Source organism: Ptychodera flava, unplaced genomic scaffold (assembly GCF_041260155.1).
Source record: "Ptychodera flava strain L36383 unplaced genomic scaffold, AS_Pfla_20210202 Scaffold_52__1_contigs__length_894533_pilon, whole genome shotgun sequence".
Lineage (NCBI taxonomy): Eukaryota > Metazoa > Hemichordata > Enteropneusta > Ptychoderidae > Ptychodera > Ptychodera flava.
In genome coordinates, this window is record NW_027248374.1 from 251090 (window position 1) to 323178 (window position 72089).

General features: G+C 36.4%; 1 protein-coding gene across 1 annotated transcript; it reads right to left on the reverse strand.

Moving 5' to 3' along the window:
- Positions 1-6671: 6671 nt before the first annotated feature.
- Positions 6672-57482, reverse strand: LOC139128401 (receptor-interacting serine/threonine-protein kinase 4-like). The gene is made up of 5 exons (XM_070694177.1): positions 57453-57482; positions 53105-53203; positions 25973-26071; positions 7089-7190; positions 6672-6755 (listed from the first exon to the last, which is right to left on the reverse strand). Exons 1-5 carry the CDS (start codon positions 57480-57482, stop codon positions 6672-6674), a joined length of 414 nt encoding a protein of 137 aa, XP_070550278.1.
- Between the last annotated feature and the right edge of the window lie 14607 nt (positions 57483-72089).

Sequence of the window (72089 nt, forward strand, 5' to 3'; positions counted from 1 at the left end):
CCTTGCCCAAAGCAGACAAAAAAATTTGAAGTAACACTCAGAAATATTTTACCATCATAATCATCTTACCCAAACCCTAATGAAAAAGTTCAATCCCTTGATGTGTGTAAGATGTCACAAATGCTTATATTATCAGTAAACTTATCTGAAAACAGATCAGTGCACTGTACATTGCAGTGCAGGACAAGCAAAGGTGATGTGATGCTAAGTAAATGTCCTTTACACTATGGATGTAGATTTACATATGATGGTCAACTCAAAGATTTATACAAATAATTAAACAGATGGAGCTGAGTACATATGGACTCTGATAATGCACCTTATTCTTGGTTAGGATGCCAAAGACACACTAAGTGCTACAGATGCATTGTGTTCATAGTTTTAATCAAAACTCAATCAATTATTCCAAATAAACCAGTGTTTTATGAGACATTGACAAGTTTACAGTGATATTACTGACAGTATGCAAATTATCCAGAAGCACATTTCCTCAGTTTTGCTTTGAAATTAAAAGGTAGGGTACTGTGAATGAAAACTATCAAAATTTTTGAGTGAAAGTTATCAAAATTGGAAAGAACCAAACAGTGTTGATTTTGAGGGTATTTTAGGCATTCATGTAAAGTTCCTTGAAGGCACTCCTAAAAGCAATGGTCTCACTAAAATTGAGTGTTTTAAAATGATGAGTTTAGATGTACGGTATGTGATACAGTTCAGGCTGCAATTTCTGTTAAACCCTCAGCCTTCATTTACAAATTCATGCATGCCAGGGTACATGGCAATTCCTCTTACACACATCTACTATACTTTAATATATTAATTCATACGTGGAGGTCCCCTTAGGCCAAGTTAAGTCATAAATTTCTGGTGTTAACAAAGTCATGTGACAAATATTTCAATCTCCTTATCTGGGAACCAAATGCAATAGCATATTAGAACTTAAATAATAGTATTATTTACTATAATCATGAAACAGTCAGCTTGTTCAGGCAATTTTTTAAGACAAAAGTCCGCTAATTTGCATTGTAAATATTTTATCAGACTCAGCAACCGTCAGCTCAATGACAGAAGTTTTGAAAAAGTATTTGTGCCAAACACACAGAAGGCAATAATTTTTCTCATTTGAAATAAACCAAGGAATAAAAGGATTTGTATTTTTTTCAATTCTTTTCTTAAAATTGACTGAATTGGACAATCTATAAATCATTAACAGTAAATTAGCCAATACCAATGTAACGTAAACTTTGATGCCAGTGTCTGCCCAACTGATGATACACAATGGCTATACCAGTCATCAGGTTTGTTTACAAAATGCACACTCTAAAATGTTCAACACTGTAGACCATGCAACATACTTCTAATATTGGAAGCTCATTGGCTAAATCTGAATATATCATTTTTTCTTTCTAAATAAGACCAGATTTCGAGTACAACTCTATCTGTAGCCAGTAAAAAAATATGTGATCAAACTTTTAGCTTTCATGTCAACTACAGGTCACATATTTGGTTGGACATTGGGGCTGGTTATTAAAGGCATTAATATGGAAATAATGTTTTCATTAGGCTTTTAATTACTGCTAGAATTCGTAAGTAACTCTCTGTCTCTGACCCACACTACATCTCATACAATCCAATCATATAATAAATGAATAACTATTTATTAATTCATTTATCAAACTAAAAGTGAAGCATTTAAAATACTTGTTTGATTCACTGTAATTCTAACATAGATCAGATCATACATAACTGCCATGATGTGACACCACTTTGTCATTCATTTCCTTGTGATTGCGACGCTATTCACATTACCAAACTGCAATACTGTTGCATCGGTGGACAATTTCCATTATACTTAATGGATATGACAAGGCTATACGATTTAACACAATTCATGGGTTTGGTTTTACCTGTGATTGTTACATTGCAATTTGACACAACATCTTGGAACATCATAGGTGTCAAACTCAATATCCGATGGATATCTTGTCAAACACTTACTGATGTAACAGCTTCAATGTCAGCACCGATACCGAGTAGATATTTCACCACTTCACAGCGATCACCCTCAGCAGCATAATTCAGGGGTGTTGCATTGTCCTATAATTAAACAGTTAAACAGATACACACTTGTTAAATGCGTGAGGTATATTTAAAAATAAATGTTTGTATGTCAGTGTTTGCAAACAAGATCTAGGGAGGAAATATACTGAATACTTAATATATGTCAAAAATTATAATTGTTTTGATGTAGGAGATGTCTGCATAGATCATAATACGTTCTGATCTAAATGTACTGTATATGTATATATATATTTATTACATGAGAGATTTTTTTGTTTGCTTTCAAGAAAAAAATAGGTGCCTTGGTCATTTTGCTATGACATCCTGCAGCCATCATGTTTAGATATTATTGTCAGCTCTTTTCGTTGATTTTGTCAAGCTTGAACAAACAAGGTTATGTTTCTGTCAACACCTTGAATGCTGTATCTTATCTTTCATTTCATTTTTTTAATCATCATTAAACTTGCATTCCCAATATTAAAAACATTGACTATACATAGATCATATGTAGTACATTTAATAATGTAATTTATCAGGTCTTGCAGGGAGTGAAAAAAACCATTTGACATTTAAACACGTTATAAGATCACTATAGCACTAAAATGATCACTGTCAATTGATGTTACTATGACCACTATGTATATTAGTCTGAAATTTTCTGAAACTGGGAGGCAAACTTTGGTAAATTTGTACTACATATATAAGAAGTTTTGTTATAATTTAGAACAAACAAACATGAGTGCATTATTCTAAAGATCAGTGTATCAATATTGAGGGAGTTCTGATGAGAAATTTATCAATCAAGTAAATTTGTGTAGAGAGCGATAAAGCAAATGTCGCACTGAAACTGATCTGTGTCGATATCTGATGACGCACAGTAAATACTTATAAAAAAACATATGATTTTGGATCACATTTTTCAAAAAAGTTCTAAAGTGGAATTGGTCAATCGAAGCTGATAAAATGTTATAAGATATATAGTGTGTACCGGTATTGCAATTTTTCTCACAGAAAAAAACAGCTAATAACCTAGAATATACTTCATGTTATGTTCGCAAAACAAAGACTGTATTCACAAATACTGGTGAGGTGGGGGGAGGGGGTAAGTTTTTCTGTATTTTTTATCATTAGCTCATTCACCTGTTCATTTTATCTGCATAAACCCAATCTATGACTTAGTATGACTCTTCATATAAAATTACAAAAGGTACACAGTTGGTAACTTTTGCAGTAAAATGAGACAACAACTGACATAATTTATCCAAACAGATAATCCTGAGTGACACAGCTGATGGGAGCTATATACATGTACCAAAAAGGTGGGGGAGGGGCTGATGGAGGAATTGGGGTGGGGAGGCTTGAAAATTGTGAGAGTTGTAGGGGTACTTCAAAGTTTTGCTCTGAGTATAACGGGGGTACCTGAAAATTATTTTGTTTCTGTATTAATTTGTACATTTTCGGATTCCATACTTTGGTGGGTAAATCAATATAAAATGAATAATTGTTTTATATAATCCAATAGTTTTAATGTTAGGTATATGGAACAGAAACTATCATCATTTTGTCGCATTTCACAACATTTATTTGATAAAAATCTAAAAATCTATGAATGCTATTAAATTTTCAAAAGAAAGACAATATTTTAAAGTAGGCATTTTGTAATGAGGCAGAAACTGCAACTGTTGATAAGTTTTTTAACATTATTATGCAATATATCAGACACATTTTCTTGATGTCTCCTACATGTACATTCAACTATTACAGAAAGGGGTCACCATGATTGATATTCTACACACGACCAATGAAAAGTAACAGTTTTTCAGAAACATTGTGTACAATGGTGTGAATGAAATGTCACATTCTCATCTTACTATGAACTTTGAATAATGAAGATTCTAGTTCAAATAAAGAAAATGTTTGAATAAATTGAATGTTTTATTTTTCACCATATTTGCCTTTTATGCATGTACCATAATAGTTACAAATCATTTTGGTCACACTTCCTCCCAACTCAAACTAATTCATATTGCACATGTATAAGAATCTATAAAATAGAAAATCAAATATTTTGTAATAGTGTAAAACGCTTGTTCACATTTCCAATGCATCATGAATGAAGTGCTTTTATAACAATGATGGGAAGTTCCTAATGACTTTCTGACACTGTAATGTTCTATCTATTGAGCTCCTCACTAGGGGACCAGGCCATATTTAAAGCAATCCATTAACTACCTTGAAGACCAGAGGTTTTCACTGCCAAAACGAATACATTGAGCTGCAGTGGATGGACATCCATCCATCCATCCACCTATCAATACAGACACAGACACAGACACCATTACATGCAGACAGACAAACAAACAGACAGTCATTCAATTTTCACCTATCGGATAAGCTCCTATTCTTATCTACACATCACACAATTAAAGAAGCAAACGTTCTAGACAAGATCTAGGAAGTTACCACTTCAGGTACAGAAAAATTAGGTATAATCTTTCCTCAAAAACGTTATAAGATGGTTATGAAAATTAAAGGTGTTGAAATGTTCAACTTTGTCACATACATTAAGGTTACAAGACAAGAAATTTGACCTTTTTAATCTAACAATTCTCTAACGGTTAATAAGCTCAGAACCCCTGTAAAGTATACATTTTCTGAAAGCCTAGATATATGGGAACATTTTGGTAACCACAGTGTCTCCATTGTTTACATAACTATCGCGTGACACGGTAATTTGCATAACCTTTCAAAAAACGGTTTTCCCTATGTTTTGTCTCAATACTTCAAAATATCTGACTCAAACTTGCTGGAATGCAAGCTGTCACAACGCTCTTCAAAAGCGTGTCTCAGATTTTTTATATCTTGCTTAGTTTTTTTGGAGCACAGTTTTAAAGAAATCAACTACGCTTAAATTCACTGCTCTGGAAGTTTTTCTGGCATAAAAAACTGTTGTAGAAGGTTTAAAAAAATTCTGAGACACACTTTTGAAGACCCTTAGGACAGCTTGCACTCACACAAATTTCAGCCACATATCTCAAAGCATTGAAGCAAAACATAGGGAAAACCGATTTTTGAAAGGTTATGCAAATTACCTGTCACGTGATAGTTATGTAAACAATGGTGACACTATGGTAACCAAACTGTTCCCCTATATCTAGGCTTTCCGAAAATATACAATTTACGAGGGTTCTGAGCTTCTTAAACACTAGAGAATTGTTGGTTTAAAATGGTCAATTTCTTGTCTTGGAACCTTAATTATACGGCTAGTTTTCAATCAGATTCGAACCCACAACATACGGCATCAGTCACCTAGCTGAGAGGCCATAGACAGAACCGCTCGGCTAAATCTCCACTCCCAAAAAAGAGTTGTTCAATAGCCGGCTAAGTTGTTACATTTTTCTGAATGAGACCGCTCAACACGTTGTAAAGTTCGTGAAGCACTCATGAAGCATGCTCACTATCATACATTGCACATACACACTTTTATCTAAGCGAAGAAACGAATTTCATCGCTTTAACTGGGCGTACGATAACCTCGGGGACAATTCTGTCCACCAGCAGTGTTACCAACCCAGGGTAGAAAATACGGCTAGTTTTCAATCGGATTGGAACTCACAACTAGATAGATTTAATTCACCAAAGCAATTTTGCATAATTTAAAAATCAATGACATCAATGAATATTTGCATACCTGTCCTTTGACTTCTTTGTCAATACCAAGAGTTTCAATAAAATACTTCACAATATCTAAGAGTTGTAGGGGGGACTTCAAAGTTTTGCTCTGAGTATAAAGGGGGTACCTGAAAGTTATTTTGTTCCCTATTAATTTGTACATTTTCAGATTCCATACTTTGGTGGGTAAATCAATGAAAAATGAATAATTCTTTTATATAATCCAATAGTTTTAATGTTAGGTATATGGAACAGAAACTATCATCATTTTGTCGCATTTCATGACATTTATTTTGATAAAAATCTAAAAATCTATGAATGCTATTAAATTTTCATAAGACAATATTTTACAGTAGGCATTTTGTAATGAGGCAGAAACTGCAACTGTTGATAAGTTTTTTTTAATATTATGATGCAAATAAATCAGACAAATTGTCTTGCTGTCTCCTACATGTACATGTACAATCAACTATTACAGAAAGGGGGCACCATGCGTGATTTTCTACAAACGACCGATGAAAAGTAACAGTTTTTCAGAAACATAATGTACAAGGGTGAGAATGAAATGTCACATTCTCATCTTACTATAAACTTTGAATAATGAAGATTCAAATTCAAATGAAGAAAATGTCAGAATAAATTGAATTTTTTATTTTTCACCACATTTGCCCTATATACATGTACCATAATCGTTACAAATCATTTTGGTCACACTTCCTACCACCTCAAACTAATTTATATTGCACTTATATAAGAATCTATAAAATAGAAAATCAAATATTTTGTAATAGTGTAAAACGCTTGTTCACATTTCCAATGCATCATGAATGAAGTGCTTTTATAACAATGATGGGAGGCTATTAATGACTTTCTGACACTGTGTTGTTCTACCTATTGAGCTCCTCACTAGGGACCAGGCCATATTTAAAGCAATCCATTAACTACCTTGAAGACCAGAGGTTTCCACTGCCAAAACGAATACATTGAGCTGCAGTGGATGGACATCCATCCATCCATCCATCCACCTATCAATACAGACACAGACACAGACACCCATTATATGCAGACAGACAAACAAACAGACAGTCAGTCATTTTCACCTATCAGATAAGCTCCTATTCTCATCTACACATCACAAAATTAAAGAAGCAAACGTTCTAGACAAAATCTAGGAAGTTACCACTTCAGGTAGAGAAAAATTAGGTATAATCTATTCCTCAGAAACGTTATAAGATGTTTTGCAAAATTAAATGTGTTAAAATGTTGAAGTTCCTCACATATACTGAGATAGATTAACTAATTTACAAAGCAATTTTCCATTCTATAAAAATTAATTACATCAATGAATAATTGCATACCTGTCCTTTGACTTCTTTGTCAATACCAAGAGTTTCAAAAAAATACTTCACAATATCAAGGTGTCCTTTCCCAGAAGCAAGATGCACTGGCATTGAATTATCCTACAAGTGAAATGAAAAATCATTGATGAGATTTAATCATATTTAATCCCTGTAAAAGTAACTATTCCAGAAATTCTTTATTCTGATCATACATGACAGGTTGCATTGCAATCCTAATACATTGAACTCAATTTGTTAAAGAGGTAGGAGTAAATGCATTTTTAACAGTGTGTGGCATTGGTAATAAATTATTTTATGGTGATGGCAAAACAAAATGCCACCGAACTTAAAAATGGCAGAGCTTGGATCTTAAACATTAGACATTACCAATACATAAAAAATGCTAAGTTTAATGTACGTCTATTGATTGAAATCCAAGCTCCGTGTTTTTGAAGTTTTGTGGCATCATTTATTCCAGAGTCGAGATTATTTTAATCAAGCTATGTACTTTGAAAGTGCATCAATAGTAAAAAATGGGATAGATGATATGATCCTCATAGATATTTTCTGATTTGATTTTCAAGTTATATGTGACTCATATTCTGGCAAACGATTAAAATTTAATATGTTGATGGTTTTTCACTGGTAACAGAAAACCTGTGAATTGTTGCATACACAATGCAGTCTAATTCAACTGTATAAATTGTTAATTACATTTTTGAGAAATACATGCTGTACTTCTTCCTTTAACAAGTACAAATTTTGATTTACAATTGACCCCTGGTGATTGAACCATCTCACAAATTACCAAGGAAGCTAGAAAGTTACATAAACATAAAAAAAACACTTGCATATATTTCCATTTGATTTCAAACATTGTGTCAATATCTTTCACTTCTTACTTGAATGACTTAGTTACAAGAAAGTCATTAGTTAATATCCTTAATCCAAATACTTGAATGACTTACTTTTAGGCAAGTCGTGTGTACGTAATTGAAAGAAAACACTACCACCCTGAATGACTGCAGTTGCTCATTAAGACACCAAAAATATCACATCTGCCACTTAAAAGGGTAGTGAAGTAATTTTTAGATATTATTCAAAATTCTTCATTTCAAACATAATATACACCTTAGTCCTCCTATTTTAGATTTACAAGTTGAATTTATTTCAATCAAAGTTAGAGTTTAATCCTTGAAGCTTGTTGTCTGATTATATTGTATGTGTATGTCATGCCATCAGCAGAATGCAAAACAATTCTCATTTTGATGACTTATAAGGACATTGTCAAGAAGCTATTGTGAAAAGCTTTATCAAGATGAAAGTGAAAAAAATGTTGAGGCATCAGCAGTCTTTGAACTGATAAATAATGAAGAAATATATCCATACAATTTGTAGATATTCTGCCTCTACTGGTACATGCACAAACTAAATGGAACAAAATTTTTTTTTCTATGAACTTTGTGAACTTTAGTTTTCACTGTTTTGTTTCCGATTGCAAGTACTATCATCAAAGTTTTATAAGTGATAATATTGGCAGTGGATATCAAACAACTTTTTCCATTTTGATATGCTATAGAATTCATGCAATATATAGCAGTGTTTTCTGAAACAGTGTGATGGTGACCATTTGCGAAGATGAGTAGTGCTTATCTATTAGATCAGCACTACTCATCTTTGAAGAGATGAATAAGACCTGTTTTTAAAAGAAAAAATGTCTCCTGAGGCCTTCATTTCAAAGTTAACAAAATTATGGTTCTTCCTTGAGAACTTAAAGGCTCAAATATCTCTGAAGTGTTTGTCATATTTACAGTACTGTGTTTTCGAGCCCTTGGGAAGGTTAGACGAGCCTTCACACTGCATATAGTGTTGTGCAATAAACACTATAAATATACAATAAAGAATGATAGAGTACATGAATGAACTTCCTTCTTTCAGATCCTGTGATGTGAGTGTGTTAGCATATGTCACAACACACTGATAGTTGTACAATCTTGTCTATTACATGCAATGGAATAAGTCATATGCATTGGATATAGATACAAGGAGGTAAATCAAGTACTAGCTAAATAAAGTACTAAGTACCAATGTTGTCTTCTAATTGAAAAAAATGTCACCCCAAATCATGTAACATAAATTATTTTCAATGACAAAGAAGCACTGCACATAATTTTTCACCAGAGCTGAGTTTTCTGACTGATTGCATTTCTCAAGTTTCATTATCCCAACACGGCACACATCAGTGTACAGCCAGCTTGGAAATATTTGTGTTAAGTGATTCAGTGCCATAGCAGCTGTGTATCAAATGTATGGGGAAATATTAAAGTTAATTTTTCTCCATTTTGGACAACCAATGACAGTTTCTCTTGACATCTGATTCCCACTCAAACAAATATAATGTTTTCGCTTCATATCGGTCAGGTACCCAGCCAATGGAAGCAAGCAAATGTTAAAGCTATCTTTAAGAAAGGCAAGAGAAGTATACAAGGAAATTACAGACCAGTAAGTCTTACAAGTTTTATCTGCATAATGATGGAATCAGTTATCAGAGACAATATCGTGAACTACTTCAAGCACAATTAACTCTTTTCACGCAATATGTTCGGATTTATCAGCGGCCGATCAATGTCTCTACAGTTATAAGTTCTCGACGCTTTGACAAAAACTCTCGATGAAAGAGGCTTTACAGATGTCATTTATATTGACTTTGCAAAGGCATTGGACAAAGTAGCCATGGTAGGCTACTTAGGAAAACTTTAAAGCTATGTATGCCAAATAAGATATCTCAATGGATCAGATCATTCTTGCTGAACAGACTACAGAGACGAGTCATAGTCAACGGATGTCCATCACAATGGAAAAATGTTACAAGTGGGATACCCCAAGGAAGTGCTCTAGGCCCTCTACTGTTCATCATATACATCGATGATATGCCAAAATGTGTGAGCTCAGATTTGCACTTATTTGCAGATGACACTAAACTATCTTGATTTTACAAATTTGAAAATGTGGGCTAACACTCAGTTGCTTGAGTTTAATGCCGAAAATGCTAAGTTATTTCAATCAGAGGGAAAACCAGTAAAAGCATCAAGTACCAGTATACTATGGGCTCTGCTGATACAATTGATCTACTCCAAAACAGTGATAGTGAGAAGGACATAAGAGTTTTTGTTGATCCAGACTTATCCTTTTAAAAACACATCCATGAGAAAGTTAACAAAGCTAATGTGATCAAGGGAATTATCAGAAGCGCCTTTACGAGATCTGGAAAGTTTCTTGTTTCTCTACAAAGATTTTGTTCAGCGCCGCCACACCTGGAATATTGCAGTTCAGTCTGGCATCCATACAAAGAAAAGACATCGAAGCCATTGAAAATGTACAGTGGAGAGCCACACGCTGCAGTTACTAGCCTTACAAGGACTACCATATATAGATAGACTTGTCAAACTCAACCTACCTACACTTGTGTACAGAAGAGAGACAGGGGATAAAGAGACATTCAAAATCCTGAACCACTACTATGATAGTACAGTCGCATACTTTGAAGAAAATAAAACTTGCAGACCAACCTTCTTTACAGAAATCACCAACCCACAATTCAATCTGCCTTTAAAAGTTTCATAATGCCATTTTGTAACATCTATGATGGAAAGATGGGAAATTACAGTTAATTTTATGAGAAATTTAAATTTTTATTGACTATGAAACTATCTGCCATTTTACCATATGTAAACACCACCTTTCAGAATTTCGTTGTCAAGTTTCAGCTTTGCTGACAAAAAGTGCTTCTATTTATTTTAGGAATTTAGAGGGTTCCCTTTGGGATCCCATATAAAGTACCCTCATACAGCATGGTTAATAGGCGTTTGTATGCAGCTACTGCACAATGGACATATTTGACCTTAACCCTACAGCTTTAGGCCAGAATTCAGCACTTGTATACTGCAGGAGTTAAAACCTGATGTTTCCAACAAATGATACAAATGATAGTACAGGGAAATAGAATGACAGATGTATGAGTTATATTGAAGCACCATCCCCCATGGCCATGTCGGGACTGCAATTTGGGAGACAAATAGGATTACCAGAAAAAGTTCACATGTAAACTCTAAATGGAGTGTGTGTAAGCTGAATAGAACATACTATTAATTCAAATTTTATTGTTCTCACGTCACTAAATTTGAAGTGGATTTAATCTTTTCAACATGTAGACTATTCAACAAACAGACAGACAAACTAACATTTTCCTTTAAGTACAACTCAACTAGTCATAAGCTAACAAGAAACCATATGGCCCACCCTTGTCGGCCGTTAGTGTGATGTGTAGTTGTTCAAGCAGCAAACTCATGGCATAAAACAAATAACAATTACATAACTTTACCATAAATGTTATTGTTTGGGTTATTAGCTCTATGTATATATTTTTTGTCCATTCAGTGGTGAAATTGCAAAGTATACTTAACATGAAGAAAACATAACTATAGCTGTCATGGGATCAAATGAAAATTTGCTAGAATATATCATGTGACGAGAAGATATATAAATCTTGTCTCCACTGAATCGACAAAAGTGACGTGAAAGGGTATTTTTGAAAGAATATTTCGCACAGAAAAATCAACTCACAGGACACAAGTCTAATAATAAAGACTTGTGCACTTTAACACACTCATATGAAATGACTCCAAATATGCTCAAAACTGAAATTTGTCCGCGATCAATGAAAGTTGCCACAAATAAAAGCACACATTTCAATCTACACTTCTTTTCTGCCGGTTTTGTATTGTGTAGACATTATGGTTGTTTTGTCGACAATAAAATATTTGGATTTCGGGTGATCAAGCAACATTTACAAGGTTTTAAACACCAATGCCATGTTATCTTAATAATTAAACTTTTGGAAAAAAATCATCACAACAAACCTCTCCAGTGGTTAAAAAAATCACACACACGCAAACACTCAGTTTTTAGATGATACATACTATTCCTTATACATTTATACCTTTGTTGGTGATAACTCTCAAAATCAGAAATGCTGCTTGCCAATGCATTATGACAATGAAAGTTTTACTCAATCATATGGGCATTTCTCCCACCTTGCCTGAATGAAGTTGACAATATTACAACACAGCCAGGTACCAGAGGCCCTCTGTTGCCCGATTTTAAAATTTACTTTCATGGAGAATCAACAAACACACTCTTTGTACACAAAATAAGAAAGGCTTCTCTTGCATAACTATAAACCAATATAAATTCCTGGCAAAAGTATAAACTTATAAAGCTATTACAGACGGATGATTCCCTAGGTTATTTGCAGATTGGCATATAATGTTGTTCACACTGCTTAGGGTTACAGATTATATTAACACCTATTTATCATGAAAATGAACTGAATTAAAATCACTGACTGGCTAATAAAAATGGTAAGATCACATCAGTCATCTATTGACTTTGTGCAGACCTGGATATATAGTAAGAAACTGCATGTACACTGCGGCCTAGAGGCACCCCATTTTGGGCAATAATAGCGTCCCAACTTTTCACCATACGGTACATACGTTGAGTATGTGTACAGAGAGTATTTAAATACACCTTCTGCGTCATGGGGAAAATTTTGCCAAGTTTCCTTGCTGCACATCTAAATATCGATGAAAGAATTGCAGATTCAATTTATTTGGCTGAGCGGTTTTGTCTGTGGCTTCTCTGCTAGGTGACTATAGGTACTGTACAATGTGAGTTTGAACCCCAGTGAAACCACCATATTCCTTATATGTTGACCTTTCCATTATGATATTTTGACAAGAATTTCACAGAGGAATTTTAAAAATACCTGTGCGATAATAGTCATACGCCAAAAAAGGTGAAAACACAGCCAACAGCACAAACGATAGTCAACTTGTCATTTCATACAGATAAGAGGGAAATAAAACCATAGGGTTTTAGTTAACCTTCATGATATGTGTAGTCTCAAATATTGTAAAAAATAACGGCGAAATGAAAAAGTTAAACCAAAGTATTTTTTTTCAGAATGTATTTTTCATTTTATTATGTTGCGAATAAGCTCAAGTTCCCATTAAAAACAATGGCGTCTAATTTACTGAACACATTGCACACTTCTCGCCGGTTCAAGTTCCTCAATCCTTTGATTGGCATGCAAAATTCCTATGGTTTTAAATTTTTGAATTTCGTGATGAAACTTATGTTATTTGCATGGAATTTATTCCAATATCTGAAATATACTCATGCCCCTAATAAAATGGCGATCTGACAGCGTTTATGCAGTTGACGCATTTTAATCAGTAAGCGTTCCGTAAGTCATACAGACCAAATACCCGTCTCCTGTTTTAATGTATACGAAATTTTGGTGAATGTGAACGATGAAAATTGCAGTAAAAAGGAAAAAATCACAGAACAGAGGCAAACAGTGCAGATCCGAGTCTCTAATGTAATCGTATAGTGAACATTATCGATCGATATTCTTGTATCATAAATTGATACAGTGTTGTCTTGCACGCTCGCATGTCGTTCCGAGCTCACAATGGCGCTAAACTTGGCTAAAGTCCAGAGCTAAAGTGCGCTAAAATGTGTTGAAAGCATCACTAAAAAATTAATAAAGTTGTCGGTTTAATTTCAGCACAAGAAACCAACTAAGACGTTGACGTTATTGGCATATAAGTCAATGTAGGGGTTATCGTGGAAATATTCTCGATGTGACCTGAACACACGAGCAACACGTGTGTGCAGATTTCGATGGATATCCTAATGAAAATAAATTGATACAATGTTCTCTGTCGTCAATGGCAACTGACTGAAAGCGCTTTCAGATAGGACATGCACTTCGCGGAATATTTCCCACACAGGCATTATTTGCTGGTATTAATAATTCAGAACAGGCCACTTTGGAGTCAGCAGTTGTCATATTGCTTGCTATATATTATTGTACATATCCAATTTCAGCAATCATGATAGTACAAATACTGAGTGATTCCAACGGCATCTTGCCATGACAGAGTATTTCCAATATCAACTGAGTGATACACACATGATGCCCCTCTTGTACCCTGAGTCTGAAAACTGCATACTAATTGTCTCTGAACATAAACTAACATAATGCAACCTTACAGATGTATGGTACAGCTATGAAAAATTCAGTAAGTTCACTTTACCAAAACACCTTAGCAGCATATTGAACATGTACCTTTAACTATGTGCACAACATTACTGCTACAACAAGATGCATTGTGTGAAAGTGTTAATCAACGTGCTATCAATGGAGGAGTGCCCAATGCACAATTAAATGAAATTAAGCATTGGTAGAATCATCTGAGTCTTTTCATTTCATATGTGTTTTATATGATATATCATCTAGTAACCAAGATTGTCTGTTAATTGACATTCTGTATTCCAACAAATTGATCAGGGTATGTATTTTCTTGATCTTTATTTCAATGAGCTAGGCATGTAATTTTATCATTTAAATACTTTATATCACACAATTTATCAATGAAATACTTTCATATATATGTGCTAAGTGTCATATATTTTTATTGATTACTTATTATTAACAGTAACAGTAACAGTAACAGTGCACAAATGTGCACTTTTATTATTTGCGGTCAAAGGCCTCCGGCCCATATACAAAGGGGTACAATGGCTGGTATATTACATGAAGAAAAAAATGTACCTATCTTAAGTTTTAAGTAGAATACTACTAACAATTCTATGCTGGCAACAACTGCCTTCAAAAATTACAATTTAGAGCTAGTTTCCATTCTAATTTTGAAAACTTGAAATATAAAGTGACAAATCTTAAGTGTTACTGCTATATCTGAAATATTCATCAGTATCTGAAATTTACAAAAGTTTGGGTCTGTAATAAAAATATTTTTCTCGTAATTCAAATGGATATACCGGTACTAAAAGAGATACTTGTCATCCATGTCACCCTGCTTTATACAAAAATTACATAATCTGGCTGATGATTCAACGTTTTTGTGTCTGCCATCTTCAATAGCTAGTGGAAGTACCGAGCACCGAAACCGTGCGAACATTTGCATAACTCTCCAGTTACAATTTGACAACATATATTTTTTTGGTTCAAGTAGACTTTTAAAACAATTGTAAGTTCTTAATTTTGGTTTACCCATAACATTAGCTTTCCATTGTTGTTTTAAAATATCTGAAATACGTGTTTTGAAAGCTGATATAAAACTTAGCGTATTGCCAACTTCTTGGGTCAGCCATACATGACCGAACCCATAGGAAAACAATGTGTTTTACAGAAGTTGCCCATGTGTGTCGTCCAAGACTGTCAAGATTACACAGCATAATGTAGGCCTGCTTTGGGAGACGTTTCTGTGGCATTGCTATTAGTTTGGCCCAATAACTGATACAACGCTTTAAAGTATGGTAGTATATAGGCAGACGTCCACATTCCCCAAGCACGGCTTCGTTTGAGGTGTGACTGGGAACTCCAAGAAGCTTCCTGCACCATTTTCTATGGATCTTTTCGACTACATCAAAATATTGATAACCCCAAATTTCAGAGCCGTAAGTGAGAATTGGGAGAATCATATCGAAAAGTTTGAAGTGACTCTCATACGGTAGGAACTCTAATTTCCACCTGGCAATTGACAGCAGATTAAGTGCCTTGCTAGCTTGGCAAGAAATTAACAATTACTCTTCAATGGATCAGACTTAATTGTCTGAGTATTACCATGATATTGGTTTTCCTCATTACAGTCTAATATTCTGGCACTCCATTCGTATTGATGCATTGAATAAAATCCAGAAAAGTATGTGTATATGGTCAATCTTTCTTGAAGTAAGTCATACAGAGATCAATCCGACAGTGATCAGACAGCCATGATTCAAGTTTTAAAACAATCACATGGCTGAGCAATTTCACTTAACTTTTAGTATAGTTTATTATGTATATGTATAATGATTCATGATCAAAATTTTATTCGTTTAAACAACAATCTTTTATAGCATTAAATATCTCTGAAAAGAAAAAGAAAGCAAAAAGCTGCCAGAGTCTCACCCTAATAGGTTGCAACAGTGTTATACTGACCATAAGGCCCAAGACTTGTATACATTTCTGACTCCTGAATCAGCAAGGCAGATGTCCAATGAAGAAAATACTACTATTCTATATAAGAAAAATGTTATACTAGGTAATAACTGATTTATCATGCAGTAAGGCAAGAATGTTAAATGTGCATTAATATGATGGTAAACAAGATCTGTGTGTTACAAAACTACAATGCCACTGTGAATTCACAAAAATGCATGTATCTCCCATGTATCTTACTTTACACCATTAGAATAAAGATAGAACTATTCAAGGTCAATAGGGCATTATCCATAAAAATTTCCATGTAATTGTGCTTCAATTTCCTTGGTTTAAAATATTGTACTACAGTACATTAACAAGTGCACAGAGCCAAGTGTGTATATTTTAGTCTGCAGACATTACAGAAGCAAATTGATGTCATCTGCACTTTCAAGTATTCTTAGTAGAATTTACTACTTTTCTCCTTTATGCAGCTGCTTACTTCTCTTCAAAACCTCAATGACACAAGGATTGTGACTCTCAATGACACCATGGCAGATTCAACATAAAGTGGATATTTACAAGTCACACAAACTAACCTAAATCATTGAAGCTATTCAAATTTATAGCATCATCTAAGTTAATCAAGTTTATATGTACACTTGTATACATTGAGAGGGTCTTCTCCAATTTAAACTAATTTGAAGGAATTCAACATCAGATTGAGGTGTAACATAAAAACTGTGAATTTATGTTTAGCGTATGGGGCTTTTACAAGGTACTATCAACGATGAAATGTGGGTCAATATCAAAAAAATCATTATACAAGATTATTTAATGTTAGCTTTAGTGTCAGTGCCTGCCTTACTCATGATATAAGATAAGTGGAGAGGCGATTCGGGAAACTCTAATGGTCATATTCGTTTACTTGTACTATAAATAGTTGTTGTATAGTACTAGTGCAATGAAGTATTTTTCCCTGGTATTTGGAACCAGCATCTGGCAAACAGATGACACCATTTATTTACCCTTACTAATCTAGTTTACAGTACAAAAGCAAACAAACAAAAGTTTGGCAGTGAAGGCAGTGCTTTATTATCATACCAAACTGTTAATAAGGATCAAAGCACTACACCAAGGGGAAGCCACTGCCAAACTGAGAGAAAGGACAGAGGAAACTGGAAAATAAATTGGGAGGGAAGAAATGCAAGAGAAATGGATAGATTAAAAAAAGTACTGTGTGTAAAGTAGAAACAGCTGCTGCAAAGGGTAAAAATACAATTGACATGTCAAAAATTCATATTAGCAAACCCTAAAGTAAGGATGCAGTGCAATGAAAATACATTGGTAGGGAGCAAATCCTACAATAACAAACAGCTGATTAAATGGAAGTACAAAAGCCACTGTGAAATCTTAAAACAAGCAAGTGAAAGTGTGATAGTCAACATTTGGATTTGAATGGCAATAAAAATGTCAGGGTGAAATTTCAAATCATAGTGTGACAGTCAACACACAGACATGGATGTCTCATTAAGAGTGCTGATGGTCAAGGTTAGTTACTACCCATAATATGAGTAATTTCAAAACACTCCAAAATCGGAATGGCAATGTAATCTCTATTAATCATTGATTTCCAGTCTCCCTGTAATTTAATTGTGTGGAATGCCACATATGGCAGAAAAGGTTGCTCTACCTCTGTGGAGGTTATGAGGACTATATTCATCCACAGGGAGAGACTAATGTCATGTATAAGCTGCTTGAACTTCTTATTCACTACATTCTGAGTAAGTGGAATCTGGGTTTTGCCTGTTAAAACAGGAAGGTTGGAGCAAAGGTTGAAGCTGGCACATGGCCCAGCATTTCACAATATGCGGAAACAGCTTGCCCAACACTGACTCTGGAATTGCTGCCATTGGAATACAATGTTGAAAACATATGTTTCTGACGTGTTTTAGACCTACATTAGACTGAAACAATCAGCCCTTTTGGAGTGAAAGATGCTCGGCTGCGGAAAATTTGTGATGAGTGGCAGGGAATAGGTTTGACTTTCTCTGGAATGAGAAGAAAATGATGCAAAGAAAAGCCCAGAAGGTGATGTCAATGTCGCTGTTCATATCAAATAAATCCTTCATCTGGGTTAGATGGCCTGGGAGCAATGGGAGACGTGGTCTTGGCAATGTTGTACAAGACTTATCTATACCTTGTAGTGTGTAACTGAGGGCAATGCTATGAAATTTGCTGGTATTAAAGCCGAGATTCCACTGACATAATTACAAACTGGCTTAGGACTCTTAAAAGAATGTGAGAGGAGGCAGGTATGCATACATAATGTTCTATTTTCAGCAGGAAAGGGCTTTTTCAACAAAATGCAAGGTAGGAGTCCAGCTGACATTTGAAGTTTTTGCACGCTTCTGCAAAAGTCTTACATCGTCTGTGAGTGCCTTTAGTGTAACCTGTGAAAATGAAGATTTAAAAGTCGACCATGAGATAATGCAAAATGGTGTTAAGCAACATTGTGTTTCTTTCATCTGTTATGCTGACTGAACCTTTGTGCGCTGTCACCATGAAGATGCCATCTGGGAAGGACGTCAGCAGTTCTATTGTCTATCCCTGGGAAATAAACTGCTCTTAGTTGAATATTTGCTGAGGCGGCCGGCTTCAAGCTAAATATTCTGAGAAATGGTGAGAAGTGCTTGATCTCTACATGTATTTGTGTTCAATACTTGGACGCAAGCAGTGTTGTCGCAATGTATCTGGATTCTGTGACCCTGGATGTGAGCTTTCCATATCCGAAGTGCAACAAGGATGGCAAGCATCTCAAGTGCTGAAATGGTGCACGTGATGGCTAGGAGAGATGGATATGTGGTGTGGTACAGAGCGCAGTCAGGAGATAACTTGAGCCATCTACCACATCCAGACAGGCAAGCATATGTTGCTAGGATTTCATCTGGCAGTGACCAAAGTTTGTCGGGCATTCTACTGACTCCGCTATAATTTCTCATGAAGGCTGCATAACTGCCATTTTACATCATTGCGGAAATAGGAGGTTATGCAGATTCTATGATGGTGCCTTTTGACTGATCGCAACAAGATTAAACATGCGACCTATGAACACACAAGCCGAACAAACACAGTCTGGAATGAAGACAAGTTTATCTATTAAGGACTGCATTTGTCTCTGTGTACATTTTTTCATGTGCAGGAAATTGATGAGAAGTGACTCAGCCTCAGCAAGCTTATGTTCTGGTATTGAAACCTCCATGACAATAGTGTTGAACTGTTTCCCTAGGAATGCTAGTTCTGTGATAAGGGGATGCACTTGTCGATTGCCAGTTCAAAACCATGGTGCATATTAGTAGAAGTTAGAGCATCATAGGCTTGCATGTCTCAGACTGCTTGGGTTCTCTGCTCCAGCAAAGTCTTCAATATAGTTGATTGCACTAGGGCCTTGTTGACGGTATACCGGTATGTACATCAAAGCATTCATTGTCGTTGACAAGCCATGGCTGCAGTGTGTAGGCCAAATGGAAATTTGTATCGCGGAAAAGTGCTTGTTGCCAGGAGAAGCCAAGAAGATGATAGTCGCCTGGGTCTACGGGATCTATACAGCGGTAACAACGGCGAATATTGCACTTAAAGATGTGACAACCAAGACTGTAAAAATTGATGATGTTGATAAAATCCTCCATGGACGGGTACGATGGTTTATATTGTGTGCCATTAGGAGGTCATCACATGGGATGCTGTCTTTAACTGATGCATTGCAATGCAAAGGAGAGATCCATGACAGTTCGTCTTTCAGATGTGTCTTTCTTTGCCACTGACAGCAATGGAGACACATAATGTTGCCTTAACTGTGAATGGGTTGCTATCAGAAAGGACCAAGAATTGCGCCGTAGGTGATTTCTTTCCTGATGTATGCTTCTGTGTTTTCTGCATAAAGGTGAGCTGATGAGTGATTGCGTAAAGTTGAGCTAGGTAGATCATTCCTTGTGTACCCTATTGGCCAGCCACATTGAAGATAATCAACCACTGCACTGTCTTCGTAGCTCTGAAGATTTGTCCGCCATAAGTCGATATCAAAAGTGGAGGGAACCTGTATACAGGCACCAAGGAAGTTTGGGTGCTGAGATGACAAGACAGCAATATGAGCAGCAATGAGAAAGCAAAAGCCTGCACCGGAAACTGGCGCGGTGGATAGCGCTCCTGATAAACACACATTGCTAGTATTCTGAGACTGTACGTTCATTATAGGGAAAGACTGCATTAACTTGCATGGTACCTGAAACCCGGGTCCTTGCCTGACCAACTCGGGTGACAAACAGAAGACTTTTAATCCCCCAAGGTGTGAATGTTCCATTGTTATGTTTATCTTATCCAGCTGATGCCATTGTAGTGCCATTGTAGGAAAGGCAGGTCTGTGAAATTGATCCTCTGATAACTAAGTAGGGAAGTAGGGTATTCCTAAGTTAATAGAGCTTTCCGGTAATGTGAAATTCAGGGGTATATACATTTTGGAAACTGGGGCCAGAACCTGGTATGAGACTCCTGTGCCTAAGGCTGTGGGTTGGTGTGCCATCTGTAAGGGAATTGGTACCAGCAGAATGTAGAACGGACAATTCTGTGGAACTAGAGGCATAACATGTCAAAAACTGAGTAAGCTTTTAGCAGTCAGAGGCTCAACTGGAGGAGACAACTTGGGGGACCGCTCCTTTACGACTAGTCGGATTGTCATTAGCCTGAAAGCTAATACAGTTATTGCACAGAAAGGGTAACTCAGTGGCAAGACTTGAGACATATGCAATGTAGTCGGTTGAAATGGAAGGCAAGTCTCTGCAAGCCTAGTATCCTCGTCAGATGGTGGATGACAACAGTCCTCCTCTCTTATAGAGACCGGAAACGTGAAGAAACATCAAGCGCTGAATGATCAGAACTGTTCATCATTTGGAACTTCCCACTGATGCTTCATGAAAGTCTATGCAGAAAACGATGCTGATCATGATTAGTAAGTATTGTCAGTCTTGGTCCCTTTGAGGCTTGTGAGGGCAAGTATTGGCTTGGTGGTTGATTTGTACCTTTTGTATGAATGGACATGGATTGCAGATATGATGTTCAGTTTCCCCCTGTGGGTTAGGATGGTCCGTAATATGTTTGCATTTACCTACTTGGTAGTCTGCGCAGTACCTGGCCTTGCCCTTATTGTTGGTGTTTGCTTTGCCTGATTTGCCTAATTTGCAGACATCTTACCTTGAGACGAGAATAGTCAGAGATCCATGTAACTTGCCCCTTTCTGTAGCTTGCAGGACTGCGGTGAAATTGTCTCACTTCGGGCCAGGAGTAAATTTCTGTGAGATGGAGGAGGTCTATTAGGTGCTCTGCTCTGTACTGTCTCTGACTCTCTGGCTCTTCATGGAAAATGATGGATAACTCACCTCGCATAAGGGCAGGAAGTGATAGTTTTGAGAAATTGCGAGATCAGCTAGACTCCCAGCACTGGCCTTGGAAGTGAACTCGTGGGGCCATATCACCATATACAACACTTGATCAGCTGCCTTCCTCGAAGCACTCGATTTTAGCTTTTTCTTTTTTATCTTTACTGCGAAATGAATGCCTTGTAATCTAAGTGCCAACCTCTTTGCTTTGTGGTTGTCTCTAATTCACTTGATTCAGAGGCGGATGTGGTAGAGCTGGATGTTGACGAGACATACAACAACAAGTTTTTTCTTGTCCTTCTTTACAGCAGCATCACCTTTTCACTCTTTTTCACTGAACTGATTGAGGTCTGAGGAGTCATATATGTGGTTTTCCGGCCTTTTAGCTTCTGCTTCAGTTGGGAATTCCGTGCCATGGCTTCCTCAAATTCAAGTTCCAAAACCAATTGATCATTTTCTTTCTTGATGGAGTCCAACAGCAGGGACCTTTTTGTCACTACTGGCTGAGAGAGTACTATAAGAAGACCATGACTGCATTATTTCCTTTGATTCAGGAAAAGAAACAAAAGATGGATCATCAGCACATTTGAAACTGCTGCCTTGACGTTGGTCTTCTCTTTCACTGCTTGGTCCTCTCTGGCTTCACTAAGTTGAGGTGAATGGCTGTCTGCCATCATAGAGGGCGATGACCAGAAGTAGAAAGGATTACTCACATTAACAGTATACAAACATGACCAGTGGGGCTCTTACTGACTTCACAAATGCTGCAAAGTCTCTTCAGGTGGCAGAACATCAGCAAAAAGATGTGACAAACAATTAGCTAAATACTATACTGCCATGAATGAGCAGACTGAGCAAAAGGCAGGAAGGATCAGAGACATGCTGAAGTAGAGGTTCACCAAAGAGGGTGTGAAACTGACCCGGACCTTCAGTAAGACTATAAATTACACAAAATTACCAAAGTCAATTAATAACACAATGCCTGTTAAAATGCATGGCAAATATCATAAATGCCTTTTGTCTTAATTGTTAGCCTTTCAGTTCAGTCAATCTGATGTTATAGTGCCCTGATGTTTTGAATACTTTCCATTGTACTAAAACACTACATGTCACAGTCATAAGCTTTTTGTTTAAATAGGTTTGGGCAACAGGTATTATGTAAAATTGTGCTTTGTATCAAGCACAAGTTTACAAAGTGTGCTGTTTGTTGTGACAGTTAAACATCCATCACACATGTACCGGGACATGCAATCTAATTAGCATGGTGAAAACATGTTTGACCCTGAAAATGAAAACAAAAAGTTGCCATTATCTAACACTATTTGGTTGCACTAGTATTTAGTGACCACAAGGACCTTCACTTTTATTATTTTACAACCTCTTAATAACTAGGGCACTGAATTGTCACAAGTCAAGTGACATTAGGCAATGACTCAGATTCATCATGTAGTGAGGCAAGAATATAATGTTGAAAAAAATGTTGTTTAGGTTTCTATTCCAAACGTGTATTGATATAATTATAAACAAGTTGTATATGTGTCACAAAACTAAAATGTCACTATGGATTCACAGAAATGTATATACCTCCCCTGTATCTTACTTTACAGTTTACAGCATTAAAAGAAAGACAAAACTAAACTTGACAGAATATTCAAGGTCCATCAAAATATTCAAGTAATTGTACTTCAAACTCTTTCTATTTCATGATTTAAAACATAATGTAAGTGCACAAGATTGCAATGTTTATATAATTTTACATCTGCAGACATTACAGAAGCAAATTGATGCCACCTAGCACTATCATGTATTCTCTGTAGACTGTTATTTACTGCTAGTCTCCTTAATGAAATGCTTACTTCTCTTTCAAACTTCTATGACACAGGAGGTATCTCACAATATGACGTCAGATTTAATAATAATTTATACTCACAAGTCGCACTAGTCAATCTCATATTTGTATATTACAAATGGTAGAACATTACCAACTTGTAATGCACAAAGTATCACAGCGATCAAAATGGAAAAAATCACTTTATTTTTCAAAGGACTATGCGCATTCTACTAGTGACATACTCAAAACGACATTTCATTCATAAGTGATCAACCAGTTATGTAAAGCATTATTTTCCATGTTGCAGTTGGTCTTTTGCAATGTTCTATAACTAGCTCTTCTTGTTACAAGATACACAACAGTACATTTCCATGCATGCTTAAATGCAGTGTTTAAATTTACAAACTTTAGGGTAAAGCTCAAGCACCATGAATTACTGATGAACAGCATATTATTGGCTAAAGACAACAACTATTGCAACAGTCCACATGAGATTGCAGTTACATGTAGAACAAACGTGTTAGAATTGCCAGTACATTGTATCAATGCAAAAGGGGCTCAATGAATCATAAAGTTAGGTACACTTACATTTCTATCTCTGTGTGTACATGTTTCATACAATTGTTCACTATGTAACTAGATATCAACTCTAAGACTAATGCTAATTTTGTTTCCTTTGACCAACTCTATTATAATTTTGTAGCAATTTGTAATATGTTGTGCCTTAGCTGCAGTGCATTGTAATAAAAGAAGCACTGAACCATGCACACAATGAATGAATGATACCACAGAAATTAAATGAAAATCATTCAAACATGAACTAGCAATGGGGTATTTAAAGAAACTCTAAGAAAATACAGCCTATTACTTTGCCTACTCTTTAATTGTATATTTCAATATGGTAACCTGACATGTACACACAGCTATGACAATATTATTACTTTTAATAAACACTGAGATACAGTATGGCCTGTTTTGTATCAAGCTCTATTAGAATACTTCCCCTAAAACATGCTAAAAGTTATCTTTAATGGTTTACAAGAACTTTGAAACCTATTTTACACCCACTGTAATATTGGTTAGCTAAAAGATTGTCATTAATTCAAGGGCACTATTTTCCTTTGACTGTTTACATGTGAAGTACCAGAAAGTCACAATTTGCACATTTCAAACTCTATGGCATATTTCTCGACAACCTCATTTAGTTGTAAAATGTACAAAAAATAAGAGACAGAAAAATTGAAAGGGTTCTTTTTAAAGATAATCATTTTTGTAAACTACAAAAAGCAATCATGTTGCTGCGATGCAGCAATATTTGTTGTGTAGTTATTGTTGGATCATTTAGTTTGCAAGATCTCACAACAATGCTAGCATTTATATATGTCGTCGAATTTTTCTTCGTTTTGGTAAAAAACGTTGTTTCCATAGAACCAGTTGTCAGTCTGAGAATACTTTGAAACTTTTATTTCCCTAGAAATACTGTTAAAAATAATAATATAATAATTAATATATAGGCTAGCATTATTTTGATAATATTGTTGTCATTTTGTCAAAAATATATTTTCATGTACTGCACTACTACTGTCTGTCATCATTTTGTGGAAAATATGTTCAAGTGTCATGTACTAGCCAAATAATTGAAATTTTCCATTTAAGGTCCCATAATGATCTTACTTGTAGATACCATTCTGAAATACTGCACATTATGCAATACTTTATATTTCTTTTATAGCAAAATCTTTTCTTTTACTGAGAGTACAAGTACTGATACTATAATTTTAGAAGGTCTCAATATGCTATGTTTGTGTCAATATTATGCTAAGTTTATTAGTGAACAATGGTAAAGATAATTTTAAAAGTTAATCACAGATTAAGATAAGATTTATCATTTTATCATAATAAATGCACAGCAGCAAACTGTACTAGATTTTCCCTTCTTAAGATCAACTGCAAGTTAGAATTCAAAGCATATGGCTCTGGACAGAAAATTAAAAAACAAATTACGTACTGATGACCATATTACATCACAAAACAAACTGACATACAGTTGTATGCCTTGACAAAAGGGTAAAATGAGAATAAAGACCAGGAACATTAAGACACTGCCATCTTGTGATAGAGATCTAAACTGATGCTTTGATACAACCAACAACTTGTGAGTCCATGCATATATTTAGCACTTTGATGCAGATTTACATCAAAACATATTCCAAATGCTTCACCAGTGATATTTTAAGATAGTTTCTATTCAGACTAAATGACTGCTTGGTTCCTTTACATAGACAATAGAAATGAAAATTGTGTGGTTATCTCACTTGCGCATCAACTGACTCAGTGAGAGACAATAATTTATCAAAAGAAAAAAAAAATAGAAAAATGACAAAATTTGTGATAGTTCATGTGTTACTTCAACTTTAATTATTTGGATATTGTAAATCATACTCTATTTGAGACCCTGGGTAAGGTAATCTCAATTGTTTGCCGCGTATTTGAAAAATACATCCTAAAGGTTGGCGTGTATACGAATCAGCAAACAGTGGAAGTGCCACACTTATGTCTTTCTGCTGAAAGAGATAGTTACACTTACCTTTGTGAGAGCTTCAATGTTTGCCTTGGCACCAATGAGAATCTCTGCAACATCTTTATGGCCTTCTTGGGCAGCCAGGTGCAGTGGAGTAGAACCTTTCTGAAGAGTCAAATATGAAAACAACGAAGTATACGTATTTGTATCAATAGTTATGATAATAGTTATGATAATTTATTAGCATGGTGAAAACATGTTTGCCCCTGAAAATGAAAACAAAACACTGCAAGAATCCAACACCATTTGGTTGTGACTAAAGTCCTTCACTTGTATACAACTTCTGAATAACTAGGGCACTACATTGTCGCAAGTCAAATGAAGCGCATACTAGAATTCTATATAAGAAGAAGGTGACATTAGACAATGACTCGGATTCATTATGTAGTGAGGCAAGAATATAATGTTGAAAAAAATTGTTTTGTTTTACATTCCAAACGTGCATTGATATAATCATAAACAAGTTGTATGTGTCACAAACTAAAAAGTCACTGTGGATTCACAAAAAATTAATATATCTCCCCTGTATCTGATGATTGTAGGGATCAGGCTGAATGCATTGAGACTGAACTTATTGCATTTGAACATCTTGATGAGGATGATAAAGATGATGTACCACTTAATGAAGTATTCAGACTTAAAGAGGAAAGAGATGAATTGCTTTGCTGTGCAGAAGAAAAGGTAATTGTCTTTGCCATACAGAACAAATATTTTTGTAATGGCCTTCATGAACATGAATCTTTACCTTCTGTTGTTTAAAAATTATGTATCATGATTTCATTGGTGTATCTAGGAAACTGAAGCCTGTAGCTTAGAGAGCAACTTGCCTAGGGAAATAGGGTTTTGTTATAGGGTTTTAGAATTAGCCAGGATCAAAGTGCACAGACAGGCCTACCATGGTCGCTCTGTTGTGGGCAATCATGTAGACAAGTGCTGTAAAGTTTGTCAGCATCCATCATTCATGCATGTTTTGCTTGTATTGACTGCTTTTGCTATTTATCAGAAACACCAGTATTACAGTTTTTCTTTCTTTCCAGTTCCTTGGGTTTTTGCATGTTTCAGAGCTAGTGTATTCTATATGTGTGTTCAGTAGAGAATTTCTTACAAAATTGCCATTGAAGGAAATGACTAAAAAAGCTGAAGCCATATTCATGATGTTTAGCTGTACCGGTAAGCATAGTTAGGTGACTAACTCCCATGATTCTCAGCGAGGCCTAAATAATACTGTCATGACAATGCACATGAATCTTCTTTACATTACTAGACTTTGGCTAACAACAAAAGCAGTGGTTATTTTTATCTTCATATTTTAACATTGAAAGATGTAGTCTTTTTTACATCAATGCAGATATATGTGTAGTGTTTGTTTATATTTCCTCTTTACCCAACATTCCTATTTTCCGAATAATAAAAAATATCCACATAGGCTAATATCAATGATCAATATTTTTTGGTATACTACTTCTTCGATTCAGTGGTTAAAAGATTACACAGGAAATATAATATCATCTTTCTCTTCTTCTTTGCAGCCAGAAAATATTTACAAAATTTGTTCTGCTCCAATGACTGTTGTTACTGATGTTACCCTTCCTTCTTGGAGGATGCCCAGTATCTTTATGACAAGTACCAGCCACTGTTCTTGTTTTTCTCCAAGTGCCACAACATTTACAACATTTGCAGGCCACTGACTGACAATGAGATTGAATCACTTAGTGAGTGAATCTATCTAGCAACTACCAAATCATCATCGTGCAGGGGTTTGGGAGAGGATAATAATAGACCTAACATCGAGTTTTACCCAGTTGAAAATGAGGGCTGTGTAGCATATTTTAACCCTTATAGAGAATAGCAATATCAAGTTTTGCTGAAAGTAGTTCACTTATGAATATCAGAATAATTGGTCAGCTATTACCATGGTCTTGTTGGGTCTGAGATATTTGCTGTAGAGGTGCAATTGAGGAGGAGGGTACAAGATGTTTACTCTGTCACATTTTAATTGGTCATTTCAATTATATCTTTCTTTTCTATTTACAAGCATTTAAGTATCAAGGGGCTGTTCATATATCTCAGAGTACATTTCTCACATGTCAGCATTACACCAAAGCTTAACATGCTGGAGGAACATGTGCTACCTCAGATTATGAAATGCAGAGCTGGTCTTGGACGTGATGTTTGAACACTTTCCAGTGTACTATAGCACCTGTCACAGTAATTGGCTTTTAGTTCAGGTATTGGCAACAGATATTATTTAAAACTGTGCTTTGTATCAAGCACAAGTTTACAAACTGTGCTGTTTGTTGTGACAGTTAAAGCCGCACTTTTCAATCCCAGGTTCTCGCATTAGTGGAGTTCTCCTCCCAGTCAAACACATGGTCAGTACGATGTTTGATTTCTATTACATTAATTACACAAACTGATTTCAATCTTTTGTCACCTTTTGCTAATCCTGCAAATAGAGCTTATATAACCGTTTGATTGACGGTCGGTTCAAATTGCCAACGGTCATTTATTCCCCCGCACCACACTAGAATTTCCTTAAAAAAAGGTCTTTCAGTCATGTTAGAATTTGAATATAACCACAGGGTTCGATCGGCAGCAGCTTCGTGTTGACCGCTTGGCAGTCTGTAAGCGTTTTTGCGGTCCGAAAAAAACTAAAAAGTAGCATTTTTGGAGCATGTGCCCTCATGTTGCCTGTTTGGTGTCCACTTACACAATGAACGCCGCCATAGGTTGGCGCCCTTTTAAAGGGAGGCTCCGCCTTTAAACTTTCATCACACATGTACCTGGACATGCAATTTAATTAGCATGGTGAAAACATGTTTGATCCTGAAAATGAAAACAAACAGCTGCCATTATCTAACACTATTTGGTTGCACTACTGTTAAGAGTGACCACAAGGACCTTCACCTGTATTAATTTACAACTTCTGAATATTTAGGGCACTGAATTGTCACAAGCCAAGTGACATTAGGCAATGACTCAGATTCATCATGTAGTGAGGGAAAAATATAATGTTGAAAAAAAAATGTTGTTTAGGTTTCTATTCCAAACGTGCATGATATAATTATAAACAAGTTCTATATGTGTTACAAAACTAAAATTTCACTATGGATGTATATACCTCCCCTGTATCTTACTTTACACATTTATGTCATGAAAATAGAGACAAAACTAAACTCTGACAGAATATTCAAGGTCCATCAAAATATTCAAGTAATTGTACTTCAAACCATTTCTATTTCATGATTTAAAACATAATGTAAGTGCACAAGATTGCAATGTGTATATAATTTTAAGTCTGCAGACATTACAGAAGCAAATTGATGCCACCTAGCACTATCAGGTATTCTCTGTAGACTGTTATTTACTGCTAGTCTCCTTTATGAAGTTGCTTACTTCTCTTTAAAACTTCTATGACACATGAGGTACCACACAATATGACGTCAGATATAATTTAAATATATGTTCACAAGTCGCAAAAAATATCCCACATCATCAAAACTATTCAAATTTAATGCACCTTTATGTGCATTAACATGCTTTCATAAGGTGTAAACATTACTTTCACAATAGTTTGCCATTTTTTGCTCACGTGTGAACACGTGAGCATATGTCGCAGCGATGTCTGTCTGTCTGTCTGTCTGTCTGTCTGTCTGTCTGTCTGTCTGTTGGTCCATTTTCTCAAAAACGGCTGAACGTAATTCAGTCAAATTTGGTAGACATCTTCAGAATTCAAATGGCTAGAACTGAAAAGGTTTTGGTGGGCGTGGCTTGGATATTAATGAAGTTATGAAAGTTTTAATTTTTCTGTTACGCCGCGTATGACAAGTGAAAACAATCGACTGTTTGAGGGCGCTGTGAAATGTGCTTGTCCAGGTTGGCAACAACTGGATAGCTCTGGTTTCAACCACGGTCCCTCCGTGTTTCAACCTCGTATTGAACATTAAAAATATGATATTTTATTACTCATTCAATCACTATTCAAGATAAAATATCGTTTAGCAAATTAGCTTTATCCTTGGTAATTGATTGTTTCCCTCGCTGCTCGATCGCCAGAAATGAGTACATACGTTCTCTACCTAGCCTCATGGCATGGAAGTGCCTATGAATAATAACTTTGAGTCAAAGGTATTGAAGTGTCCAATCAGGTTCGTGCACAGAGTCCAAGGCCATGACCTACTTCATGTACTTCTGCACTGTTTTGATTTTGCTTCGCCAAGAAACGTGTTCGTCATTGTCCATAGAAGTATGTTTGCTCTCCTTTGAGGTTGTTTGTGAAACAAATTCCGGATAGGCCTTGGAATGCATACGATCGGCATCGCGGCAGTGCATGTAGCTAGCCCTACGAGTATGACGAGAGTGTCCGGCTTGGCTACGCCGCCTCCCACCTCCGGTAGGCGGCGTCATTACAACTTCGCCGATACTAACTCGCCATGTATGCAACCCCGAAATTTCGGGGTTAGTTAATATGCTAAGCCGGTCGGAGGTGTTAATCACGTACACATCGATAATACCAAAATCAAACGACTCAAACAGCATTTGCATGCAAGGCAGTGTGTGGAAACGGCGACTATTTCTCCTGTGAAGTTTGATTGAATATTATTTTCGTCACAGTCCCTTCGCGAGGGACTATGGTTCCGTGGTATTTTGGAATTCTGACACCACTTGGCAATTGCGATGCGACATCGGTACAATAGAACTGAAAAGTCGCTTCGTTGTACCAACACATGACACAAAAGCTGAAAATGGTCGAACGACGTAAGCACGGTCACTTCACAAAAGCGAGTGGTGTACAGACTTCGCTCGACTTCTATAGCTTGTAGTATTGACTGGTATTAAAATTCATATTTTACAAGTATAACTCCTACTTTCTTTCGGCCGGTACTTATCGACATAGCGGCAGCTGTATACCTTACCTCACCCCACCTCAAGAAAAACAGAGACATTGTCTATGTATTCGACTCGAGCGCATTGCATCCTGATGTAGCCTCGCCAGTCACAATCGTATTATCAAACGTTCTGAATCAGACAAGGACTTCAGTCAGAAGGAAATCGTAATGAAACTTTGTACCATTCTTGAGGTTGCTAATTTAGCAAACAACACAGGCGATAATTGTGATTGTCTCACAGTCTTCAAACACTCTCAGCAGAGCATTTACATCAAGCAGTGGAGAACGAATTCAATTACCCAAATTGTAGGTAAAGCTACATCCGAATCAAAAATATAAAAGTACAAAATTGAAAGCCCTTTGATGACGCCGATTTTTTATGCTGGTGATAATAAGGGGGCCGCGGGCCTCGAACGGAATGATGTTAAGTTTCAGTCGAAGATAAAGGTTTTTGAGTCAGACTTTGATTTACTTGAATTTGTAGTGATTCGGACTCAGTATTTGCTGCACCAAAGGGTGTAAAGTGTAAGACGAACGCTTATGACTGCGGTATTTACTAACGGTGGCTTCAACATAATTTTGAATCATATCTGCGGACGGTAGTGGATCACGTGGTCCATGCTGCTTATCTCTCGCCAAATGCCCTTGGCGAAAGGTTAGATCATGTTTTGTCTGAATAATGCATCAAAACATTGCAAAATTTGTTGAAACAACATTTGATGGACATTCATGATGGATTCATGGAGCATGAAAAGGTGTCGAAATTATTCCTCTGGTAGTGATTCGCATGCTTTTTACAGAACTCTCTTTTACGTTGTTAGCCTTTTCTATTCAAGTTAGATAATCATATTTATGCCAGCATAAGCCGCATAAACACTTGAAGAGAGGACTGTGCTCCTTTTTGAACATAGCTCACAAACTGCCATTTACCGGCTGTACACATTATTTTTGAAAGGTCCCCCTAAACTAAAACTACAGTGAGAGTGACTGTCACTGAAGGAAGACAATTTTCACAAAAACAAGGATGTCTCTCACTGCGAGTTGTCGTTGGAAGGCAACTAACGCAAATATTGTAATCCCCATCCTATTTTACTGCAGACATGTCTTCAAAATAACTCAGCTATACAGTTTTGAGTCCATCGCTGAATTTTTTAAAGGGATATATGTCACTTTAAAATCATATCATTTAATGGCCAAAACAGTGACCATGAAGTTTGAATTGCCATTTCCACATTAATGTTGGTATTTTTGTCCTGTTGTTGTAGCGTAGCCTCCGTCGATTTTAAATTTCACTGAACGAACGAGGCGAACAATGATTGCTTCCTTTCTTCCTGTTTCTCTTCGTCTCTTTGTTCCTCTACATGTATTTTCTCTGTCTGTATCTTCATACACAGTCGCTGTCACCATACGTCCATGCTATCACACAAAGAACCTATCTATCCACCCACGTGAAAAGCAGAGGGTATGCAGGATCAAAATGGCAGAAAATAAAATCTTCCAGAGATGTTACTTTACTACATTGCAAGTTATTGATGCTATGCTCGGACATAAACCCTCGAGGGTCTATAGCTCGGAGAAGTGTTTTCACAGCAGAACAAGGTCGATTGACACTCTTTAGCAACAATAAAATTGCGCACATGCACACGTCACTGATATGAAAACTTAATGTTTTACGGCTTGGAAGTGTGCCTTCACGATAAGTGCAGGTGTAATGTGATTTCAAAGGAAAAAGTCTATGGAAATTTGCCGTGTAATTTTCTTCTGTCGTACTGTTCGATGCGGATCATCGCTAGTGCAGTCCGTCAAAAAATAAAGTCGAAGTCTTACACTATGGAGCTGACACCATGGAGCTAGAAATAGATCTGGCTCCATGCTTACACCGATACGTTGTACCGCTGTATAAGCCGCTGATGATCTATACACGTCTGGGTACACATGGTCAAGTGCCAATGTACTCTTGCATTGCACGGCCCAAATCCGGTATCGGTGACAGTCCCTCCTTCAAGCAAGAGACGTCCTTTCTAGCTCCATGGGTCAACCTATGGAGCTAAGGGTCAGCCATAGTCCGTATCGTGTTGAGGGATTGAGGGTGAGCATTTCATGGTCCACATTGCCACAATGCTGGCCAGAAAATTCATCGTCTATACCCCTCATTATCTAATACTGTGAGCAAACTAACTTCATTTACACTTCGCCGCGAAATGCATACAGGTGGCGCTTTTCGCATCTGATTAACAGGCTTTAATAAGGGTACAAGTTAGCATCGGCGAAGTTGTAATGGTAGCCAAAGCCGGTGTCCTGCTATCAATCCTGCTGCCATCTATCCTGACATTGCTCATTTGCATACATAAATGTGCGTGTTGGGGCAATTGTTATGCAAATGAAGGACCCCATTCAATCTATCATTCCGTTGCGACGAGTATCATGCTGCACTGAATGTACGTGAAAACGGTGTTTTATCACCATTTCACAGATCATTTGTGATAATGATCAATGAAATTAGGTGCTTCAACATCGCGAAGACGCCAAGATAAGTCGTTTTACTCAAACAGATGATGTGATGTGAACCGGGATGTGATGCAACTGTGAATGAAACCATACACTTTTCACAGACGCAGCGTGCATTTCAATCTATCCAGTATCCAGTGTATGCAAGCTGACTTTTTTGCGCTCACCGATATTTGGCTGGTCACCAGTTACCGATCAACTCTAAGAGATCTAGAGATCTTTTACAAAATTCGTAAGTACATGTTTACCATCTGCATGTCATCTGTACATCCAATTGACCGATCGACGAGACAACGCATCGTCGATCCTGCGACTAAATAATATATGCATGGAGGTAGCAGAGACCTACCTCCATGATGTAAGCATCTGTTGGTAATCATCGTGATTTATCATTTTTGAGATTTTTAAGGACTGATTCTACGGATACTGTGATCGTGCAGAAATCAATGCGAAGAACAAGATGTGCGGTAGATCGTTTGCGTTTGACTGTGATTTTGCCGCACGTTAACACAAATGCTGATAAACAAGCAGCTCTTTTACCCTTTTATGAAAAGTGTGAAGTCGGCGTTTTTGTGACACCTGCAGCTCAACATACTCCGCGGCATTCAAAGAGTTCAGTTCCATTAGGCCTTTGCTCAAACGATTGATACAGTCACATCGTGTCTATTCATTCATTGTTTTTCCTTTTCTGATCTTTCGGCACGTGGGGTAGGTTTGTCAAAATGCGATCAACAAGTTTAATGATGGGAGTGTGGCAAGACGGGAACGATGCGATGCGTTTTACCACATATTTGACGAATCGCAATGGACTGTAGCTGTCAAAATGTGAGTGGCGAGCAATGTCATTGGGTTATTATAAGTGAACACGTGATATGAGTGCCTCTAAAATCATAGTATGAACTGCAATTTACTCATTCTGAATTCGACACCAGAAGCGATACTACACAGCGTCTTGGTCATCATCAGAATACGATACAACAACTTGAACAAGCCAGCATCTCAAACAAAGCGTTTTCGAACTTTAGTTTTTCTTTACAACTTTAGTTACTAAGTTAACTCAAGTCCATAGATCACTGTTTTACTGTTTTTAGACGTATATTGAAGTTATTTGGTTGCTTACCGTTTAATTGTTTGTTGTTGCACTGGTAACACATTCTCTTCAGCTTCAGAGCTAAAGTATATTTGACTCAACTTATTAATTGTAGATCAAATTGTGCTCTAATCTCAGCACTAAACATTATCATTTTGTTTTTGATCTGAACTTTTGGTCCACAAGCTTCTTTCTTTTTATTTAGTCTAGTTTGGAGAAAATAGTTATTGATTGATCATACCTTTTCATTTGTAATTTTCAGCAAGTACATAGTATTAACCAAATTGCAATTGTTTGTCATTGCTAGTAAGTTTTTGTACACCATAGTAAATATGAAGCAGTTGTTCAACACTAATGATGTTAAGTTCTTTTTCTCCACAGGACAGTATCCAGACAGCATTCAGACCACCACTCACAGGAAGACATTCAAAGATTACACAAAATCATTCGTGTATGAAGGAGGTAAGATATCACTCCTTGTTCACCTTGTAACATGGACATTTTGCAAACTAATATGAGTGCATTAGTTAAAAAAAGCAGTATGCTATTGTCCATCAGCACTATCTTCCTATACAAATTAGGCCTGTACGGTATGTGGTCTACCTCTCTGGTTTCATAGATAGATGGTTAATTGTCACCCAGTTTGTCAGAAATTGAGATAGACTGAACATTGCAAGGTTATGTACCAAATTGATAAATACATACTTGTCAGGATTCTAGCAGATTCTAAGCTTCCTGTAAGAGCAAATTTCTTTCACAAGATGTAATTTATTGCTAAGTTAGCGCATTTTTACATTACAATTAACTTCTTGTATCTGGAAAATTGATCAGGTGAAGTTTGTGAGACAATGGATGTAAGGTAACCTAGAATAAATTTCAAGTTGAAAAAACTTCTGATGCAAACATTCCCTCATATCAGCGTATGTGCACATTTCGCTTCTTCCTTGACAGGAAAACGAAAGTCACAGCTGTTTGAATTAAGACCTGGAAACAAAACAATATTGTGTAAAATGTTTTACTATTGATTTGAGATTTGAACATGCCGGACATAAAATGCCCTTACAACATACTTATATACAGAATAAAAGTAGCTAAAAATATTATAAGTTATGGAGTGTAATATAAGAAAGTGTACAGTATATTACACAGCCTCTTTTATGACTGTGCTATCAGGTTATTGAGTCAACTTGCATGATGCATATTTTTCATTACGTTACAGTTGATGATTGCCTTTGGTATGTTGGTCCCAGCCGAAAGGAGAGGCGTCGTGTACTGCTTACAGAGGAAGAAAGGAAAGAAGTATTTCGGGAGGCGCACGATTCAGCCATTGGAGCCCACCTAGGCCAGAAGAAAACTATTAAGAAGATCAATGCCCGGTACTATTGGAGGAATTTGTCATCAGATGTTAGAAGTTGGGTGAGTTATTTATGTATTCTTTTTAGCCTCACTGTCAACAACAAAGCGCTCATGCGTAGATTTTGTGGTTGATTAATGTCTGTCTGTGTGTGTCAACAAATTTGTCAATAGAGAGAATCTAGAAAACTGCTGGACCGCTCCTGGAAATGCTTGAAATTTAAAAGTACTCCTGGAAACTCAGATCTGTCCTGAGAACTAATGAAATTCATTCACATTATCAACAAAACCATGCCCTGAACATTTACGTTTATGGGGAAAACTATCAAAAAAGTAACTTCTTTTATTGTGAATTTTTTTTACATTCATTCTTTTTAGTGTCACATAATCAGCAAAAAGAAACTATCAAAATACATTGATTCAGTTAATTAATTGAGTAAATATGTAAAAACTCATTCCACTAACTATGGTGAATGTCATTTCCCATCACTCTGGCTCGATAAACAGCTGCTTTTTGTATTATATTCAGAAAAGAAATCCGTCAATTTCAAATTAGCAACACTTTTTTGACTGTGGCAATGGAACAGAACTTGTTTGGTTAGCAATAAGAAATCATTCATGATTTCCAAGAATTCTTGGACAGACACAGATTAGAGTGCTTTTTAGCTGTTATAGACTATTGTCTATAGAAGCTATTGGGATGGATCTGTTCTGTATGTATGTATGTATGTATGTATGTATGTATGTATGTATGTATGTATGTATGTATGTATGTATGTATGTATGTATGTATGTATACAAGTGTTTGTATTTATGCATGTATGTATGTATGTATGTATGTATGAATGTCTATTAGAATGTCTGTGAACTCAATTATTTTAAAACTACAGTACTTACAGACTTGATATATGATATGTCGATGTGTTGTGGAATTCAGCTGGCTGGGATATTTTCATTTTCATGACGTTGTTGAAAATATACAAATTAGCAAAACAGGGCCAATTTTGGTAAAAAATCTACTACTTCTTAACTGCTGGTCAAAAAGGCTTAAAAAGTTTAACGGTTTAACAATATGTCGTCGGGTAACTGTAATGCCACCTAATGTACTATTACTATGGAATGCAAGACAAATTTTATTCTTCCAGAGGTGAAAAATAACTGTGATTACAGGACACTGACCACTGGTGGTTAGCTATCATACAGGTAGACTGATCTACTGATGCAATAGGGTACTATCTGTCTCTGTTTGTATTTCAGATTGAGAAATGTGACAAATGTCAGCGCTTTGTGAAAGTGAAGACCATGGTACCAGAACTAACTGTAGGGAGATATGTAGCAATGGTAGAATAGGTGGCAATGGTAGAATAGGTGGCAGGGGAGGATAGATGGCAGCTACTCTGCCAGCTATTCCGCCTGCCATCTATCCTTCCATTGCAGTCTTATATGAGTAAACTGTAGGGAGATATGTAGCAATGGTAGAATAGGTGGCAATGGTAGAATAGGTGGCAGGGGAAGATAGATGGCAGCTTTCTGCCTGCTTTTCTGCCTGCCATCTATCCTTCCATTGCAGTCTTATATGAGTAAACTGTAGAGAGATATGTGGCAATGGTAGAATAGGTAGCAATGGTAGAATAGGTGGCAGGGGAGGATAGATGGCAGCTTTCTGCCTGCTTTTCTGCCTGCCATCTATCCTTCCATTGCAGTCTTATATGAGTTAACTGTAGGGAGATATGTAGCAATGGTAGAATAGGTAGCAATGGTAGAATAGGTGGCAATGGTAGAATAGGTGGCAGGGGAGGATAGATGGCAGCTAGTCTGCCAGCTGTTCTGCCTGCCATCTATCCTTCCATTGCAATCTTAACTGAGTAAATTGTAGGGAGATATGTAGCAATGGTAGAATAGGTGGCAATGGTAGAATAGGTGGCAATGGTAGAATAGGTGGCAGGGGAGGATAGATGGCAGCTAGTCTGCCAGCTGTTCTGCCTGCCATCTATCCTTCCATTGCAATCTTAACTGAGTAAATTGTAGGGAGATATATAGCAATGGTAGAATAGGTGGCAATGGTAGAATTAGTGGCAGGGGAGGATAGATGGCAGCTAGTCTGCCAGCTGTTCTGCCTGCCATCTATCCTTCCATTGCAATCTTAACTGAGTAAATTGTAGGGAGATATATAGCAATGGTAGAATAGGTGGCAATGGTAGAATTAGTGGCAGGGGAGGATAGATGGCAGCTAGTCTGCCAGCTGTTCTGCCTGCCATCTATCCTTCCATTGCAATCTTAACTGAGTAAATTGTAGGGAGATATATAGCAATGGTAGAATAGGTGGCAATGGTAGAATAGGTGGCAGGGGAGGATAGATGGCAGCTACTCTGCCAGCTTTTCCGCCTGCCATCTATCCTTCCATTGCAGTCTTATATGAGTAAACTGTAGGGAGATATGTAGCAATGGCAGAATATGTGGCAATGGTTGTGGCAGGGGAGGATAGATGGCAGCTAGTCTGCCAGCTGTTCTGCCTGCCATCTATCCTTCCATTGCAATCTTAACTGAGTAAATTGTAGGGAGATTTACAGCAATGGTAGAATAGGTGGCAATGGTAGAATTAGTGGCAGGGGAGGATAGATGGCAGCTAGTCTGCCAGCTGTTCTGCCTGCCATCTATCCTTCCATTGCAATCTTAACTGAGTAAATTGTAGGGAGATTTACAGCAATGGTAGAATAGGTGGCAATGGTAGAATAGGTGGCAATGGTAGAATAGGTGGCAGGGGAGGATAGATGGCAGCTAGTCTGCCAGCTTTTCTGCCTGCCATCTATCCTTCCATTGCAGTCTTATATGGGTAAACTGTAGGGAGATATAGCAATGGCAGAATATGTTGCAATGGTAGAATAGGTGGCAGGGGAGGATAGATGGCAGCTTTCTGCCAGCTATTCCGCCTGCCATCTATCCTTCCATTGCAGTCTTATATGAGTAAACTGTAGGGAGATATGTAGCAATGGTAGCATAGGTGGCAATGGTAGAATAGGTGGCAGGGGAAGATAGATGGCAGCTTTCTGCCTGCTTTTCTGCCTGCCATCTATCCTTCCATTGCAGTCTTATATGAGTAAACTGTAGAGAGATATGTGGCAATGGTAGAATAGGTAGCAATTAATGGTAGCATAGGTGGCAATGGTAGAATAGGTGGCAGGGGAGGATAAATGGCAGCTTTCTGCCAGCTATTCCGCCTGCCATCTATCCTTCCATTACAGTCTTATATGAGTAAACTGTAGGGAGATATGTAGCAATGGTAGCAATTAATGGTAGCATAGGTGGCAATGGTAGAAGTTAGTGGCAGGGGAGGATAGATGGCAGCTAGTCTGCCAGCTGTTCTGCCTGCCATCTATCCTTCCATTGCAATCTTAACTGAGTAAATTGTAGGGAGATTTACAGCAATGGTAGAATAGGTGGCAATGGTAGAATTAGTGGCAGGGGAGGATAGATGGCAGCTAGTCTGCCAGCTGTTCTGCCTGCCATCTATCCTTCCATTGCAATCTTAACTGAGTAAATTGTAGGGAGATTTACAGCAATGGTAGAATAGGTGGCAATGGTAGAATTAGTGGCAGGGGAGGATAGATGGCAGCTAGTCTGCCTGCCATCTATCCTTCCATTGCAATCTTTACTGAGTAAATTGTAGGGAGATTTACAGCAATGGTAGAATAGGTGGCAATGGTAGAATTAGTGGCAGGGGAGGATAGGTGGCAGCTAGTCTGCCAGCTGTTCTGCCTGCCATCTATCCTTCCATTGCAATCTTAACTGAGTAAATTGTAGGGAGATTTACAGCAATGGTAGTAATAGGTGCAATGGTAGAATTAGTGGCAGGGGAGGATAGATGGCAGCTAGTCTGCCTGCCATCTATCCTTCCATTGCAATCTTTACTGAGTAAATTGTAGGGAGATTTACAGCAATGGTAGAATAGGTGGCAATGGTAGAATTAGTGGCAGGGGAGGATAGGTGGCAGCTAGTCTGCCAGCTGTTCTGCCTGCCATCTATCCTTCCATTGCAATCTTAACTGAGTAAATTGTAGGGAGATTTACAGCAATGGTAGAATAGGTGGCAATGGTAGAATTAGTGGCAGGCAGGGAGGATAGGTGGCAGCTACTCTGCCAGCTGTTCCGCCTGCCATCTATCCTTCCATTGCAATCTTAACTGAGTAAATTGTAGGGAGATTTACAGCAATGGTAGAATAGGTGGCAATGGTAGAATTAGTGGCAGGGGAGGATAGATGGCAGCTACTCTGCCAGCTATTCTGCCTGCCATCTATCCTTCCATTGCAGTCTTATATGAGTTAACTGTAGGGAGATATGTAGCAATGGTAGAATAGGTGGCAATGGTAGAATAGGTGGCAGGGGAGGATAGATGGCAGCTAGTCTGCCAGCTGTTCTGCCTGCCCTCTATCCTTCCATTGCAGTCTTATATGAGTAAACTGTAGGGAGATATGTAGCAATGGAAGAATATGTGGCAATGGTAGAATAGGTGGCAGGGGAGGATAGATGGCAGCTAGTCTGCCAGCTGTTCTGCCTGCCCTCTATCCTTCCATTGCAGTCTTATATGAGTAAATTGTAGGGAGATATGTCGCAATGGTAGCATAGGTGGCAATGGTAGAATAGGTGGCAGGGGAGGATAGATGGCAGCTACTCTGCCAGCTATTCCGCCTGCCATCTATCCTTCCATTGCAGTCTTATATGAGTAAACTGTAGGGTGATATGTAGCAATGGTAGAATTACGGTAGTTGCAATGGTAGAATAGGTGGCAGGGGGATATATGGCAGCTAGACTGCCAGCTTCCACCTGCCATCTATCCTTCCATTACAAAATTGAGTAAATTGTAGGGAGATATATGGTAATGGTAGAATAGGTGGCAATGATAGAATGGGTGGCATTAATGGACAGATAGATGGCAGGGGAGGATAGATAGCAGCTAGTCTACCAGCTTTTCCGCCTGCTAACTATCCTTCCAATTGCATGTGAGATTTTAAATTTAAGGCTAGAGATATATATATAGACGTGTGGTTTAGATGACATTGTTCGTTACCTCAGAGTATAACTTATGATACAACCAGATATGAACTGAATTGCCTCGCGTGCACATTTTGTAAAGTACTTCTTGGGGTATTGGCTTTTATGACATTACATTGTTTTTATTCCCGAAATTAATCCAATCTATCTAAATTTGACATTATCCCCACTGTATTACGCAATGAAAAAAAAGAAAAGAAACCATTTGAAAAATTATGATCCAACAATATCTGTCGATGCAAGTGCAAATGGCTGAGCAGGCTCTTAACTGGCAGAGGTCGCGTTTGCGTATAAATTCTGCATATTTCACATATAATTGCCATGTAGAACGAGTTGACCTACTTCACAGTATCTCAATGCGCCCAAAAACGATACAATCATCTGTGCCGCGCGGTGTAGCAGCAAAATGAGTTCGTGACCTTTGAAGTACGCGTTTCAAAAAATAAATACCCATGGGAACCTGCTCACCACGCCACGCAACTCATGTACAGCTGACTATGGTGCACTTGTCAGGCGATGGTCGATGATTCTGGTTATTGCCTATATTGTCAAGTTCAATGCCTAATTTATACGGAAACACGAACTCTGTCCAGTGTATTCGAAGCTCTGCGTACAGGTTGTGCACACGGCCTCTACCACGTGCTGTCCTGTGGACAGTGTGGTACAAGCCGTCGGCCTACCACCGTACCGCCGGGAAATGCAGACCTATTGTACGCAGGAGCATGGCAGGAGCTAGCCTACTGCTCCTGATTTAACATCAATGCCAACATGGAAATCTCATGAAAAATTTGTCATTGTTGGTTCTGTAGCTAATACAATCTTGAAAAGCAACTTAAAAGACACAGACTGTCAATACGTCGCCATAATATTATGCTGATCTCAGCGGAACCATGCCGGAATATAAATTCGCTGACACACACACAAGATTGAAAAGTGTCACTCTACATCTCATTCTCAGAGAAAAATGCATTGATCAAATATTATGACGCTAACCTTCGATAATCTAGCTTTTGGTTCGCTATGTCCAGAGTAACCCACACGATTCTTAAAGTCAAACGTCGACACGACGACATCAACAGTCAAACTCAAGATTAGCGATCAGCGCGGCCGAGTGACTGAATTCAGAAATCACTTTGTGTAAAATGTTTTAGTGCAGCAGTACATGAAGTAGGTCATGGCCTTGGACTCTGTGCACGAACCTGATTGGACACTTCAATACCTTTGACCCAAAGTTATTATTCATCAGCACTTCCATGCCATGAGGCTAGGTAGAGAACGTATTACGTACGCAGTGTACGCTGTGTGTTAGGAACGCACACAGGGAATGCACAGCGTACACTGCGTACGTACGCAGGGCTAGCGAGAGAGTTGCCGACATCGACGGTTATTTACGAAAAAAGAATAAAAGACTGGCATTTTTGGAAGCGATCGAGTAGCTGAGGTAGGCAGGGATACGACTTGGGCCAAAGAACGCTGAATTTCGGCAGTAATTTGGCTTTTTACGTCAAGTCCAAAAATGGATTTGAAGTCACCAACTCTACGTACGGGTCTTTGCAGGGCTGTGGTGAGCGGGGCTATTAATAGCTGTAGCGGAACACACAGCATCGTACGCAGGGCTAAGAACGTATGTACTCATTTCTGGCGATCGAGCAGCGAGGGAAACAATCAATTACCAAGGATGAAGCTAATTTGCTAAACGATATTTTATCTTGAATAGTGAGTTGAATGAGTAATAAAATATCATATTTTTAATGTTCAATACGAGGTTGAAACACGGAGGGACCGTGGTTGAAACCAGAGCTATCCAGCTGTAGCCAACCTGGACAAGCACATTTCACAGCGCCCTCAAACAGTCGATTGTTTTCACTTGTCATACGCGGCGTAACAGAAAAATTAAAACTTTCATAACTTCATTAATATCCAAGCCACGCCCACCAAACCTTTTCAGTTCTAGCCATTTGAATTCTGAAGATGTCTACCAAATTTGACTGAAATACGTTCAGCCGTTTTTGAGAAAATGGACCAACAGACAGACCGACAGACACACAGACACACAGACACACAGACAGACAGACATCGCTGCGACATAACCTCGCTGCGCGCATGCGCACGCGAGGTAAAAAGGAATAAAGCACAGTATTATCAAAATACACTAAAGTAACAAAGGCAGGGGGTTAGCGTTACTTTCAATAGTTTGAGTTGTTAAAAAAATTATTGTGAATTATCAATGACATGCAACCTTGATGTTCATAGCTCTGTGCTTTGGAATGAAAAATTCACAAGGTTTAATAAAATTGAATTGAGTCATGGTTTTGGTCGTTTATAAAAAATTCCTTTCCATGTGCATTATAAGCTTTTGTATAAAATAAGTTTACCAATGGGAAGATATACGGCCATTAAATTGTAAACTCTGACTTGGTATGAACGAAGAAAAGATTTATATTTGATATTATGTGGTAAGGAGATTAATTATTTAGTGTAAACTCAATGCACTGTAGTACCCAGGATCAAGCTCAATTCATTGCAGGGTACCTGGCACAGATATCCTTTGGGTTTTTTTCCGAAACTGTAATCAGTATAGTGTATATAGTTTCATTGATTGTTTGTCTTGATTGCAACCCCAAGAAGACAACATTTGACAAAAGTATACATGAGATACAAAAACAAAATCGAACGTTTCCTAAAAGATTTGTTTTCTGTGGCAAATTGAACAATGCACAGCACAACACAGCACTAATTTAGGGCTACATCGATGACTGGTAGTCTACCCACGGCATAGGCGCTCCTTAGCCGGGTAGTCTGCTAAACAGATCGATTTTCGGCTCAATCTATCGATCCCGTGATTGATATACCCGTCACTGCAAACTAATTGAAGCGCCTGTGATCCACGGTCACTCCACAAGGAGGGACCGTGTCCTAGGCTATTACAGATCAGCCATGGAGTACAGCGAACAACTTGATGAATCGGCCGACAACCTTGCCATAGTTGTCACAGTTTCCTTGCAAAGATATATTTCACTTACATCAGCATCTTTTGCAATGAATAACATGAGCGACTCTTTGCCAATAATGAATAAAACTGAGTACCACATACGGAGCATTGACGGTACGCCTGGAATGATAGATAGCAGGGGAAAATAGATGGCAGGTATAGCTGCTATCTATCATCTCATTTGCATATCAATAGAAACACGTTGCCCATGCACGCATATTTATATATGCAAATAAGAAATGTCAGGATAGATGGCAGCAGGATTGATAGCAGAACAGGGGACACTGTCGCCATACTCGTAGGGCTATGCATGTAGCGTACCATGCTTGTGTAACTGCCGAGCTCAACGTGCATTCACGGTTGATACTCGTGACAATCATGATGTGTTCAATTCTGATGAAGATTCATAAGTCTTACTTTTGCAGTCTTTTTTCCGTACGATAATCCCGACAATACGTGTTACTGTTGGCAATGGGATACTTCCCAAGATATGTCGGATTATTGAAATACACCTGCAGACTGATTATACAGCCAATGTTTACAACATCGCGCAACGCATGTTGATGTCGCCGAACACCAGCAATACAAATGCAAAAAATGAACAAATTATGTATGCATTCAAAAATCGAAAACCACACAATGGCAGCATATTATCTCCAGATAATATGTGTAATTTTTTATTTACATAGTGGCAGCAATAAGCATAAATGGGCGAGCGATGTAAATGGGGTCGGTAAAGCATTGCAGCCGGTGAAAACGCCGTTGTTATCTATAGGGTATTCTGCATGTAAGGCGCTGAATTACTTGCGTCTGTAACAATGTAAACTTTTAAAATTAAAGCAAAACTTCAAAAATCTTAAACCATACAATTGAAGTGCACAACATCAAGATTATTTGTGTATTTTTTTAAAGTCAATAGCTGAAGGAATAATAATCTCCAAGCGAGCGATTGATTCGGGACCGGTGAATAATCACAGCCGGTAAATATTTTGTCTGGGCTTGGGAGTAATAAATTACGTCGCCGAATCACGACAGTAAAATGTAAATTTAAATAAAACCAACGCAACAGCAAAACATCGAAAATAATACCCTTGTAGGACAGTATCTTAAGATTATAGATTTAGATTTTTACATTCATAGCTGAAGAAATAAGTATCTTGAGGCAAGCGATCGGCACGGTAGCGGCGAAGAAATTACAGCCGATAATACTGGGTGCGGGAGGGAGGGAGTAACGTATACGCGTACGTCGCCAAATCACGAGAGTAAAATGTAAATTTACACGAAACTAACGGAATATCCAAACATCGAAAATAACACCCTTGTCCTTGTAGTACAGTATCTCAAGATTATAGATTTAGATTTTTACATTCAAAGCGGGTGAAATAAATATTTTGAAACAAGCGATCGGCACGATAGCGGCGAAGCTGGTAGATCATCAGCGCCCATTGTTTTCTATGGGGCGCGAGTATGTGTGTTGCCGAAAAATTGAAGGCGGTAAAAATGTAAAAATACAATAATTTGAGCCAATATTTAAAAATCGAAAACGATACGATTGTAGAACGACATCTAAAGATTACGGATTTAGATTTTTACATTCGTAGCTGATGAAATAAATATATTGAAGCAAGTGATCGGCACGATAGCGGCCATGAATTTGCAGGTAGTAGATACCATTTTTTCCTATGGGGCGCGGGCAATGTGTTTTTTGTCGAACTACAGACGGCGGTTCAAGTGTAAAATCACAAGAATTTAAGCATATATTTAAAAATCGAAAACGATACGATTGTAGTACGGCATCTCAAGGTCTCAGGTGTGAATTTTGTATTTATGAATGAAACACTAACAAAATTGAAGCAAGCGATCCACAAGGTACCGACGACGGCGCAAAAACCATTGTTTACTATGGGAATTTTTCGTATCATTCATCCACACTTGCAATACCTAAAACTCGCCGGTTCAATTTTTTCATTTTTCGCACCAAATGAAAGAAAAGACACAGTCCTTCGGATGTTCATCGTAACAAAAATCGTATCGTTTTCGATTTTAAAATTACGCCTTACTTTTCTTGTACGAATTGGTTTCAGGGCTTAATTAGGGACGGTTCAGAATTTACTTCCAGGGGGGGGGGGGTGGAGGATTTTCAGGGGGGCCACCCATTTTTCCCAAGAAAATTTAGGGGGGGGGCCAGACAAAAATACCGCAATCTTTTAGGGGGGCCAAGGAAAAAAAACATCAATTCAATATTTGCCCAGAATTTCTGATCTCTACAAAAGAGAACCATAGACGCTACCTGGGTGACAGATAAACTCAACATGTTTAGTTTGACTCCTTTAGCTGCTAAATTCGGTAATATTCACAGTGGTTTGTTTTATGCATCTACTGTACTATCTTGTTCTCCTCCCTGAACCGTCACGAAATGTCCAGTATTTTAATAGCATGTCGACACAAACCATACAGTGAACAGTCAGGGTTGTTTTTGACGAAAAGAGATCTTGGATCAAGTCCAGACTAGAATTCATTTGTCAACAATAACAATGGTCATTTATGTTCACATTGGTATGTTGCTAAATACAGCATTTGGTGTCTATGTAGTGATAGAATAACAAACAAATGCTGATACACAGAGATGAACATTGAACAAATGCTAAAAATTACAGCAAATGTCTTTTTAAGGTTGGGTTTACATTGTAGCTTGTAAAGCAGTTGAAAGTTGTGTGATAAAGAAGTGTTAATTTATGCAAATGTTGCAAATCACCCGATTTCTTGGCTTCTTTTTCCTCCCAATTTGAAAATTTCCAAAGAATTTAACTCCACTCCGGCTGGGTCAAATTTACTGAAATTTTCACATTATGTTTTTTAAATGCTATGTAACAAAACAACTATCAATTGGTTTTGTTCGGCAATAAAGCTCTTACATTTTTAATAAGAGGCATTTTAATTTTGCTGATCATGATTTGAATCAATTATTAGAGTGTCAGTCTTTAAAACCCCTACAATTTTAAATGAGGATGGATAATGCCAAATAAAATAGCTGTTTTTTACTACATATACTCTCCTTTCAAGTGAAATATTACATTTCAGAAAACTGTCTAGTTTATGACTTAATTTTTATCATTAATACCAAAATTGAGGTTTTTTACCCTAAATATACACCCACTTCATCCTTTGAGTACACTACTGCTACCATACTAAACTTTAGATTCTCTACTTTTGAAAATATATGGTATGAGGGGGTTTCCTTGTCATCTTTGATGAGAAATATAGCTTTGAAAAAAACTGTGAGCATTCAGAAAGTAGCATACATTAATATTATGGTGTCAGAAGTTTCAACCATGTTTTTACAATGGTGTTCTGTGTATTGAAAAATTTTCTACAGTTGAAGAAGTTCTACAAATTCAACACTTCAAATCAAAGCCATCAGCAACTGAGATGGTCAAAACATACCATCTGTCTAACATGTAAATTGTCTTTGTCATGGTCATTCATAAAAACAAATATCCTTTCGTTGCCCAAAGCAGATGAAACTTGTTCCCTTTCCTTAAAAATATTATGTATTACTGTCAAAAATATATGGTGAAAAATTTACAAAAGGGTTGATATTCCAATAATCCTGTATGTGCATCCAGAAGATCATGTGGCACTGCATCAATGCTATGGTGTCGGATTGTTGAAATATTGTGTACACAAGAAATTTGCTGTAGTCCAAGAAGTGATCTCAGTGTGTATGAGGCTAGGAGAAATGTGGATAGGCTTACACATTGTGTATAGATGCTAATACTTTTGTGTCCCATTCATTCTGATATGTATAATTAAATATTTCTCAGTGGCGGCTGGCAGAAAAGGCAAAAAAACAAATTAGCATGTATTGTTTCGTGTCATCTGAAAACATGCGCATCATGACTATTTTAAAATTAAAGTTTGTTAAAAAAATTTGAAAATATGAATGCTCTGTCAATTTTGAAAAATACTGCTGACAAAATGTGAACTTTGACTTACACAGGGTTATCTGCATTTTAATATGAACATTGGATTGTTAATGGAATGAGCAGAATAACATGTGAATTCATGTTTTTGATAAGGTGTTTTGTTCAAGAAATGTTCTAAAATATTCCTCAGCATTGTTGCTTTCAGTGGCAGCTACTTGGTTTTATGACAACTAAATTAGAAAAAAAGAGAAAAGTAAAAACAAGTTGGCTTTCACCAATTTTAATTCCTAATTTTAAAACTTTCACCGTGAGTCTGCAAATATTCAGCATCATCAAATGAAAATGTATGCTGAACTTGTGCATGTACATCTCACTTTCCAGAAATATCTGGATATCTGCAAATGATGTATCATTAAACTTCAAGATATATATCACTTTGCCAATTATCTGCTCCTCTGATTTTCTGTTCACCATTTCTAACTGACATCTTTGCTTGTCTTTGTGTGCATCATATGTATCAGTGAGACATAACGAAAAAAGTATTCATATTTAGTAATTAACTTTTCTTCAGAAATTTACAACCAGATATGTTTATTGCTACCCTTTCCAAAAGTGTGCAACTTGCAGTCCCTGCAAATCATTCTTTTTATAGTCACATACCCTGAAATGATTTGTTATATCATCGATTAAATGTCCACTACAGTTCCTGCAACTTTTAGACTGGATATGTCTATAGTGTATGAGCATGCATGTATATATTAGGGGGGGGCCATGGAAAAAAAACAGCAAAGATGAGGGGGGGCCATAGATTTTTTCTATAATTACTAGGGGGGGGGGCCATGGAAAAAAATCACCCAGAAAAATAGAAAATCCTCCACCCCCCCTGGAAGTAAATTCTGAATCGTCCCTTAGCAGTGGTGCTGTACGCGATTCGGACATAACCGCTTGTCTGTGTCAGCATAATTTTGGCAGAATTTTCGTAATTTATTTTATATGTAAGTAAAATACTTACATATACGTTTTCATGTATATGTATACTATATATTTAGAGAATCTTTAGGACAATGCTAGCGTGAAACGGCGGCAATAGCGTTATATATTTCTGACGGGCGTCAACGTCCATGAGACAGCGTGTCGCTGCCGTAGTGGGCTCATGAATAATTCATTAGGACGACTACGCGTGAAACAAATTGGCTGCCAAAAAACCCGTAGTGTGTAGGCAAAGTGTGACGGGGTCGAAGTGACTTGGGTACCTGGGGCCGACCAAAACCAGTGTGAATTACTGGGGTCAAAGCGGACAGCGGCCGGGATGACGTGTTCCCCAAGCGAGCTACCTTCAGAAGTCTGTTTCATCGCAAAAAAACGTCAACTTTTAAACCCGTCATTTATTTACTGATGTTATTCTCAGCATCACAAACATATACGCCTCTGCTATGTATCACAGCAAATAGTTATATTTGAGCGCCCCGTAAATGGGATCCTCGTTTTTTTGCGAACCCGGAAGTGTGTCTGTGCTCAATGCATTTCCTACCCATAGCGAGGGAAACTGCCCGCGTTCCCATGCTCCCATGAACCCTTTTTCAATGCCAGTGCAACGCCATCTGTGCAAAATTTGTGGTGGTATGCTCCCGTGTGATGGAAAACCTCTCTTATTCTAACAATGACGTAGTTGACTTTGGACTTCGATTTCGTAAATGTGATGTCCATGCAGTGAGTTTGGGTTGGCGCGCTTATAATGCAATCTTCGCCCGCCTGCGGTCCGATATCCCGCATTTATTAGCGATATTTATCTGTTTTGACTTGACCAAAGTTGGCAAAACTTGCTATGTACATTAGAGATACTATGATACAAGATTATTGAAAGTCATTTGACATTTTTTTCAGCCAATTCCCAATATGCATATTTAATGAACCTTCAAAATTAGGGATATATACTGGCATTTACTTGATAAAATTTGGCGAAACATGCTGTGTACATTGATCATTATACCAGGTTATAACAGTATTGAAAGTCATTTTGCATTTTCATGTCAGCTAATTCATAATTTGCATAAATAGCTAACAAGCTTTCACGGTTTGGCATACAGAGCTTGAAGGACTTGACCAAAGGTAATTACACATGCTATATTGTGATACAATGACAGTACTCAAAGAAATTAGTTATTTTTATTTCAGCTAATTACATATTTGAATACTTAATGACCTTTAGAATTGATCTGTGGTGAAATTCATTGTGTTGATCATAACTCTTTAAATGTAGCAAAGCTATAGCAAAGGTTCAAACTTGCACATAAATGCAATATATAATGAAACACGTGAGCATTTTCAGTTCATATCTGGTACCAAATCTTACTAGTCAATCTCATATTTGTATATTACAAATGGTAGAACATTACCAAATTGTAATGCACAAAGTATCACAGCGATCAAATTTGAAAAAAAATAATTTTATTTATCAAAGGACTATTTGCATTCTACTAGTGACACCCTCAAAACGATATTTCATTCATTACTGATCAACCTGTTATGTAACGCATCATTTTCCATGTTGCTTTTGCGTCTTTTGCAATGTTCTATATTAGAAGATACACAACTATATATTTGCATGTATGCTTAAATGCAGTGTTTAAATTTACAAGCTTTATGGTAAAGCTCAAGCACCATGAATTACTGATGAACAGCATATAATGGGCTAAAGACGACAACTATTGCAACAGTCCACATGAGATTGCAGTTACATGTAGAACAAATGTGTTAGAATTGTCAGTACATTGTATCAATGCAAAAGGAGCTCAATGAATCATAAAATTAGGTACACTTACATTTCTATCTCTGTGTGTACATGTTTTATACGTTCACTATATAACTAGATATTGACTCTAAGACTAATGCTAATTTTGTTTCCTTTGGCCAACTCTATTATAATTTTGTAGCAATTTGTAATATGTGGTGCCTGAGCTGCAGCGCATTGTAATAGAAGATGCACTGAACCATGCACACAATTATTCATAAAACCAGTCACATAAACTTCAAAAGAAATATTGTAAGAAAGTCCAAAAGAAAACTTACATAGTGAGCAGAGTAGAGTAGAGCAGAACTGTGATCTTTAGGGAATAACTTTTTGTTTTAGTTCAAATTCTGTTTCTTAGGAAGCCTTTGCCAATTGCTTTGCAAATGATTGGGTTCTCTGAATGAATCTACAGAAATTATATGAAAATCATTCAAACATTAACCAGCAATGATTTTTTTTAAGAAACTCTAAGAAAATATGGCTTATTACTTTGCCTACTCGTTTATTTGTATATTTCAATATGGTAACCTGACATGTATACACAGCTATGACAATATTATTAATTTTAATACACAATGAGATACAGTATGGCCTGTTTTGTACCAATCTCTACAATAACTTTTAGCATGTTTGGTGTAAAGTATTGTTTATGGTCTACAAGAACTTTGAAATCCATGTGTAATATTGGTCAACTAGAATATTAACATTAGTTAACTGGCACTCTTTTTCTTTGAATGATTCTACAGAAATTATCCGAAAATCATTCAAACATTAACTAGCAATGAGGTATTTTAAAGAAACTCTAAGAAAATACAGCTTATTACTTTACCTACTCTTTTATTTGTATATTTCAATATGGTAACCTGACATGAACACACAGCTATGACAATATTATTACTTTTAATACACACTGACATACAGTATGGCCTGTATTGTATCAAGCTCTATTACAATACTTCATGTCAAACATGCTAAAAGTTATCTTTTATGGTTTACAAGAACTTTGAAATCTATTTTACACCCAGTGTAATATTGGTTAGCTAAAATATTGTCATTAGTTCACTGGCACTATTTTCCTTTGAATGTTTACATGTGAAGTACCAGAAAGTCACAATTTGCACATTTCAAACTCTATGGCATATTTCTAGACAACCTCATTTAGTTGTAAAATGTACAAAACATTGAAAGGGTTCTTTTTTAAGATAATCATTTTTGTAAACAATCATGTTGCTGGGATGCAGCCATATTTGTTGTGTTATTGTTGGATCATTGAGTTTGCAAGATCTCACAACAGTGCTAGCATTTGTTTATGTTGTCGAATTGTTCTTCGTTTTTGGTAAAAACGTTCTTTCCATAGAATCAATTGCCAGTCTGAGAATACTTTGAAACTTTTAGTTCCCTAGAGATACTGTTCAAAATAATAATATAATAATTAATATATAGGCTAGCATTATTTTGATAATATTGTTGTCATTTTGTCAAAAATATAGTTTCATGTACTGCACTACTAATGTCTGGCATAATTTTTGTGGAAAATCTTTCAGATGTCACTAGCCAAATAATTGAAATTTTTCGTTTTGGTTTCCATAATGATGTTACTTGTAGATACCATTCTGAAATATGGCACATTTTGCAATACTTTATATTTTCTTTTATAGCAATATTTTTTTACTGAGAGTACAAGTACTGATATTATAATTTTAGAAGCTCTCAATATGCTGTGTTGGTGTCAATATTATGCTAAGTTTATTAGTGAACAATGGTAAAGATAATTTTAAAAGTTCATCACAGATTAAGATAAGATCTAAAAGAATACATGAATCTATCATTTTATCATAATAAATGCACAGCAGCCAACTGTACTAGATTTTCCCTTCTTAAGATCAACTGCAAGTTAGAATTTCAAAGCATGTGGCTCTGGACGGAAAATTTAAAGAGGTTTTTGACTTACTGATGACCATATTAGATCACAAAACAAAACTGACATACAGTTGTATGCCTTGGCAAAGGGGTAAAATGAGAATCAAGACCAGGAACATAAGACACCGCTATCTTGTGATAGAAGTCTAAAGTGATATTGCTTTGATACAACCAACAACTTGTGAGTCCATGCATATATTTAACACTAAGATGCAGATTAACATAAAAGCATATACAAAACGCTTAACCAGTGATATTTTAAGATATTTTCCATTCAGACTAAATAACTGCCTATCTTAAAATACAGTGGTTTCTTTCCAAAGACAATAGAAATGAAAATTGTGCGGTTATCGCCACTGCACAGCCATTGACTGAGAGAGACAATATTTTATCCAAAACAAATAACAGAAAAATGACAAAAATTGCGATAGTTCATGTGGTACTTCAACTTTAATTATTTGGATATTGTAAATCATACTCTTTTTGAGACCTTGGGTAAGGTTATCTCAATTGGTTGCAGCATATTTGAAAAATACATCCTAAAGGTTGGCATGTATACAAATAGGCAAACAGTGGAAGTGCCATATATCTCTTTCTGCTTGAAGAGATAGTTACACTTACCTTTGTAAGAGCTTCTATGTTTGCCTTAGCACCAATAAGAGTCTCTACAACATCTTTGTGGCCAAACTGGGCAGCCACGTGCAGGGCAGTGGCCTCATTCTGAAGAGTGAAATATGAAAACATTGAAGTACAGGTATTTGTATCAATAGCAATGGTAATAAATTCAGAAGCCATCAACAATAAAGATCACTGTTATAATTGGTAGACCTGATGGACAAAAATTCTCACAAATCAAATTATGTAGCATGATTATATAGGAACTAGTCTTTTTTGAACTCTTTATAAAATGTAATGTTACTTGAGTAGGCACAATCCCCTGTGCATTGAATGATATTCTGTTGCATTGTGATTATTTTCTATTCAAGAATATTTATATCTTTAAAAAAAAATTGTAAAAGTAAACAAAGATACAAAGCAACTCATTGCCCTTTGCCCACAAAAAATAGCCTACAAACATTTTCTTGATGAGTCAAGAGAGATAGCAAAAAAAACACATTATGATGGATCAAGATGGCAAACAAGTGTATTTTGTTGAGGTAGTGTCTTCATAAGCGTTTTGTCAGTATGGTATAGTACAAAAAAATAGAGTCAAGGATACTTTATCTTTCATATATGGTGATTACTTTAGTTAGCATTGCTATGCACTTTGCTAGTATCAAACATTTAACTTTGGAACAAACAATTATCAGATTGAACCATTTCACCAATGTTTTATCTTGGTGGTGGGTGGGAAGCTGACAGTATGTTTACTGTTCTACACAGAATGTTCATAATCTGTCATCATTTGAATGATGGAAAAATGAAGTTCAGCCTATGATTAATTATAATTGTTTTCTTTTCATCAATATTATTCATTACCCATGTTAGATTGGACTTTGCTTTCTGAATGATATCATCAGAACCAAACAAAAGTACTTTGAATGTTTTACTTTTTTTTAACCATTTGACAGGTGTAATTTTTTCCCTCCAAAATTTTAGTGCAACATTTTACCACTTTTTGTGATTTTTTCTGTAATTTTAGGATAATATTAGACCAAACGGACCTCACTTTTTATTGGCTACAGTTTTGGATCAAAATTTTGTAAATCTGAACAAAAATTCATTGGTTATATTTTATCAAGGTGGCAGAAATTGACATTGTAGCTCAAAGGGTGATATTATCAAAAAAACAACACCATATAAGTAGGCAATGTTACAGTTTTGAAAATATTATTAGGCATTTTTGTTGAACTCTAGGAAAGCACTCCTCATAGTTTAGCCAGCTTTCTATTTTCATATTTAAAAATAGTGACAAAGTGTGTTTTAATTGTCTTGCCTTTTAAGTAGTCTGTCTGTCTGTTTGTATGGAAATGAAAATTATAAAAATTAGGAGAAAATAAAGTTGTTTTGAGAGTATTTTAGGCTTTGATATACAATTCCAAGAAAACACTCCTAAAAGCATTGCCTTCTCTAAATTTGAGTGTTTTACAATGATGAGTTTAGATGTACATGATACATGATACAGTTAACGCTGCATTTGAAGGTAAAACCGTCAACATTCACTTACAAATCTAAGCGTACTAGGGAATACGTCCAACTCCACTTACACACACTTGCCATGCTTAAACATATTTGTTTATAACCAAATGTCCCCTTAGGCAATTGTTCAAGTTTTAATGTTAACTAAGTCACTTGACAAATTATTTAGTCTCCTACTCAATAAACCCACTGTTACTGCATATGAGAACAACAATGTTAATGCGGCTAGTTTTCAATCGGATTCGAACCCACAACATACGGCATCAGTCGCCTAGCTGATATCATACTCTAATTAGGCAAAAGTCAAATTGTTCGAGCACAATTATTTCAAATCAAACATTCAGCTATTTTTACTATGACTATCTTTAATTTATCAGATTAAGCAACTGTCTCAATGACCAACGTTTGAAAGCTATTTGTGCCTCCACGCACACACAGGGAAGATGATGATTTTTCTGAATTGAAATAAATGATAGAAATAGCAAATTTTAGATTTTTTTTGATTTGACTGAATTTTGTTAACATTTTAATGGTTAACAGTCAATAAACTGTAGACTTGATCTCAGTGTGTGCCTTGCCAATGATACAAGTGGCTATAGCAGTCCCCACGTTGTTTACAAAATGATAATCGTAGGATGTTACAAGTTGTTGACCTTGCAACATATCTTTAATGTGGGAACCTGATAGCTTTTCAAGGACAAATCAGCATAAATCAGTTTTCTTCCTACCAATTTTTCAGCAACTCTTGCTCTATTCAGCCAAAATAAGTGAGCAAACTTTATACTTATATGTCAACTATAACTCACATAATTTGATTAGATATTGGAGCTGACTATTAAAAGTATTGATATGTGAATATTGTTTTAATCACAGCAATTTCATTTACCTAAAATATTGGAATTTAGGCATCTAGACTAGACCTATTCTTCTTATTTTTGAACTTCGATGCTATGCATTGCATATTCAACAAACTAATTTTAAGTGGTAGAGAATGCTTCCTCATTTTACTGGTGTCATAAGATTTAAGCTTTTTGCTCACGGGTCAGTCACAATCAGGGTGCGCTAGAGTGTGTCACTTAGGTCAAAATTTCAAGTTCATGATAACTGTCCAGTTAAATAATATGTTGAAAGGTTATGGTATGGGGCATATCTTCCTAAAATTTGGTGAAGCAAACTTCATTAGTTTTACCACAGTGCACATTGTTTTATATGGTCGACGCAGTGTCACGGACGCTACAGAAATGTTGTACATGAAACACAAATGTCATAATAAAATTTTAAACAATGATTTGTTAATGCTTTCTAATGTTATTACAATATAAAAGATGCATATTGGCATTAAAATAAGCTATACTTGGTATGATTTCCTTAATTTTTCCATGAATAAACACAACCTCAAGTTTAGTGAGAAATACAACAATATTGATCATATTTTATTAATAGGACTTTCAACTTCTCTATGTCCTTCCGCTGGTATGCTGTACTTAAAAGTTTTATTGTCATGAATTTACCATGCTATAGCAACAATATTAACACCATTCAGTGTAATCTAAATGAACTTCTTTCTTAATGTTTTCTGTTTAGTATGACATGTAATCTTGTCACGGACGCTACCAAAATCAAACTTGAAAGTTAGGTCAATTTGAAATATAAAAAGCAATCAACAATCTGGTTTTTTCTTTCTCTTTTCTCCAAAACCTTTCTCTATCAAACATTTAAATTGTGAAAATTGTGTCAAAACATTGACAATTTCTTTAAATTGAACAAGAAAGCTATAGCAACTACTGCAAAAATCAGTTGGAGTACGTGAAAATGTCTATACCAAATAAACTTTCAATACGTCAAAAAACACAGAAGTTAACATTACTTGTACCTTACTTAAAGTGTAAAAACCAAGATAAAACTAGACACCAAGATCAGGCTAGAGGGACAGGTTGTTAAACTTTGACCTGTGGTACCACAATAAAATTTGCTACAATGTATCTGACACACCACCCAAGAAATCCAAATGGCTTGCAGCTGTTCTAACACCTGTCAGGATGGGACGCACACACACCTAGGTGAGGCTGGAGATCAGAGACGTAGTCTGCCAACCTTTGACCTCTGTTCTATAATATATCTGTACTCTCTGACGAGCGTAAAGTTGGCGTCATACTCATCCTCATCCTCAGCCTCAGAGGTCACACGAAAATGAGGATGAGGATGACGCTACAGCGTCAGCTCCACCAGCGTCAGATCTGATTATTCTCGAATGCATCTGATGGAATGATATTGTAAAACGACTTTAAAAATGTGCTCCAAGTTTCATATCACTGTAAATGTTAATTAAAACACAGTGGGATTTGCATTTCATAATATTTAGTTACCTCTCCTCTCAATATCCGTTTCTCACGTTGTAGCCCTTAATTTCCTTAAAGTTCAAAGGTTTTATGTTTAATACATTGACTTTTCAGGCCTCAAGTCATAGTTATACAAGTTAATTGTTTTATATGTCCTTTGAATAATTAGGGCTTTCATATCACCTCTCATGGTGGCAATTTTACACATTTCGGACCATGTATACCTTTTTTGTACCAATTTTGGAAAATCTTAACGCAAGAGTTAAGATGATACCAACAAACACATCCGATGATCCATGGACTGAAAATTACGAACATTTCCAAAAAACTAGTCCATATGAGATATTCTAACAATAAAATATTACCTGCGAACCAGTTTTAGGATTCAAAAGAAAGTTGAGAAAGAATGGAGTTGTTATTTTCTTAAGTTATTGGCGAATTTTATCATTTATCCATCATCGGGTAGAGTATCCTCCGCAATCTTTGGATACGACGCTGAAGCTGATGCTGAGTAGCGTCATTTTAGCGTCAGCTAGAAAGGTCACCTGAGGATGAGGATGAGGATGAGGATGACGCCAACTTTACGTTCGTACTCTACGTCTTCATAATATGTGACAGTGGTGGAGACAGGGTTAACACAAATGTATATCATACCCCCTTGATTTTTTAAAATTCAAAATGTGATAACAAAACAATAAAATGTGGTTGTTATTTCACATTTAGATTGGCTTATAATCTGAAAAACAATGTTTGCATTTTATTGTAGCATCCGTGACATAATGATTTGAAATGGAAACACAATAATAAATGCATATTCTTATATATAATCCCATGGTATTTTTCTCTGTTTGACGTCATCGTATACGAGTGTTTTTCGCGGAGCCGTACAACTTCGAGCCGAAGGCGAGAAGTTGTGCGGCTCCGCGAAAAACACGAGTATACGATGACGTCAAACAGAGAAAAATACCATGGGATTATATATTTATCACATGAACAGTCTTTTTATTTTTCTTTTGACATAGATGGATCAAAATTATCGTAACAAATTGCATGAATTTCGTCGCGATTTGTGTTTTACTTACGCGGATTACTTTCATTTAAAGAGTAAAGCGGCCCGTCACCCAGGAGATACTTTCATTCATAAATCCAATCAAGCTGAAATTTGCTACATTACAGGGTATCTCCACCAACCAGACGTACGGATTCGGTCACGTGAACGTGTCAATCATTGTCTCGCGCTGTATCGATGCCAAGGCAAGTTGGCCATCGGCGGACATATTTTTCACCGTGCTAGCGACGGATAACCATAGTATTCAGAGTTACTTAGAATATTTACAATTATATCCCTGTGATTATATTTATGAAGTAAATGAGACGACACGATCGAAACATTAATTCTCATTCCCAGCACAGTCCCTCCATCCATAGAGGGACTGTGTTCCCAGAGATGCCGTGGCTTTCAAAATATCACACAAGTTTACAACCTTTGCGAGCGCGAAAGATTCCGTTCGATGACACACTCATTGCATGTAGGTGCCCACAACGTTGCCGTCACCGGTCTCTGCCGTGCCGGTGTCAACTCGTCAATCCCGATCTCGGTCATCAATGTTTTCGTCTTACGAACTTTGATGTTTGCATTGACACATATCTCGTCCATGGATACATCCTAATTTTGTTGACGGAAACTCTGTTTTGAGTGTTGTCTGAGTCAACTTTCGAAGTACATGGGATTCCACAGCGCTGCACACAGCTCGACAGCTTTCTTCGCTACAGCATTATGCCACGCCGCGCTGCAAGTTTGATTCCGAGCGAGACTTTACGGAGTTTTTTTGTGATTAATTAAGGAAATTGATCGTAGTTAGTCGAATGACTTTAGGCTTGTGCCTCCTATGTCGCTTTCCCGAAGATTATACTATACTCAATATTCAGTTTGAGGTGTAGGTTTCGGTTTTATCGCTAACCGGGATCGCAAGGTACGACGTCCACACGACTCGACTGGAGCCGAGACGTTATAATTAAAATAACGATCGTCGGTACCTCCATTCGATTCTCGGAAAAAGCTATTGTTTTAGCGACTTGAAATTTCGTTGGACAAATATGCCTTCTATGTTTCCATGTCTGGATTTATCGGGTCACCTTTTTGTAAAAATAACATGCGAGCTAGCACGGCATCGATCACAACAAATCTGTTCGTGTCGCGACGCCTGCATGTATGAACGGTACCATGAAAGAAAAAAAGTTCCGGTTGATGACGTACAACAGGGGTAATCGGATTTCTTATCCGTCCTGTTCTACGTCACACAGGTGTGAATTCGGGCCAGTTCATGTGATAAAGCACAGAATTCATTGTTCTTTTCACTAGAATTCTAATATCATATTCAATATAATTACTGCATTCTTAAAAAACACCAATCTAAGTGTTACAGTTGAGGCTCAACATAACTTTTTGAGTGTTTTATTACTTTTTAAAAAATCAATTTTGTGCAAATTTACAATTTTATGCCTTGAAGACATTTTGTAACCCAACTCCATGTATGTACACACAATACACACTAGTATTTATATTTTCAGTGGATTAACTGCTTTAAAATGTTTTAAATAGTTATTAATTATGACTATGTAGTAAACACCGTCACGGATGCTACACCGTCACGGATGCTACATTTCCATATTTTAGGAATATTAATAGTGAATGCAAGGGACAGTAATTATATAATTTGTTTATTTAAGGTAGGCACCTATTGACACTTAGGCCTGTGACATAAGATCTTTTATAACTCCTGTTGTCCTTAAGATATGAGTGTGTCACGGACGCTACAAGAAATTCCGACCACAACGATCTCCATTTTCATTTATTCACAAAACAATACAATATGCAATTTTATTTAATTTTGGTGTATAAAATGCTTGCCATGGATGTTGAGGTTGGAATTAAATCCAATATTACAATATTTTACCCATTTTACTACATATAAACTAAAGGTATACATACTTATGGTCATAAAACACAAAAAACATAACGATGTTACAGTTTTGGTAAAAATACCACAGTTTCTGTTCCGATGCACATAATCACATGAAATAACTTGTGAAAGAAAGATTAGGTATTCTGCAATAACATATGTAAGCTAAAAATTCCACAATTTTAACGCTGTGTTCCTAAAAACATTTTGAAATTAAGTACATTTTGAAGTGAAACAGCATAACGCTATTTTTTACAGTTTTGAAAGGCATTTTGTGGATGTACAACCAAACCTGCACAATATATGCAATATTTCTTTATGTGACCAAGTTAGATACAACTATTACTATTTATTAGAAACAAATAAGCAATATAATATCAGTCTGAATAGCAGATATATGTCCATAACAAATGAAAATCATCTAGCGCACCTGATTGTGACGACCCGTCAGTATGTATACGCATAAAACAATTGATGCAAATAATTTATCCTTTTCAGTATTTCCTGACAAATTTATGTCATAATAACAAAACAATTACATCTGGTAGAAATCAGATTCCAAAGTCATGTAGAAAGATTATTTTCCAGTAATTTTAAGTGATAATTTCATACTGTATATATCCTAAGACAAACAAACAAAGCAACAAACAAGGAAAAAGACAATGGTTAGGGAAAAAATCATATAGCTTGTTTACTACCTCTCCTTTAAATCATTAATATTTACTTAGTGAAGTTTTAAAAGCTCCTTATTTTTGCCTTTGTGAAAATTATTTAAGGGAAACAATTGCCTTTTTAAAATACCAATGTTTGTTTATCATTTATTATTTCCATTTACAAAAATCCACATTTGACATTCAGTCACTTGACTTTATGTAGTCATCAGTATCACACACTGCCTGCTATGGTGCATAAATGTTATTTTTCCCTTATTGAGTTATTTTCTTTATATTTCTCTTAGCCTAACATTTTTTTTCTCGCAAAAAAAAAATCCTACATGATTCCACATTGAAACTGTTGAACTCCTTTTGGAATAATATCATTACTATGTCAGTAAGTTGCCAATCATTTCTTTTCTTTGGTCACTTGAGAGAGGAACAGTACTGCCATTCACATAAGAGGTAAATACTTGATGATTGCTACGTCTACACATACCTTCCACAAAGTTTTATATGAATTACAAAGACTGCATTAGACACTTCCTGGCTCAACACTTCTTCAACTGACCAATAGCTCGTGTTTATGAAAATAATTTGTGTAATTCCTTCTAACTATTCAGATGTTACACTTGCTATACTTGTTATACTTGCTAGTTTGTGAATACACACCACTGCTAACATAAGTTGAGGGAAAGAGAGGAGGGTTTATTGCAAAAAGAAGAACGGAAAGTATAGATTTAAGCACAAGCCCGTACACTTGAGAGAAAGGGAAAAAGAGAGGAGGAGACAGGGGATGGTGGTGGGATTGGCCGAGCTGGTATGGCATGAACCCAGCGGCTGAATGAATGAATGAATGAATGGGAGCGATGAGACAAGGGCTTGATGATGTAGTGTCGTGTGCAAACGTGGCTGATTGGCTGGGAAGGAGGATTGATAACAGTCATGGGTAGAAGAGCTGATTGGCTAAGGGGACGACGATGAGGATGTAAGGAAGGCAGATAGCTAGGTGTAATCACAAAACACATCTGTGATAAAACACAGATTCCACAGTAACAAATTTATGTGATTAATGAAAGTAGCAATGGTTAGTGTGTACATCAAAGATCAAACTTATATGCCTTCATAATTCAGCTTGCGAATGCACAGAATCATGCTACCATGATTTGAGCTTAGTTCTATGAAAATACAATGATCTTTAATTTCCTGAGCACTATGACACCACTATCTTGACCTCATCAAGTACGCCTTTCAATAATTACATTGATCATTTCTGGTGATATTTTGCTGGATAATCGATACTAGTTGTGTTGATGTGATGAAACATGATCATGCAAAAATAAAAAGGTTCTGATTTTGGTTCACAAACAATATTTTTGTGTTCTACAGTGTGGGACTGGAAGCGCTCACTACTTTTGAAACACCTGACAACACTTCCTGGTCTGTTTGCTAGAGGTCCATATATCTTGTCTTTTACAAAATTGACTTCGTTAATTGTGTGTACTGGTACTTTGTTATGTTTTCTGTTTTCTGTTTTTTGTCTTTAACTGTTAATGGTGTATTACAAATTTTGACCTAGTGTTATTGGATTGTGGATGAGTATCATTGTGATTATTTTAAACACAAATGCAATGCCATCAAAGTAATGACAATAATAATTGAACTTTAGGTAAAATAAGATGATCACAAGAAAACTCTCCAGTTCTTAAGAAAATAACACAACACACTCCTGCACACACACATGGGTTTGGAATGATAGTATATGCCTTATCGAAGCCCCATTGGTACATCAACACAACTACTGGCAGGCATGTTAATGTTTAAGTTGTTGACAACACTCCCCAGATCACACTGCATGATGATGCAGACATAATGATTAAGTATACACAGTTACCGAATCAAAGTCACATGGATTCTAAAAAAAAAAGGTAAAACACATTCTCAAATGGGTCATCAATTCTCTTTGTGCAGACTTGGAAACAGTGATAAACTGTACAATTACAGTAATTCAGGGCTCCCGCTAAGTCACCAAAATGATTAGCCAACTCATTAGCCAAATCAAAAATCTTTTAGCCATTTTGAGTAACTTTTAGCCAGTTTATGATCTCAAGTGTGGCAACAGCTTTCTCGTCATTCAGGAGTCCCTAATTTTACAAATCAAGATGTTTTGTATGATGTTCATGATGGTTTTTACACTAACGAAATATGTGTTTAGTTTTTGCATTTATAATCTGTGTTTTTATGACATTTCAGGGATAGAAATCCTTTTTCATTTTTGGTGGTAAACTTTAAACACCAGAAATAAAATTAGGTAGCAATTGAATTCTAAAAATCTGGTAGCAATGTTAAGTGTATATTACAAGAGGTACAGATTGAATATTTCTGCCACATTCAGTTAGTATTCACAGTATGATAGCTTGTCATAAGTTACAGGCTTCTCATGTGGCAAATTTATGCAGTCTTCCATAACCTAAATGTTTGAGCCACACAAGTAAAACAATTTTCCATGCAGAAGACAGCATTTATGGTATAGCACAATGGCAGTGTAGCTACGATTATTGTGGTATTTATTAAGGGCCCGGTTTTACTTGTATATCATAGTTGTGATCAAGCAGGCTGGCATCTTGAGTATAAGTACTTTTCTTGAGACAAAAAGGGCTGGGCCAAACAAAACTCTTGTAAAACAAGACACAACGATATATGTTCATTTAAATTACTCACTGTTTTAGGGCATTCATTGTTTTAATGATTATGATAACATTTTAGCCAAGATATATTTTCATTTGATATTTTGATATCATCAAGAAATGTCTGGTGATGTTCACTTCTAGATTATTAAACTGGTGGAATCTACAAAAATATTAAAATCATTCAGAATCACATAATTTCTTGTATAAGTTATAGCAGTTTGAAAGTAGGCCGAATGGGAGTCAGTCGAGCTGAATGCCAAAGGCAGCAAAATTACCTTTCACCTATTGGACCAACCTAGGTGGTTTCTTGTGAACCATTATTGTGTAATTAGGGGGTCTTCATGAATGACATCACATGATGAGATGACCTAGACTTGACCTTTCAGAAAACCTCAGTTTTTCTCCTTTTCTTTTGTATTATGGCTCCGTTTGTGAAAGTTTCCTTTGAAATTGTGGTTTTTACTATCAAACTGAGTAGTTGCAGGCCAAATTTTGATACAGCAAAGTAGGTAAAACTTTTGATAGACTCAAGGACGATCCAGGACTCACAGTGGCAAAGCAGGCCTCAGTGTATTCATGGACCTTACGTTCATGATGTATTGTAGTATCGAACAGCAACAATGTTTGTTTTACGTACCAGGGAATTTGTAACTTTGTAGAAAGGAGATTAAACTGTTTCAATACATTGCAACTTTGTAGGAAGGAGGGTAAACTGTTTCAACATCTTACAACATTTTATTGTTAGGTGTAGTTTTCTGTCGAGGAGGTCTAAGAATTCAATAGCCACTACATTAGCCAAACAGAAATTTTTGTAGCCATTTTTAACTTTCTTTCGCATTTGGCGAATTGGCGAATAGGTAGCGGGAGCCCCGGTAATTTACTGGTAATTGGGTAAACAGGTGTTATGCTTGTTTCTGGTATGATCACGATGTGTATGTGCAGGAAATACATTTTTTTAATTTTCCTGTGGGGTCGCCATTTTATGGGTGCGGCATCATTTATTATTAAGCATTTAAAACATGTAGGCATAGTCCAAATCAGCGAACAGTGATACTCCAAGACACATCCTTCAGTTAGCACGTTTACATGAACACGGTGTGGTTTGAAAATAAAATCCTGACAAAAAAATGCATAACAATATCAGCTATTGGGGCTTTAACCAATGACTGAATAATGAACGGTTTAGATGTTTTCCTTACATATTTAATCACTGTGATATTGTGCTGTTTGTCTTGCATTTATCAGATCTACTTCATGTGCAATTCTTTGATACATCTTTTACCAATGATCTAACACCTCATCTGAAAATGCTGTGCTGTGCTTTTTCCACAGACGATAGAAATGAAAATTGTCTGGCTTTCTCTAATGCAAATTCCCTGAGAAGGCTAAAATAATAGAAACTGGTCAAAATCGAGTGGTATACCATAGCTGGGTGTGATTTATAGCTATTATGTCATAACACTATATTGAAATTCTGGCATGGAACATCAGGAAAGGATTATTGCTCTGGCTGATCGAAAGCTTGCCGCCTGTGCTAGTCATGGTATATCGTGAACATACCATGGTTCTTTTCATGTCTCCTTCAATCAGATTGCTGCATTTGCATGATCAATACACTGGTATGATAGATATTATTGCCCGAATAGATTGGTTTATGTGCCCGAGAGCTGGCGACAATATGCCCAACACCAGGAGGGCTTGGCTCCTGCTGCGACGGTACATAAACCAATGTATTCAGGTAATAATATTTTTATTACATGTCTCTTCACGGTTAAAGCTACATGTTATTTATTACTTACAGGGCCGATGTTCCTATTAATGTTAATGCACTGACTTGCACCCATATCAAGTCATGTAACAATCATTACGTATACCATTAATGTTGGGTTCCATATAAGTCAATATACCGGTCCACATGAATATACTAAATGTATATAAAGCATTGTGAGAGCTCTATGTTTGCCTTAGCACCAATGAGAATCTCTGCAACATCTTTATGGCCATTTTGGGCAGCATGGTGCAGTGGAGTAAAACTTCTCTGAAGTGTGAAATATGAAAACAATGAAGAGTATATATGTGTCCCAAGAGTTTATAAAAATAAAGTCAGAAGCCATTTAAGATATAAATAATATGCATCCTTTGAAAAGAACATTGGCCTTATTGGTAGGTCTTGAGGATATAAAGTCTCATGAGGAGAATTATGTATTCTTACTTGAAAAAGCACATGATATCATGATGTTGTTGCATCATGATAACTTTCTATTCAAAAATATTTCGAACTGTCGAAAAATAGCTTTAAATTGGAAAAGGAAACACAATTATTTCCCTTCGGCCAGAATAATAGCCTATAAATATTTTCTTGACAAGTCAACCAAGATAGCTAAAATACATTATGATAGCTCAACATGGCAAAAATAGTGTATTTTGTTGAACTGGCATCTTCAAAGATATTTTTAACAATGATGTAGTATACAAAAAGAGAGACACAGGTACTCTAGCTTTCATGTACAGTCATTACTCTAATTTAGATTGATATGCACTTGCTAGAAGTAAATGTTCAATTTTTGATTATTCTGAAGGTAAAGTCCCATCTAACATTGATAATCAATAATGTTGATGGAAAGGTTAAAAACAACAATGGCTGAACTTCATTTACCATTATTCAAATGAGCCCAACAAACCATGTATATAAACTAGTTTTTGTAAAAAAAAAATAAACACACTGTCAAATTTTCACCCACCACTAAGATAAAAACAGCATGAGGCTGGTTCATTCTGATATTAGTAGGTCAAAATAACTAGTCAGCGTTCTTGCTTGCTTAAGTACAAATCTGATGCTGACTTTTTTCGAAAGTTTACGTCACCTAACCCTTCGAAAATGAAGATTTTATGAAATCGGACCCTGAGAGTTTCAGCCCTTTCAGTTGACTACCTTATGAGCTGCTAACGGCTAATTATAATCAACGAAATAGCGAAACTATGAAATGGCGAAATAGCTAAATGAGGGACTGGACAGAAATTACCAGGAGGGAGGGCTGGTGTTGTCACGAATTAATGAGGTTCAGGATGTGACGCTATTAGGTGCCTCATCCAACCAAATATGAAGGCTGTAGCTCTTGAAGTTACTGATTTCTAGGCATATTGATGAAATCAAGGTCAAAGGTCATCCTGGTAACGTGAAATTTTGGCGGAAAACTTTGCTTACAATTTGACAACAAAGTCAAACTAAATGTTAAGATATCAATACCTTTTCAGCACTCTTGAGAAACTTACATAGAAGTTTATGTTCAATAAAATAATCAGCATTTCCAAATAAAGTAGTCTCTAAGTTACAGTTTTCAGTTGTGTTAAACTCTGAAGTAATCAATTTACACTTTGTATCAACATAATCAGAGTGAGTTCGTCAGAAACTGAATTTCTTGAAATTCATATCTAACACTAAGAATAATCGAGGCAACTCGGAGGATTTTGTACAACATGCAGTTAATATGCTGACATCACAGTATCGTTGAGCAAAGTTTTGAGTTAACCAGAGATACATGTTGAAATTTACTGTTTCTCCAAACTCAATTGACGAAAGAATGTATTCGTTTTTATGCTTTCACCAGATTTTAAAGATTGCCACAAAATAATGCTATCATGTCAGTTCATGAGTCTAAAATCTGAAATGTCAACTTTAAATCTCTTGATGTCCCAAGTATTCTGTTTATTTAGTCAGTATGTAGAGTTTTAAGTTGACAACAGCGTCCATCTTAAGTTAATTATAAGAGAGCTTGTCATCAAGCAATACACTTATAATGGTTTAGCTGTTAATAACTGCAAATGGCTTAGAAATATTGAGATGAGCCTTATCTGAGAAAATTCAATAGGGCATGTAGCTTTGCATATCAGTGTTCGAAGCATCTTTGAACTGTGATCTTGTCATACTAACCAGTTTAGGTACATTTAATGTGACAATGACGGTGGTGGACAAAAGTAAACCAGATTGGGTTGACTTTCTTATGGGCCACACACAATTACTAACTAAAATTGCCCCGAAAATTTTTGAGTTTGATAAATATGGAGTCATTACACATTGATAAGGTATTCATCCTGCTTTATAAAGTATTGGCATTTCATAATTGTTCGTTAAAAAAATAAAACGCTGCAAATCTTTGTGTTCTCCGTTCATGTAACTGGTACGGTGTCTCTTTGCATAGTATGTGCTCTTCTTTTAATCAGATATTTAAAACTAATGGGTGTTTTTAAAGAACAAAAACTTAAAACTGATAAAATATATGATGCAGTATTTCATAATGCAAGCTTTGATGTACGGTTTTGATTTCAATATATTTTATCTTTCACCTGTCAACCTCCCTTCTAAATTTTTGTTAGTTGTCTGAGAATTTTGATATCAAGTCATGACTTCCAATTTATTAATATTCTTACACCTTGCTGTTTAATTAATATTTTTTGTTTTCAGATGCAATTTGTTGGAACATATTTTATATGTAGGATGGTAACTTTTGCCCACAAATGTTTCTTTAGCTTGTTAACTATGAGATCTGTCTGATATATTGTCATCTTTTAAATCTAAAATGTCAAATTTCTTAACAACAAACACTGCAAACAAAAGGCTCCCAATTAAGTATATTAAGTTTTGCTATTTTGTTCCAATTGTATTTAGTGTCGTGTTTAATTAATTGTCTCTCAAATGTGTTCTTTAAAAGCAGCAAGATGCACTGGCATTGATATTTAATCGTACAAGTGAAATGAAAAATAATTCATGATATTTAATCCCTGTAAAAGTAACTAACTATTCAAGAAATTATTCAACCTGATCATACATGACAGGTTGCATTTAAACCCTGATACACTGAAATTGATTTATTTAAAGATAGAGTAAAATGCATTGTGCAACAGAGTTGGGCTGTCATTCAATTATCCTGCAGATGAAATGAAAACTCGTTAATGATGTGTAATCAACTTGAAAGTAACTGTTGAAGAAATTGTTTAGCCTAAGATAATGACAAGTTGCTTTAAATCTCTAATACATTAAACTTTGTACTTGCAATGTTTCCACTTGTACTCAGAACTTAAATTGTAACAAATTAACATAATGCGATGAACGTTATGAAGATACATTTGAAACTTGATAAACAGACACCAAAATTAAAACCTTAGTACTTGTTATGTGTTGCTTATATGATCTACTTTTCTGCTCTGATACCCAATTTATAACAATGTCTTACACTTTATTTGTTACAAAACTGGGATATCTGATCTAATTAACCATTTCTTATTTGATTTTCAAATGATGCATAACTCTTGTGATGACCACATTTAAACTTTAATATGTTGCATTGGTTTTGAACTGTAACAAAAAACCTCATTTGTTTGCATACACAATTAAGGTAGTCTGATTCAGCTTTCAAAAAGACTAAAATTATACTCTTGAGAAATACACTAATACAGACTCTGAGTTACAATTTATCGTTAGTCAATGAACCAGACACACATTATCACGAAAGCTATTGAGTTAAAAAACAAAAAACAAAACAAAACAAAAACATATTCATTATTTGTTAATTACAAATATTGTCTTTATATAGTCCAGTCAATTTAGGGTTTAACTTAGGACTAATTGCAACAGAAAATATTTCTTCACCATGAGCTTTGGGAAGGTCCCACTAATATCATATAAAAAGTATAGGAAAATCTAAGTGGTGCAAATGGGTTAAATTTGCATATATTCAAATTACCTATGTGTTTTCTTTAAAATGCATGCAATGCTCACAGTTGGGCATGTAAACTGAATTGTAGTGTCTATTTTCTTTGCCATACGATTTAGTAAGGTTCAAAAAGTTAATAATAAAAGTCTGGAACAATAAGTGTCATGCAAATTAGTTAATTTGCATTATGTAAGCTCATTATTTCGATTATTTCTAACAAAATGGAAGTGGTTTACTCATGTAAACAAATTTTTTCTCTACGAATTGGTAAACTTTGAAGAATGTATCTTTTTAAGTTTGTGTCTTGCTATATTGGTGGCATATAGAAGTGTACGAGGAAATAGAAGTAATGGACATACTTTTTCTTCCTAGATTGCGTAATGTTATTAATATCTGAATTATGTTGTGCTACCCCAGCATTTCCTGTTTGGGTTTGTTGGGTAGCTCCTCATCCTAGTCCCTGTTGTTTGCTACAAAGTGAGAATTATTTCGCTTGCTGTGAGAACCTTGACAAAACGTGCAGAGTCCCTGAAGCAATCGTGACAAAATGCGCACTAACCATAGAAGAACAAGGTAAAACGTGAAAGGACCATGATATTGCCTTGCTTCCCTTCCTACTACGGACAATCTCCAAGTTTTGTTACTGTCTACTTTGCTCTGTCATGTTTCCTTGCGTTCAGCCCATTTTACCTACCAGGTTTCTCATCCGTACCGTAACAATTTTAAAATTTGGACGGAAACCACGGCAATCACGGCTAGTCACATTTGCCCATTCCGGTCCTTCCACGTGTCTCACGTCCATCCCATTTTGTCAACGGTGGCCTGAAACGGGACTGCCATGGTCGCCGGGAACATAGTGTAAATATAGCATTATGTATGAAGCCAAATGTTTTACCAGGATAAATTTGCAGACATCAATATCCGAATATTGTTTTCAGATGGTCAATATAAGCAATATCATTTACCTTAAAATAACTGGAATTTATGAATCTAAACTTGACCTATTCTTTTTATCTTTGAACTTCCCATGTTATGCATTGCGTATTCAACAAACTAAGTTTAAGTGGCAAAGAATACTCCCTGGTTTTACTTGTGTCATAAGATTTAAACTTGGCGCTTAGTATGCAGACACATGAAACATTTAATAAAATAATTGATCATTTTCAGTTTTCCCTGACACATTTATGTCATAACAACAGAACATTCATAACTGGCAGCAATCAGATTCCAAAGTCAAGTAGAAAGATTATTTTCCAGTAACTTTAAGCGATATTTCATGCTGTACCGGTATTCTATGACAAACAAACAAGCCAGAAAAAGGCAAAAGACATTGGATGGGGAATAAATCATACAACTTGTTCACAACTCTCCTTTTAATCATATTTACTAGGTTAATTGTTTTAAAGTCTCCTTATTTGTACTTGTATGAAAATTATTTGTGAGAAATAACAGTATTTTTAAAAATACTATTATTATGTTTACAAAAATGCACATATTGAACTTCAGTTGCATCGCTTGACTTCATGCAGCCATCAGTATCACACACTGCCTACTATGATGCATAGATGTAATTGTTCCTAATCGGGTAATTTTTCTTTATTCTTTATATTTCTCCAAGCCTAACTTTTTTTCTTGCAACAACAAAATCCTAATTGAGTCTGCTTTGAAAGTGTTGACTGCTGTTTGAATAATATTAATACTGTGTCAGTAAGTTGCCAATCATTTCATTTCTTTGGTAACTTCAGAGAGGAACAGCAAGCACTCCCATTCACGTAAGAGTCAAATACTGGATGATTGCTCTATGTACACATACCAATCTTCCACAAAGTTTTAGATAAACAAGTCATCGTTGATGAACAGTCACCACTTGTAAATGGGTACTTTGATTATAAGTCCCTAGAGAGGATAGAGTCATTAATTGGGTCTGTGATAAAATGTGCCTTTTATAAACTGCGCCCTTACTCTGCGGCAAAACACCTCCTCCGAGTCACAACAACATCAAGTACTTGCTCTTGCGTAGCACTAGCAGGATGCTTTAGTAGTGTTAACTGTAGATATTTAATAAACCCTGTTCCGAGACCGCTGCAATTACGCCGTTCACACTGTCATATCTGTGACAACGACTTCTCCGAGTGACCTGAAACATGCAGCTCGAAAAATGACGTGAATTTGCAACAAGTTAATAGTAGTTGTTTTGGGACTACGCACATACGTACGTGGACACATGGAGGTAGCGGACAGTACCATAAGTTATTTCTCAAACAGGAGCTTGCAGTTTTTTTTTTTGCAGAATTTTTCTTTCAATAAGGTGTGAAAATAAATCTTTTGCCAGTAAGATTTTTGACATGTTTTCAGAATGGAGTCTCGGAGGTACGAGACCATGTTAGGTTTGTATGGGACGGGTTGCATTCACTTGGCGGTATCGTGAAAGGACATGGCTTCAGCAGCAGTCAAAATTTGTGAATTTTGCATCTCCCTTAACGCTTCAAAAGTTTGTAAGATTTTACAGGAATTGCTGAAATCTTTGAGATTCTGTCCAATTTAACCTCAGGCTAAAATAAATTCCCCTAGTCACAGCTTTTTAAATGTTATTTACGGAACGTACAAATGAGTCAGGTTCCAGATATCTAAGACCCCTTATAAACAGGAAGTGAGACTGAATCTGAGACTCTCAAATTGAAGAAGATACTAAATGCGACCTCATTTGAGATTATATCTGAGACTCTCATTCATTACAATAAACAGCATATGTGACTTGATCTGAGATCTATACCTGAGACTCTCAATGACCGTTTAAATGACATGTGTGACTGGCGCTGAGAAGTAGGAATCGAGATACCTTCTAGCTCCTACAGTTAATCATAGACCCTTAATTGACAAGAACGATCACGGTGTACAGCGTGTCGACATCGACGTACATATGTCTATGCATTACCTCGGCTTTCTTTCCCCTTCATTTCTGATATCTCATATTACGGTAAATTATGGAAAATGCAGGTCAATAAAACAAATACTCTATATGTATAAACGTGACATCGTGACATACTACTCAGTTTTTCGAGTATGTTACAATGCATGTAGTACTTACTATTCAAACTACACTATTGCATG

Excerpts from the sequence above, each read along its gene's own strand:
- LOC139128401 (XM_070694177.1), bottom strand. The coding sequence starts at position 57,482 with ATGACGCTACTCAGCATCAGCTTCAGCGTC. Across the intron at positions 53,204-57,452 it reads TCAGCATCAGCTTCAGCGTC|AATGAGGCCACTGCCCTGCA; the intron begins GTATCCAAAGAT and ends TTCACTCTTCAG. Across the intron at positions 26,072-53,104 it reads ACATAGAAGCTCTTACAAAG|AAAGGTTCTACTCCACTGCA; the intron begins GTAAGTGTAACT and ends TTGACTCTTCAG.